The 60,948-nt window shown below is 36.6% G+C and overlaps 1 protein-coding gene and 2 long non-coding RNA genes across 7 annotated transcripts; all 3 read left to right on the top strand.

The window, feature by feature from the left end:
- Positions 1–4,883: 4,883 nt before the first annotated feature.
- On the top strand, positions 4,884–29,554 carry LOC127976476 (stonin-2-like). 5 transcript variants are annotated; one of them, XM_052580918.1, is made up of 7 exons: positions 4,884–4,941; positions 9,792–9,951; positions 10,693–10,857; positions 15,115–15,297; positions 21,347–23,221; positions 25,408–25,610; positions 27,356–29,554. In XM_052580918.1, exons 2-7 carry the CDS (start codon positions 9,876–9,878, stop codon positions 27,431–27,433), a joined length of 2,580 nt encoding a protein of 859 aa, XP_052436878.1. In that variant the 5' UTR covers positions 4,884–4,941; positions 9,792–9,875; the 3' UTR covers positions 27,434–29,554. The 5 variants fall into 5 exon arrangements, with proteins under 5 accessions (XP_052436878.1, XP_052436877.1, XP_052436879.1 ...); XM_052580917.1 differs by having other exon boundaries at positions 4,891–4,941; positions 9,801–9,951; XM_052580919.1 differs by lacking the exon at positions 4,884–4,941 and having other exon boundaries at positions 9,803–9,951; positions 10,693–10,850.
- A 3,200-nt stretch (positions 29,555–32,754) lies between these two features.
- LOC127975968 (uncharacterized) lies at positions 32,755–39,343 on the top strand. Its single transcript, XR_008157708.1, has 2 exons — positions 32,755–36,721; positions 39,039–39,343. It is a non-coding gene; the product is annotated as an uncharacterized LOC127975968 (long non-coding RNA).
- A 15,932-nt stretch (positions 39,344–55,275) lies between these two features.
- On the top strand, positions 55,276–58,783 carry LOC127976065 (uncharacterized). Its single transcript, XR_008157729.1, has 3 exons — positions 55,276–56,723; positions 57,425–57,538; positions 57,923–58,783. It is a non-coding gene; the product is annotated as an uncharacterized LOC127976065 (long non-coding RNA).
- Positions 58,784–60,948: the final 2,165 nt, after the last annotated feature.

Raw genomic sequence — 60,948 nt, 5'->3', positions numbered from 1 at the left:
CCTTAATCAAGGAACAATTTTAAAGGACAGAACAAATCACACAATGTGCTTAGGGCTTAAGAGATAAACTAGCCAAAGTTGTGTGAATCATAAGGTAAAGAGAGAGAGAGAAAAGAGGGAGCAGGTAATGAATCTGACATTTTCCACAGTGGCTGTGCTGACGAAGCAGATGGAAATGCCAGTCTGAATGGTTCCCACTTCTCCGTTTTGCTCTCCACACCATGCTTTCCATGAATTTTACAGCGTTGGACACTAAGTTTGTGAGAGAGTTTCAAATCAGGACTCATATCTGTCTTCCCCTGTGACTCTCTTTGTCACTCTCTTATTCTCCCTTTCACTTTTATATGCACCCACATGCGCACACACTTTTCTCAGTTACAAATGAGCCTGCGGTAAAATTAATGTTCTGTAACCATCGTGCTAACTGCAGGTACCCCGTTTCTGCACTGACGGCAGCTAATGCCCTTGATCTTTCATTAGGAGTCCACCTAAAGAACCTCAGGGAAAGCTGGAGCCAGTGGAGCGGGGGAAAAGAGGAGAGAAAGCCCTTCCATCAGCAGCCAAGTCTGTCCATCCGGCCTTTATCACAGAATGGACTTCAACTACTTTGTAATTCTCCACTAACTTTCTGCAGTTTCTCCTGCACTACAGTACAATAAAGCTATTCTATTAATATGTTTTTTTTTATCTCCTGTATAGTAATGTTATGCACAAAGTACAGTTTTTATAAGGTATTTGACTCGAGGTGAATTAGTGTAATTAAAATTTGAATTAAATTAAAATGTACTTTCTTTTCAGCAAGAATGCATCAATTGATCAACTGGTACAATTTTTTATTTATTTAAATAAATGCTGTTCTTTTGGAATTTCTATATATATATATATATATATACATATAGTACATGCAGTATAGAAGGGTATACACCACCTTAATCTCACTATTACCGTTGTGTAGGACTGTTTGCGGGATTCTTTTTTTTTTCACGGAAGTAGTCAGGTCAACCATTTGACGGCAAACAAAAGAGTATAGCTTTATCATCGTTGTCGACTGTTTGCACATAGTATGACAGATAATTTACTGCACTTGAAGCTTTTGTAAAATTACTATAAAGATACGTGACATTCTAGAGGGGATGTCGGATGGCGTTGTGTGGGGATGTACTTACGTGTGTCATTAATTGATCTACTGTATGTAGGCTACAATCATGTAAGACGGTAACATGAAAGGAATATTCTAAAAGTTTACTCATGTAAACACCTTAATCATAATATCGTGTTATTTAGAATATGGTAAATAATTTGATCACTGATGCCCATGTAAACGTAATTACTGATAATAATAAGAAACGTTTCTTGAGTATCCACCTTATCTTTCCCATAAGAGCAGGCATGGGCATTCGTAAATTGAATGTGTCTGGCTTCCGCTTGCAGCTATTTTAGCTGTACAAAACACCTCATTTTGCAGATTGATGGGTCTTACCATATTATTTTAATTTATTATCCTAATTATGAACACAGTGGTTTGAAGTGCAAACCATTTTACCGTTTACTGCTCTTATTCTTCTCGTTATTTCCCTACCGCGGTTAATGAACCGCAAGTCTCATTTCAACTCTATACATTGACAGAAAATGGCTTACTTTAAAATCAACATATTAGAATGATTTCTGAAGGATCATATGACACTGAAAACTAGAGTAATGATTCTCAAATCTCAGCTTTGCAATCAACTGAATAAATTGTATTTCAAAATATATTAAAATAGAAAACAGTTATTTTAAATACTTTATTTGTGATCACATTAATGCTGCATTGGTGAGCATTCTTAAAAAAAAAAATATATATATATATATATATAAAATCCTACCAAACTTTTGAACTAGAATATATAATGACCAATGACATTGGAAATATGTAACATTATGGAAGTAAAGTTTGTGATAATAATTATAGATTTGTGAATCTAATTTTTAGTCCAAAAGTGGCACCAACTGGAATTGAGGGTTAAGCTTGAAGTTTACATTGGTCTGTTTAAGACTGCTCACTTCAGCATAAAGAAACTTCCATACATTACACCAGGTTTCAGATCCAAATCTGTCTTAACTTTGAGTCACCAATTCCTGTGCCGTTTATTGTGTATTGAGTAACTTGCTTTGAAAGGAATTAACCACATTGGAAGGGGCATTTTAAAATTTGAGGTGAAGTTGAAGGCGCATGGACCACTGGATAAGCACTTGGCTCTATCGATAATTTTCCACCCGGTGAAGCAATCAAACCCGCCTATTAGTCAGCTTTGTACGCCGCAGCCACCTGCAGACAGAAGAGACCCCATTGATTCGCTATGAGTTCATTGAGAACTTATTTAGAGAATTAATGTGACTTGGCGAAGGGCTGCAGCTGCTCTGATCGAGACTGCCATTATAAAATTAGTCTGTCCGACAGATTCATTTGGATCCAGATGCACAGCTACTCTTGCAATCTCATTTAACTGGACAGGTTTATTCCTCCCTGGAGAACTGATGTATTCATCAGATTTTAAAGGCCTGTGTGGACTGATGTGGATCAGAAACAAGCATGAGATCTATTAGATCAACATTTGAATTAAACTTCACAAGGAACGTGGCATAAAATCTCTCTGATATGTTCTGCCAGCTTGGGATTCGGTTATTGACATTGTTTGTGGGAGACATTCTGGCAAGTAGATGTAAATATGAAGGGAAGGCCAGGGTTGCGTCCCTGATCCACACAAATTGGATGTAATGTCATATGAGATTTAATACTGTAACTGTATCAGCGCCCTGGCTAGTCAATGATGTCCTCATCATTTCTCTATGACAAGAGAAAAGCAAGACTGAACTCAGTGTCTCTATGCGATAGAGAGAGAGAGAGAGAGAGAGAGAGAGAGAGAGAGAGAGAGAGAGAGAGAGAGAATGAGATGGAAGAAAAGATTAATGCACCAAAGCCCTGGGCATTTTAATTGTGATGAAAATAGGTTAACCAGAGGGGATAAATCACCAGCATGTGGAATGGATGGGAGACTAGGAAGCATGTGAACAGTCCTCCCTCTCACCTTGACTCCCAAGACACATGTGCCAGAGAGCAGACTGACTATTCTGGGTCTGCTCTTACAACATGGCTCATCCAAGTGCCATTTGCATAAAAAAATGAAGCACTTTATACAAAAAAAGTGTTTTTAGAACCGTTTGGAAAAACATTCTTTAGTGTTTTTTCTGCCCCTCGGAAAGTCTGAAATGATATGTGACATATCGATAATGCTATTATGTTATAATACTATACTTCAAATTACAAAACTATTGTCTTCAAAAAGATACAACATTTAGCATATTTGTTATGTTTTCATTATAATGAGTATCCGTATTAGTTATTAATTGTCCTGTTTGCATCTATATTTTTTCTTCTAAGTTTAGAAAAAACTAAATAATGTTATAAAAACACAACTGAATAAATGAAGTAAAACACAACTGAATAAATAAAGCACAAATAAAAGCTTAGCTATAAAAGAAAGTAGCCTACTTCTGATCATGTTTTTATTTAGAGCTGCATACTTTGAGAACACACTTCTTTGTTAATACATTTGACTTGAGGGGTCTTAGATGCATGACTGTGAAGCAGGAGGGCAGATGCCCGCCGTCCCTGGCAACAGTGAGCAACGGCACAGGCGTCACCAGTAGTTATGCAACGCGCTGCTAACACGCAGACAGCCGGGCGCGTGAGAGACTGAGCGAGCGCTTTCATTAAGAACTCCGAGAGCTCAGCAGGGTCTCTGCCATTTCACGTACAGAGCGCCAGAAATCACCCCGCTGCTAATGCTAAAAATAAAGCTTTCCTTTCACTGACGGATGTGGTGACTTGAAAGTTGTTTTGTGTTTACTTTTTTCACCTTCTTATTCTTTCCCCTCTCGGGGTTCCTGGGAAAAGGTCCCTGGCTTTTTCAAAGCTTGACAGGCTGATAGACAGGAATGGGTTCAAAGAGTCTGTAACCTTAACACACAGCTGTCTGAGGTTTTCCTGATCATACAGGCAGATACATGTGGACTGAAAACAAGAGTCAGGTAGCCTGTTTCATATAATAAGAGTCATTCCTCAGGTAAAAACAAACATTTTGGCGATTAGAAGATATGCATCGAACCTGATTGTTGTCATTGTATTTTTATTTAATACTTTATTTCATATTAAATGGTTTAAAAAAGTCAATCTATAATCATTTCGTTAATAAAAAAATAAAATAAAAAAAACTGTCTCGTACAGTTTATCTAAATTGATATCTAATGTCAGGCTTTATCAGAACGTTGGCGCCCCCTGTAGGAGATATTTATGTTTTAAATAAACTATGGATACCTCACTCACTTTATTCAGAATTATTTAAAAGTCGTGCATTTTAACTTTGAAATAATAAATGTTTTATTTTATCATTCCCACATAGTGTGCAGAAATGTCTAAAATAGAAAAGCTGCCACACACAGACATGCCACAACACAAAAACAAGAATTATCAAGAATTAATTTAGCAGACGCGTTTATCCAAAGCGACTTACAAATGAGGACATAATATTATTATTAATAATAATAAATAATATAAATTATATTATTACACTGATGTTTAAGTGAAATATATAATATAATATAATATAATATACATAATATTTAAAACCTTTAATTAGACGCACTTTTTGTTTTCTGGTGTGATGCGTTTTGGGTAGACTGGTTTTGGGGAAACTTTCTTTAGTTCTTCACCTGGTAAGCACCTGATTGGACATTTGAAGCAGCGCTGCTTTAACTGTCCAATCATATGACAATAAGGTGCGGCATCGAACAGCGCTGCTTTCACTGTCCAATCAGCTGCGAGTAAGGTGGGGCATTAGACCAGATTCACCGGGAGCGAGTGAGAGCGACAATCTGCTTGGACTCAACAACACGATATCGGTATGTAAATAATCCCGTGCACTTGTTTTTTTGGGCTCGTCGCTGGGTTAAACACAGGACCGTCGACTTAATTTGCCTATCAATCTTTGTAATATATTCACAGATATATATTCAGGGTTAAATGTTTAAGTTACATTAGTTAACGTGAAACTATTCGTCTCCCAGTGTTGCAACAGGTTGTTGTAAGCGCGTGTGCTTTGTTTATATAGGTAGCATTATATATGTAATACATGGCAAAAAGTTATCAAATGTCCGAATACACTGATCGAAGAAGTTTTTATGTGAAGCTAATGTGATAAAGAGACCTTTCTAGTTGTTTTTGTGCCATTGTTACGTGTTGAAGCCTGTTTTACTCATTTGATAACATCACAGCAGATTATTGTTGTATGTTCAGCATATGAATCTGAGTTGACAATGAAAGGAAACGATCATATCAGTATATACTGTTGTGATATGCAAACCTTTTATATTCTTACTTGGTGTTCGTGAAAAATAATTTTAATTAGATCTATAATAATAACTCTCAGTACTTTTGTTGTTTCACTCTCTGCAATCTGGTGCATTTACATAATGCATGGTTATCTATTATTGTATACATGTATGCCCCCACTTCTGCATATTCACAAGAAGGGTTCACCAGTGATTTTAAAGAATCTGCAGTCACTTATTTTAACAACAAAACCAGTTTTCAACAAATAATACACAAGCTGCTCAATATGGGACTTTCTTGAACTAATATGAGATAGTTTTATCATCTTTCGTAATTTTTTGATATCTTTTATCACCCCCCAAACCTATGAAATCAGAATTAGAGTAATTTTTAGTGTTAGTTTTAAAGCAATCTTCAGTTCAGTTTTAGTGGAAAAAAATGGATCTTAAAATTTTGAAGACTCATGCTGCACTGCATAGGTTTGTGTCCAATCAAACACTTGCTATCAATTCATGAATTTAAAAGGGAATGCACCATTTGAAATAGGAATTGTGCTTGTGCTTTTTGTAATTGCAATAACTAGTAACTAAGGTACTTTGGCAGAAACTGTGCTTACCATGGTAAATGTTTGTAAGAGGTGTTCAGTTCCTCAGGGGATGATAAATCCAACTGCTGTGAAAAGCATGTGGAGGTGGCGGCAGTGTTTTTGATGTTTTGTACAGGTATGTGAATAACATGGAGCTTTTCTCTTGCTGTGAGTCATGGCTAGATCTGGGCTTGTACAGTTTGCTTTTGTCTACGTAAAAACGCACACCTTAAATATCCATGTCCTTGTTGGGATTTACCAGACTACAAAGCATCACTCAGAAATGAATCAAGACATAATGTAATATTATCCTTTGTCCTACATTGCAAAACCTGCCCACAATTCCACCTCTGTGAAAATACTCTTATTCACTGGCTCATTGTGAAGGTTTGCGTATGGCAATGATAAATGTATATTTTACCTGTCTACATTAACTCAATTATAGTCTCGCTCACTATGTATAGAAAAGAAAGTTTGTAGTTGTCAGTGTTCATCTTCGTATACGGGCAGTGTTACCGCAGGGCATTTGGTGTATTATCCGAGGGGAAATGTTCTTCATTATCTGCATTCATCTGTCCCAGGTGGTGGATTGACCTCTTTACCTATACATGGATTTAGTTACTGATATTTGTTTTTACTCATTCTGCTTGTTTTGGAGCTGATGGCCATGTCTTTGAAGACTGAGCGCAGCAGGATTTTCTGGTAGAGCGTCTGGAAACTATGGTGTTATTCATGTGAGCTTCACTACTCTGTAAATAGTTTTTTTTTTCGTGTGAATTTGGCATGAAGCTGATCACTTTTGGGAAGCAAGGGATGTAGGCACTTTTTTAAATAACTTTTTGTTGTCTTTTGGTGCAGGGCTGAGTTTTAGTGTGGCATCTCAGTAAGCCCACTCCATGAGGTGAGGCTTTAGGGAATGACGGGGTCTGTCCTGCTAGGCACAGTAGGGGACACTGCAGGAGCTAAGGAACTTCTTTTCTGTGCTAGTGGATGATCTGACTCCTCACTGGCCCCTTAAACTTGTTGGTCTTAAAGCCAGGAATCGTTAATGCCATGGTTAGTGAGGCAGGAGATTGTATATATGTATATATATATATATATATATAAATACTTTGGATCATTGCTTTTGGCCCAATAGGAGGCTGAACTGAGCCCTGTTGACTCGGTGTCTAGATGGTGACCACTATGTATTTTTGAGGTCTAGCTGTGACTTGAAATAGCAGATCTACCACATAGATAACAACTGTTTGTTCCTACATCTCTGGACACTTTGGACACAGTTTTTCCTGTTTGATCTGTTTGTCTTTACTCCTAGCCACCTTTTTTTTTTTTTATAAAGTGTTAAAACTTGGACTGTGTGAGGCAAACTCACTGTGACTGTGAGCGCTGACAGCAGGAAATTATGCAGTGTCTGAAAGCACAGTCCGAATGATGATGCCATGCATGATCATGAGCTCTCGGATGGCTGTGCGAGAGAGAGATTTGCAGACCAGTTCTGCCAAACGTCCCAATATTGTGCACATATCTTGTGGACGCCTGCATGCACCACTGACATAACTGACAGAGCGCCAGAGCCCAAGCCCGTTGGAGTCTGAGAAGTGGATGGGAGTTTTGTAAGATTTTGCAGCTGCAAACATCAGTGTTGCTTTTAAAATTCTGGCTATACACTCTAAAGGCTTCAGACAGAGTGGAAATGGCCAGAATGAAAATATTTCAGAAAAAAATTTAAATAAAGTCAGATGGGGCAACTTTATTTGTATGTGTGATTTTGTAAAGATTTGAATATATCAAACAGGTTCACAAATCTCACAGACCCAGACTCATCAGTGAGTAAATGGTTTGACTCTTTAAATGACTGAGTAGACTTTTTTTTTTTTTTTTTACAGCTTTTTATTTTTCTGTTCATATCTGACTCAAGATAAACCAGGAACTAATAACAATTACTGTGATGTTTACATTAGGTAATTTGTCTGTTTGTTTAGTTAAAAATTTATAATTACAGGTTTGTATAAAAAAAAAAAAAAAAATTATTAAATTGGAAAAAAAGTTATAGCATAGTGTAAAATAATAAAAAAATTATATTTTAAATCATTATTTTCAAAAAGACCCATTTATAATTAGAAGTTTTTAAGTTTTTAATGCAAGTTTTCAGGCCATTTTACAACAAATGTATATATATATATATGTGTATATATATGTATATATATATATATATATATATATATATATATATATATATATATATATATATAATTAACATATATATATATATATATATATATATATATATATATATATATATATATATATATATATATATATATATATAAATATAAAAAAATAATTTTTTTAGTAACAATACATTCAAAAAAAAAATTCAAATACTCAATGATATCATTTTTTAATAGTCAAATGACTGGCCAAGTGATGGCTGAAGATATGGAGCTTATTGCATCCAAACTATTGAGTTTTTCAATAAACAGTGGGTGTTGTGCAATGTTGAATGAATCTAGTTGGAGGGAGGTGCTTGCTTTGTTTGGTGTGAAATAGGGGGCTGAGAAAGGGTAGCTAGCATGCAGCCGGATTGTGAATGCAAAGGAGAGATTTACCAGAACAAAAACATGTTACAGAATTGGCCCCAATTTACCAGATTGTTCAGCACATCCAAGTGTGTTTCCTCTATGAAAGTGTGCTTCCTGCAGGGTCTGGATTTAGGTTAGAAAATCGCCCCTCTCTGATGTGGAAAAATCCTGATCACAATGGCCTATGAGCTTTGTCACTGTGCTTTTCCTCTTTTGTGACATTTGAAGGGCATTTGTGACTTTTTGGTGGTGCACACTTAATAATACATTAGGGAGCTGTGATCCTTGACTCTTGAAGCTTTGATTTTGAATTTTTTTTTTTTTTTTTTAAACGCACTGCTTTTATGTCTCCTCTTTGTATGATGTTTGATCGGAGTAGCCAGAGGGGCTGTAGTAGCTATTTGGGTTATAAATGGTTTTCAGTTGTCAGACATTTATCAGTAGTCCTTCCTGTGGCTTTGCACTGCCTCCATCCTGTTTTAAAGGGCCCTGTTGAGGCATGTTGTTTTCTGTTTGGCAGTCAAAAACACTTACACAAGCCTTCTGTGTTTACTGCTGTCATTACTTGCTGTGGAGATATTTATTTTGCCTAGACAATACATGTCGTCCTTGAGTTTTCCATTCTCTGTCTCTTATTTTATTCCTGTAGCAATGGTTGTTTATTTGTGGTATCACAGCCTCAAATTTGCAGTCTTTTTGTGTTCTCAACAACAAGCACTACTCCACAAAAGAACATAACTCATCCTGTAAAGCCGGAGAAGAACTGACTGATTGAGTTAGTTCTCCTCTGGCTTCACGGGATGAGTTATGTTTTACTTTTTGTTATGTCAACTGTGGTTACACCACTGATTCCTGAAACTCATACTGATTCCTGAAACTGATTTTTTTGCCATTCACACTGATTCACATCTGCACCAAATCAGCATATTTAAATGAATACTGAATGGTCATATGTCACTAAAGACTGCTGAAAATTCAGCTTTCCCATCACAGGAATAAACTCCATTTTAAAATATATTCAGGTGTAATTATTTTTTTTTAACTAATATTTAAAATATTACAGGTTTTTAAGATTCATTGATGTTTCAAAAACATTTCATTTTGCTTCTTGTTTTAATTTTTGTTTGTCCGTTCTAACTGTTTGGTCAAAGGTCAAAAGGTCCCTTTTAAATTAAAATTAATTTTGTGGTACCTTTATCAAATTAGATCAAATCCTAATGAATGGAAATCCTAATGGTTCTCTCTTCTTAAGCCTTTCTAGGTGGGCATGGAGTCCAAGATTTGGGGGGAGTGAGACGACGTTACAAGGTACAAAACACAGGACAGGACAACTCCCATGGCTGCTACAGCCAGTGGCAGAACTGATCCCAGACCAGGCTGGGTTGCTTTTTCAGATGAGGAGTCACAGGCAGGTCAGTGCAAACATAGTCTTTACTTAGAGTTACAAGTTGTTTTCTGAGTTTAATTCTCATGGATCAAACCTACAGTAACTATTAGAATGTGTACCTTGAATCCTCTGTTGATGAATGTCTGCAAAGTTTTCTATTTGACCAGTCAGTGACAGATCATAGTCAGGGCAGAAGCCATACTGAATCTTATGCATGTGCAGGCTGTGAGGGATAGACTATATAGTGTATACAGTATAAAAGTACTAATATGAAAACTCGCTACTTTCAAAACAAGTGTTATGGAGTTTTTGTCTAGGGAAAGATGTTTGGCAGCTGCACTATTGGCATGATGTTAAACAACAGTATAATTCCACATATCCCTCATAGCCTTGTATCATTTTTGTAAAAATTTAATATGGTGCTACCCTGACAAATGTCATGCCCGATGTTGGATGGTTGAATGATGCTTTAGATGGCAAAGAAAAAGCTCTAGAAGTTCTTGTGTCTAATTGAAATAGAAACTCAGGACTTTATGTGCACCATTTGTAAGGAATTATAAAGACGTGTAACCTTTTTTGCTGAGTGTCTGAGTTTGTGTTCAGACCTTTCTGTGAGATTCCTGCATCCTGAGGTCATTGCTCCATAGTGATTACTGCGGGAACAGTCCACAGTTCTTGCACCCTGCTAGATTTAACATTTAACTGTGACCTTTTTACTGAGAAGAGGCTGTATTTCTCTAACTGTGTTTCTTATTCTGGTCCAAAGATGAGGACCACCTCCAGCCCTCTTCAGATCAGCCTGTGCAGGACTCTGCTGCTTGGACAGAAGTACCATGTGTGTCTGGTCAGAAAGCAGAACAGCTGAATTCCTGGATTCAGTTTGATGACAAACCATGGTCACCCTCTCCTCCCCCGCCATCACAGGTAAAAGGTATGAGAACAACTTAAATATGTTTTTTATTGCATGGAAGTTGGAATCTAACCGTGAGATGCACATACTGTGCTCCCAAATGCATGTTCAGGGTTCAGTACAGTACAATACAATCCATCATCCCTCAGTTCATTAAAAAAGCCTGACAATACAAGAAAACAGAGCAGTGCAATGCACACAGTTTCAAAAGGGGTCATATCATAAGGAAACAAACAAAATCAGAAAAGCAGAGCAAAATCGTCTGAGAAAAGAGCTTAAAGTACTCTAAGGTTAACACACACACACACACACACACAGTGCTGCATGAAAGTTTGCAAACCCTTTACAGTTTTCAATATTTCTGCATAAATATGACCCAAAACATCATCAGATTTTCGCACAAGTGAAAGTAAACAAAGAAAAACCAATCAAACAAATTAGATGAAAATATTTACTTTTTAATATTTACTACAATTATCCAGTGTTACATATCTGTGTTTGCAAAAGGATGTGAATTATTGCTTTCAGTATCTGGTGTGGCCCCCCTTTGCTGCAGTAACTGCAGTTTAACATTTCTTGTAACTGCTGATCAGTACAACACAATGACTTGTAGGAATATTAGCCTGTTTCTCAGTACAAAAACCCCTTCTACTCTATGATGATAGTGTCCTCCTATGAACAACTAGCTTCAGCTGTCCTGGCCCAGATGAAGTAAAACAGGGCCAAACCATGATATTACCACCACTATGTTTCACAGATGAGATAAGGTTCTTCTGCTGGAATGCAGTGTGTTCTTTTTTCCAAACATATCGCTTCTCATTCATTTAAAACTTAAAGTTCTATTTTGCTCTCATCCATCCACAACACATGTCTCCAGTAGTCCTGTGTTTGTCCACATGCTCTTCAGGAAACATCACTGATGGTGGTCTCGTGAACTTGAACATCAGCCAATGTGAGAAAGGCGCTTAGTTGCTTAGAAGTCCTCGTGGACTATTACAAGTCTTGCTCTTGGAGTGATCTTTGTTGGTGGATAAATCCTGGGGAGGGAAAGAGTGGTTTCGAATTTCCTCCATTTGTACACCATCTGTCTGACGGTGGATTTGTGGTGTTCAAACACTTTATAGATGGTTTTGATGGGGTCTCACTGTCTACTTTCAGGACTTGGGTCATATTTATGTAGAAATATAGACATTCCAAAAGGCTCACAAACGTACACATATTTGAGTTCATGGAAGAGTTAATGTAAGTGCATGTATGACTTCCACATTTCTGCTTTTAAACCTTGAAGTGCATTTCCTCTGTTTCATAACAATAGTCAAAATAGTTTCATAATGATACTCAAAATAAACTCAAAGTACTGGGTGACAGATGTTTCCTCAACAAATGAATGTATAGTCATGTGATTTATGATATTGACAAATCTCCTGGCGCAGCCTGGGATTATACGTTGCTTAAAGGCACAATAGCAACCTTGCTGTGCCAGCCTTGAGCTTCGGACAATTAAACCACACCCATTTCAGTAAGAATTTCCCAATGCTTCCAGTATTCAAGAGAAACATTATTTCACTGATTTCTACAACAAGTTGACTCAGTTGAGTTGGACTTAAAATGGTCTGTGTCACTTCCTTTAGGCCCGGTGCTTGGTCTAGTCTTGTCGGTCTCTGTGTTTATCTCTGTCTGTCTTCTTTTTGCACACATTGACTCACCCACCCCCACTCTTGTCGAAACCCAGCAACTTTGCCAGCAACTCTTTCCCAGGAAATCTCCTGTGAGAGGCCGAGTGCAGCAACATGCAAATGGCCAAACCCTTCAAACCCTAATTAAAGCCATAAGCAGAGTTTTCATCTCAGCTGTTGTTGCTCTTGCATGAAATCTGCCTTAGGATGAAGTCAAGGGTGCAGCCAGTCTATCATTCCTCCATAATGTGTTCACTAAGAGATCAAGCCTGGGTTTGTTAAAGTACTTCTTATTTAGTCCGATTACAGGGGCTGTCCAACATGATTTCAGGTTTGATGCCTTAATTCCCATGTGTGGTCTAGGGGAAGCTTTAGCAGCCAGAAAGCCAGTGTCTGATGTAGGGTTTATCCAACCACAGTGTCTTACATTATTTATATTCAAAGGCATCCAGATTCATATCACTTTGGATTGACTGAATACTTAATTAATTATTACTTGAATTATTTTATAAAACAACAAAGATGAGTAGTGAAAGCAATGTTTTTTTTATGCTAATGCAGCAGAAACCTAATAAGAAATAAGTATATTGTGAACATAATGTGTTAAAAAAAAAACAATCAGAGCACATATGGATCCATCTAAAGTTGTTTGTGGTGAAATCAGAGGTTTGGGAACTCTCAGGAAAAGGAGTGTTAGGTGGAGTAATCCCACATGCACACTTGTTTTCTTTTCTTATAGACTGAGAGTTTTATTAAAATCTTTAAAACTATTTATTTGAATGACTGAGATTCCACTCATCAGTGGCAAGACAGCTATATGAAAATATAGAGATTTGAGTTTTTGGAATCAGTTCAAATTCAGTTTATTATTTTGAGGGAAGAGTTTTAATCACTTGGCAAGTGATATTTTTTTATCATGCACGGCATTATTCCTTAGCTGACTGTACTTTTATGTGAACAACCTGATGATGCAGTAGTGTCATGCTTAGACATCATCTTTTTTTGTTTTTGTGATACTTAGATGATCTATATACATTCTAAATTCATCGCTGTAATGACTTGCATGATAAATCTTATGTACCTCTGCATCCATTTCAACCTGTAACCTTGTAAAATGTTCAAGTTCGTCTTTATGTTGTACTTTTTTTAAGTAGGTCATAGTTTTAAATAACTACATTTGTGAATTTTTAACTGAGCTCCAGAAAAAAAAGCACGCGGCTGGATTTGTTGCTAGGCAGTGAACACATCCTGTGTTTGGGATGTTTTTGAATCCCAATTGTTTAATTAAGCATCAGCAGTGCCTACATGTATTTAAATAACTGGAAGTATGTCATCTGAGTTTACATATTTACTCCAACCTGAATCTAAAACATCATTTGTGTAGTACTACTGTATTCTCTCTATCATTGTTTCAAAGCGTTCTACTACACAGTATTTTATAACGTAAGTAATATGTCCTCTGATAGTAATTACAGCAGTGTTAATTAAAATCATTGAGTAGACTGATTCGATTGTTTGACGAGGCTGATATAAATCAGTATGCTATGTTATCTCGCCTCACCCTTGATGTTTAATCCTTTTACTAAAGCACTTTTCCCACTGTGAATATTTAATAGTCTCTCGTTCCTAATTCAGTGATAACACCTGTTCATTAGCGACACACATTTACGGTATTCACACACACATAACAGAGTTGTGCACCATTTAGAATCAAAAATGACAATGCCTTCAGATTCCAACTCAACTCATGAATTACAGTCGTTTAATTTCAGGAAATTAAAATGGAGTGAAATGCAAATAAATTAATGGAAATATTTATCGACACTATCATTCAAAAGTTTGGGGGGGGGGGGCGCATTAAGATTTTATTTTATTTAAAAAAATATATATACAAATTATTGCATACAATAAGGCAAGGATGCATTAAATTGATCAAAAGCTTAATGATTTCTATTATAAATATTTATATATATATTATTTTTAATAATTTAATATTGTTCTTTGTCATGGTTTTCACAAAAATATTAAGCAGCTCAACTGTTCTCAGAATTGATAATAATAAGAAATGTTTCTTGAGCACCAAATAAGCATATTAGAATGATTTCTGAAATATAATGTGACACTAAAGACTGGAGTAATGGCTGCTGAAAATTTTGCTTTTCATCATAGGAATAAATGACAATATAAAAGCTCTTAAAATATAGAACAGTGACTTTAAAGTGTAATAATAATTCACATCGTACAATATTACAATATGATAAATGCTTCCTTAGTGAGAAATATATAAAAAATCTTACCAACCACAAATTGTTTAAAATTAATGTATGTAAATATATTTATTATAAAAAAGAAATGGCATACACGTGGATTATGTGTGTGTGTGTGTGTCTAATATATATATATATATATATATATATATATATATATATATATATATATATATATATATATTAGACCTGCATGAGAGAAATCCTTTAACACAAATTTCTTTGTGAACTTTTTCTTTTTAAATGCAGAATTTTTACCTGTTTGTGAAGATAGCAGTTGTTTTATGCCTGTATATCCTAAATCTATATCTCTAAAGACAGTTGTTTTATTGAAGGTCCGAGGCACAGCATTTGCTCTTCGGCCAGTTTCTGGAGTGCCGTTCCCCCATCAGAGAGCAGCTGGACCACCCAATCAGAGGAGCAGAGCTCCGTGAGCATGGGGGCGTCTTCCTGTGACCTGCCCTCACTTAACACCGAAGAGCCACCCAGTCAAACACCCTCCTGTCCCACCTCTACCAGTGAGTACCACACACACAGAGTCAGACCTGCCAAGTTAATAAATGAATAAATGATAAACTCTCATCAGTCGAACATCTGTAAGTGGCGGTTTTATATCCACCCAGTGCCTCAAACAGTAATTAAAGTCTGTCCCCTCGTGAGAAGACAGAAGGTAGTGAGAATTGCACAGGAAATGCTTCACACGCTGAATTATCCATCAATAAATCCCTTCCGTTGCTCAGCACAGCCTTCGGGGTCGAATCCAGGAACGCAGAACGCAGGTGGAATGAAAAGACGGCGTCTTTTTGTGGCGTAGTAAATGATGGAGGAATCTGGACAAATAAATTCACACGCTCTTTGACAGCTGCTCCTCAGACGCTCCTCTCGTGTGAGTGATGGTGGCTCTGAAGGAACGCTGTGCTGATTTGAGGCAGGACGCTCTCTCTCGCAGGTAATTTGTGGCAGAGCGGTTAGCGCTCCTGCACGATCCATCTCAGGCCTCTCGCCTCGGCCCTCCAGCAATAGCTCACTCAGACCAGGGTTTCTATGGAAACAAGAGAGGGTGAGGTGCTTAAGACGGTTTTATTTATTAAAATGCAGCATGCTTCATTTCTCAGGCTGTGGGAAGATGGAGTCACTGCAAGAGAATTTTCACTCCAGGCAGGAGTGAATAGAAGTGCATATTGAGTGTTAGTTAAAGCAAATGTTACAGTAAATAGTCAAGTGTGTAATTATGCCGAGCTACACTGGAGTTTGGTCATGTTTGAGCTTGTAAGAAAAGGAATACAGAGATGCAAAAAACTTTTTTTCTTAAATTAAGAAAAGAAAATATAAAAGCAACAAAAATATTAAGTAGCACAGCTGATTTCAGCATTAATAATTAAACAAAAATTAGCAGCAGATCAGCATATTAGAATGATTTCTGAAGGATCATGTAACACTGAAGACTGCAGTAAAATTATTAAAATATAATATAGAATTAGATTAAATTGTATTAATACTTTACAATATTACTGTTTTTTTTTACTGCATTTTTGATCGAATCAGTACAGCCGTAGTGAGCACACTTGAATAGCAGCATAAGGGAATGAATAATTAATCATTTAAAAAAATGTTTTGCTATGATGATTTTGTTAGAATGTGGTTTGATGGATATTGGTTACTGCTTACTTACTCAAAAGATACTATTCTCATGTCTCTGTTCTTTTGATTTTGCTATTTTCATCCATTGTATTGGCCTCTAGGTGAAATAAATAAAAAAAGTCGGATGACACTGAAAAGTAGTAGTGCCCTTGTCTTCATCAAACCTGGAGATCTGAGATTCATTCATGCCTGTAGTACAAAAGGTCTAGTTACATGTGAGTTTTTAATATTGAGGAGTATGTTTGAGCAATAGCAATCATTATCAATAAGTTTCTGTAGCAGCATTTGTTTTTTTTATTTTCCCTATGATCTGTCTGTGCGAGATACCATTAGACGTCAAACTGTTTGAAACTCTGCTAACCCTACCCATTCTCACCCTACCCAGTGGCCTTTGCTCCTTCCCTTAGTGCGTTGAAGGGTACGCTGCTAAAACCTGGCAGTAGGGCGCCGTTCTGTTTGTTTTCCTTTCAGCATGTGACCCTTGGGTGTTGTTCCATGATTGTTTATTTACAGCTGAACTGAGTGCAAATTTGTGTGTAATTGCTGATTATTTGTGTACATAGTTCTTCTCTGCTGTAATTTGTTTGAGCTGCATTCACTGTTTGTATACATTGCACATGGCTTGTGTCTATCTGCACACATTGACTTGTGTCAGCTTTAAGCTCTATTTGTTAAATCTCGCCCTTTATGTGACTTATATCTTATGTTCATGAATGAAACATTATAGTTATGAATGTGTCATTGTAAGTCGAGACTATTGGTAACGAATGAATACGAGTGTTTATGCAGCTGTATGGTGCAAGCCAGGTCTTTACGAAAGCTTCGTCAGGCTAATTTACAGGCACAGATGGCTAATGATGTTCTTTATGAGGATGTGCAGTGCATTTGATATACAATGCACATTTTAAGTTCCTTCTCATTCCATTTCCAGTGATGCATAAGAATGCTGTTTTCCATAGTGATGTAATGGGTGTGTGTGTGTGTGTGCGTGCGGTCAATAGAGGAACAGAAAGCATGTGTGAATGTGGTTTTGTCATATCCAAATGCACCCACACAGAAGGCCATTGTCATTAGTTAGCAAATCTCTACAGAGAACAGCAGAAGTTACTGTAATCTCAGATCAGCAGAGTTTATAGAGTAGAGCAACAGCTTGTTTAAGAGCACATCCTGCTGGGATTCTCACATGCTTCCTCACCGTCTGTGACCTTTGACCCCTGCAAATGTCCTCGTGAAAAAACCCGCCTCCTGTGACTCACACCTGCAGCTATCACTCCGCTTCACATTATGGGAAAGCTCTGCCTGTCAGAGATGACACTTCCACTGTGTGTTTTCTCACCAACATGGTTTGGTGAGTTTCAAATGGGACACATCATGGAAAACAGCATGTCTTTAGGGTTTAAAATATATAGTTTGCATTTACAGAAAGCTGTCTAAAAGCCAACATGTTCTAAAATAAAGAATCATGTTTTTTTATTTTTTGTAGGGCTGGTAAGGGATTCAAATTTAATAATACATTTTATTATTATTACTATGTAAATAATACATTATTACTTTATTGATATGATACTCTAAATAATAAACTAAAACTGCTAGTAGGTGGTGGTAAATGTCTTTATGATTAAGCCATATAGTCATTTATTCATTCATTTGATTCGTTCAAATGGCTGATTCATTCAAGAGTGAAGTAAATGATTCTTTATGATTGGTCCATTTAATCATTAAGCTTGTTCGACTAGAAGCGGATCATCACCATTGATTGGTACCACAAGCGACGACTCTGCATGCTTTTGAATTGTTACTTCAGTACTTTGATGCTCCGCTTCAAACCCAACGTATCTATGGCAAGTGGTTCAACGAACCAAATGGTCACCCAATTCATTCAAAACGTGCATTAAGAAATAAAATGCCACTGTGTGTTGCTCAAGGACTTATAGTTCTGATTTGTCTTTGTTTCCATTGGAAAATTGAGCAAAACAGACAACATTGTCTAAAATAACACATCATTTGGTGACTTTAAGGTTTAGAGTAATGGTAAAATATGATCATTTAACGTTAATATTACAGTAAGACTCTCAATTTGATGAGAATGTAAGGGAAAATGAATGGGTGCACAGTAACTCCAGTAAAGTTATCCCCAGTTAATGCTCTGTTTTAGAAGGACTGACCTGAAACCAGCAAAATAAAGGTCAGTAGCTTAGTGCTGAAAGGATTGAGAGATCTCAAAGCAGATCAAGACTTCAGTGCAAACACAACCTGTCAACCATTTGTCTCGGCTCCTAAGTTTGCAGTCAGATGGCAGTTGTCTTGCACATTTTGTAGCTGTAAAAAGTAGTTGTTTGTTGCACACCATCATGCTATTGATGCATCATGCTATTGTCAGTTTCTGTGTCATATTCTCTCGTCTTCTCTTTTATATGGTAGATGATTGGGATATTCAAAGGACAGAATCACTTCTCCACATGGTTACAGACAAACATGAGACAACACACAAAATGTTTCTGAACTTGTTTTCGACCAATTATATTTCCAAGAATGCCTTTCTCTGCGAGTGTTGAGATGTGGTTTCTGTAAAGACAGCTACCTGTCAAAAAATGTAGACTCCTCCTGTGAAGGAGGCAGGCTGGGAGGCAGACCAACAGGCATCTACATGTCTGTGCGGGCACTTCATGGAGAGAACGAGGTCATGTGACCTGCTTTTTTTAATGCATGGTGCCGTAGAGAAGCCTTACAATTGGTGTCCCATCTGTTTCCTCTCTTTAGCACCTGGACTCTTGAATCTGCTGTACTGGTGAGTCTTTTTCTTCACATTGTTGCATTGTGACAGACATTGCACAGAGTTTTGACTTATAAATGCTTGTGGTAGTTGCTGAGTTTTCATTTAGCCATTCTTTCTTCCTCTTTTAAGAAATATGTTATCTTTTTATGCTGATTATGCATATATTTGTCTTTCAGTTCTGTATTTTAAAACTGGGTAGTGTTTAAAAGGGTTTTTAAAAAAGAGCTGGGTGAGAGCATTTGTTGGAGTCTCACTTGGCATTGCTTGTATAGCCTCAGGATCAGCGCTCTATCCATGCTGAGTTTTACTTGGTACGAAATACCAGTAAGTTGATGCTTGGCAACAAGATTTTGCTTTCACGATTTACTCCGTAAAACAGACTCTCTAGAATGCCAAAAATTGCTTCTTTCTTCCTTTTTTCTCGTCCCATTATAGTTCTCGTCCAAATATAAGATACATTTTCTTCATAAGCAAAGTTGTGTTAGATGTTTTTTGTTAAAAGCATAAACCTCACTAAACTGTTACTGATTTATGCTTGTAATTGTAAAATGTCAGAATGTCATTTTTTTTTATTTAAAATATATTTGAAAAAACAAAACAATGTATGCATATGCATATCAATCATTCTTGTTTTAAGAATGTTTACTTTATTCAAAAACAATTAAATGCTGATTAATACGTGTTGCAGTGAATGCTAGTGTTCTGCAATTAAACTGTCTCTTTGTTGGAATAAAAAATAGAGATAAGTAGGAAAAATATATAGAAATGCTAATTTAACTTTAACTTAAGTGAACCTTGAACATTTGTTCTGATGGTTGCAATTTTATCTTACCCTCTGGCTGATTTGATGTATCCCTTGTAAGAACATGAACAAACATGCTTTGGAGGTGCGCAGACGATGTTCATAAGTATTCATATTTAGGGCATTGCATTTTTCTTCTGAGCTGGGATAATCTTTTAACCTTCTCCCTCCAGGGCTGATAAGATATGAGCCTTGAAATCAGAGTCTTTTTATGTTTTTGGCTGCTTCTGTGTGTGCAAATGTCTTGTATTGTAGTCTTTTAATATTTTCTGTTATAGTAATTGTTTCAGCTGATTTGTAGTGTGATGAACCCTGTTGAACTAATATGAGAGGATTAACAAAGCCACAAGCCATAGTGCAAACACTCTCACACATTTAATAAGCAATGTTTTAAGAGACTGGAAAGAGGTTGGCCTGAACAATTCAAGTATAAATAAGGCCCATAGCTTTATTAGTTGTTTATTGGATTTTAGTTTCTATAAAATTGTTGTTTGTGAGTTAGTGTGTCAGAGTGTGTTTATGCATGCTCTTGTTGCATAGTGCAGTCATTCCAGTTTCAGCATGTGAGACAGACCATTCAGTGCTTTGTTGCATTGGCAGAGAAAGTAGGTCTGAGGTGGGGAATGCTGGTGCCTAGCAACAGGTAAAAACTGTCTCTCTAATTTGGCATGGGAGAACTAGAACATATAAGAGTTTGAGCTTGGTTCAAAAGAGCAGAAGGATTCATTAATTAATGATTTGTTTCTTTTCTTTAGCTATCATTCTTGCTTATGCTTTTTTGCAGGTTCATTCATAATTATTGAACGTCCCAGTTTCAGATGAAAAGTGTTTATGTGACATTTAAAAAACAGTTTTACTGTTTTAGTGGGACAGATGACCTTGGTGTGACTAAAAAGAAATTGATTACTCAATTATCCCATTGTTATAGATCCATTTTGTCCTAGTGAAACTGACTGAACAAGAATGAAAACTTCATTATTCTGTAGTCAATCAAACCTCTTCTTATAAAATATTAGTATATCTATATTGAAATTAATAAATAGCATGTTGAAGGAGAGAGAAAGTATTCAAATGCATGCTTATGAATTGTGGTTGATAGGAATCTGCCTTCTTCCTGTTAGTGGAAATGTCTTTCAGTCGTTTCTTGGTTTGGACCAAAATAATCCAACCATTGTGACTCTCATTAGGTTTCAGAAATAGGCTCAACGGACACTGGAAAATCCAAGGAGGTTATCTGTTTTCTTGTTTATAAGATTATGTCTGCCTCTTAGATATGACATGCTTTTTTCCTGCTCAAATTTCATCTAAAAGTGTTGAAATAGCTCTGTATTCTTTTTTTTATTGATAGATTCTTCTGTGTGCCAAGAGGATGAAGGAATGAACATGGATTCATTCAACTGGACAGCAAACAACCAACACACTAATGGCCAATCTTATGTCACCTCCAACCGCTTTGCCAGCTGGGTTACCTTTGATGATGATGAGGACTCAGTTTTCCAACCTCCAGGGAAACAGTCTAATATAAAACTGGATAACCTCAACAATTCTCCTCTGCAGGATGCCAACAGCAACCTGATTTCCTCTTCCTTTTGTGGCCAGATGACAGAGAGACACATTCTGGACCTGACCCCTGATGGCACCAATTCCATCTTTGAGTTTAATAACACACTATCAAACAGCAACGTCCCTTACAACAAGAAGAACCCTTTCCTGGATGATGAGCTCTTGAACCTACAACCTTCTCCTATTAACCCTTTCAGTGCCTATTTTGACAAAACAGACCGCAAAACGTCCCAAGGCATTGGCTTGTGTCAGGAGATACCAGATGTGTCCACATTCAGCTCACCGTTTTTTGAGGATCAAGATGCTGATATCAAAAGGGAATCCATTATGTTTTTCTCATCTAAGAAAGACTCTGTTTTTGGAAAAGATAGTATCTCACCAGGCTCTCCTATAGATGGTCTGGATCAGCTCAGGAATATTCACATTTCTGACCCTGACCATGATGGTAGTTCTACTCTACCAGATAGTCCAGTGGAGGAAGTTTACTCTGATGATTCTACCTACAAACCAGACCATATGACGCCCAAGGATGGCTGGCCCATGCTGCTGCGCATCCCGGAGAAGAAGAACATTATGTCCTCACGTCACTGGGGACCAATATTTGTCAGGTTGACGAACAGTGGCAAGCTGCGACTTTTCTATGAGAAAGGGCTGGAAAAGCCCTTCAAAGAGTTCCAGCTAAACTCCCAGCATGAGATATCTGAACCCAAGCTCCAGAACTACGACGAGAATGGCCGTGTTCATACCATCAGTGTAGACCATGTGGTCTACAAAGAGAAGAGGAAGATTCAGCCCAAGGTCACAGTGGTTCATATGCCTGTGAGAGAGCAAGCGGTGAAGCTTGGGACAACCAACTATGAAGACTTCTTGAGCTTTCAACATGCTCTGCAGGAGAGCCTTGTGGGCCTCTCTGTGGATCAAGAAGGTCTTAATTGGCCAACGACTTACACTGAGGAGGAGATCCACATAGAGGTGAGGGATAACTTCTATGGGATTGTCTCCAAAGGGGACAGCCGTATCTTAGAGCAGCTAGTTTTGACCCGAGTGAGCATGCTAGCCTTCTTGAATGGATCTCCACCTTGCAGTATTGGCCTCAATGATGTCCAGGTCAAAGGTAAAGAGGTGGTTTCCCGGCATGACATAATTTCCAACACAACGTCACGTTGGATTCAACTGCGGGATTGTCGACTGCATGAGTGTGCAGACCAGTTAGAGTTTGCAGAGTCCCATGCTATTACGTTTAGCCCACCGGTTGGTCGCCGCTTTGAGCTTTTGCGTTTCCGAACACCGTTTGCTGAAAAAACCCTTCCCTTCACTCTGAGAACAGTCGCTTCTGTCAAGGGTGCGGAAGTGGAGGTGCAGTCCTGGCTGGTGATGTCAACTGGGTTTTCATCCAATCGGGATCCTTTAACATTAATACCATGTGAGAATGTTGCTATCCGTTACCCCATACCGGAAATTTGGGCAAAAAACTTTAAACGAGAGAGTGTGACGGGAGAGAAGTCCCTGAAGGCTCGCTTCAATAAAGGAGCCAGTTTTGGTTCGACCAGCACTTCAGGGTCCGAACCCGCCATGAGGGTCACGCTCGGCACAGCGAAATACGAACAGGCCTTCAGGTCTGTGGTGTGGAGGATCAGTCGCCTGCCAGACAAGAACTCAGGTGGGAACTTGGAGGTGGTCAAAATGTCATATTGTGGAACAACAGGAATTAACTTAAAGGGATAGTTACCGAAGATGAAAACTCTGTCATTAATTACTCCTCCTCATGTAATTCCAAGCAAAATTAAGATATTTTTGATGCACTCTGAAAGCTCTCAGCAAGTATCCTTTCATGAACAAGGCTCAGAAACGTAGTAAGGAGATTGTTAAAATAATCCATGTGACATCAGTAGTTCAACCGTAATTTTACAAAGCTACAAGAATACTTTTTGTGCACAAAGAAAACAAAAAATAACGGCTTTATTCAACAATTTGTGTTCTCCGTATCACCCTGGCTCCATTTTGGAGAGTATCACATACATAACGTATGCTGCTCTGTGTCAGCTGCAACGTATGTAGATACATGGTTTACATTGTTTCGCTTAGATCTGAATGTAAACAATGCATCCACGTACATACGTTGTGTACATTACGTATGTGATACTCTCCAAAATGCCACTAAAGGGTGACGCGGAGGAGACAAAGTGTTGAAAAAAAGTAATTTTTTTTTTCTTTGTGCACAAAAAGTATTATTGTAGCTTCATAAAATTATGTTTAAACCACTGATGTTACATTGAATATTTTAATGATGTAATGATGCCTTGATCGTGTAAGGATACTTGGTCTCTATGGGAGGGTCAGAGAGCTCTCGAAATGCATCAAAAATATCTTAATTTGTGTTCTGAAAAATGAACAAAGGTCTTAGGGGTTTGGAACAATATGTAGGGAATAATTGGACAATTTTCATTTTTGGGTGAACTATCCCTTTAAGAGTTTTTGAATGCAAAAATACTGTCCTGTGTTGTTCTAAAGTTTACAGGTTATTTTGAAGTCAAATAGTAACCAATAATTGCTGTCACTTTTGAGTACTCATGCACATCCCTAATGTCACATGTTTTTTTGTCAGTTTAGTGACCTACAAATTGAAATATTTAGATATGGCATTAGTGTAGCAATAGCCATGATACAGTCTCTACATTCAGGTCAAACTACCTTGTTTTTCCCAGTAACTCTTATGCAATTGCATATGCAAATAGTTGTTTAAGAACTGTTTTATTTTATCTAGTCATTTCATCACATGGATGTAGATAATGTAGGTCTAGTCAGTAAATTAACCAACAAATGTAACTTTTTCTTAGTCTTACGGTATAATGGTGCCTTGTATAAAAAGATTTTGAAATAATGCTAATATTTGGAAAATTATACTATTATTTAAGTGTTTGTCTTTCACTATAGTCATGATAATAATATCAGTATAGATAGTAGTTAAATATTTTTATATTTTGGTGCTGCTGAATAAATCATAACAACTTCCAAATCACAATGTTGTGGTAAAAGCCATGCCTCTTAATGCAGTATTGACTCCCAAAGCTAGTGCAGTAGTGTAAAACTCTCTTATCCTGTTTGTAGATTTTCTTTTGTCATAGCATTTGCATCTTTTTTTTTCTGTCAATGGCCAGTGCTTTAGGCTTTTCAATAGTATATCAGCAGGGATCCCCTCCTCCTGCATGAGTCTGATTGGTTAGACAAAACTCACGCTGTCATCATCTGTTAATTCACAGCCTCACAGTCTGACATCCTTTAAGCTTTGCAATTCAGCTTTTTCCTCAAACGATTTTTTCTTTCTCTAAAATACACTCTTCTGTAAAACCATGTTTCAAAGAATGATATGCAAAAAATATAGAGAAAAATAATTTAATAAATCATTTCCTCACCCATAATACTTTTTCTTCTATAGAACACAAAAGGAGAATCTCAAATTCTCAAAAGGACACAAAGGCACTATGTATTTCAGAAGTAGTTCATATGACTTGTGAGCTACTTTTTGCAAGTTATTTACATCATAATTAGGTTCAAGTTAAAAATTTGCATTTTCTTTGCATATTCAAGTTTTGCCATTAAGACGAACACAAACCAATGCTGTTTGGCATCATTCATCTGAAGAAAATCATTTTTCATCACTTTCCTCAGTTCATTTGAGCAGAATTGAGGACAATTCTATGCTAATGTTAATTATACATATCTACACTGGTCAGCTCCAGTGGTTTACGTCATCTAAAAATTCCTCTAGTGACTTGCATTAATTAATTATTAGTGTTAATATTGCATACATTACATTAATATGGTTGTGGATGGTATTTTTTGCAGCACTGGGACATCCTCATACTTTCTACTGTCATTTGGAGCTGGGATCAGATTGGGAGGTGCCTCCTAAGTTTGAGTGCCTAGTGGAGGTTGAGTTTGACATGCCCTCTGCTTCTGCGTCCAAAACCACCGTTCGCTCTCTGTCCGTGGGGGACAGAACTGACTTGAAGAAATGGATCACCTACAAATCACATTTCTCCTATCAGGTATTCTGTCTGTGTGTGTGTGTGTTAGGGGGGAGGGTGAAGTAGCTGTGCCACCTTTTGCTCAACTTGTCCTCCAGGCAAGGAGGAATGAGGTCAAACTAACACACTACTATATTTTGGTTATCTGCTATCAACTGAAAGTGTCGTAAAAATTTAAATAAACTAAAATAAATAAATAAATAAATTGTCGCCTTAATTAGTGTCCATAGTAAATTCCAAATGAAACTATAAACATACAGTGGGAAATATTTATTTGAACCCCTGCTGATTTTGTAAGTTAGCCCACTTACAAACAAAATGAAGGGTCTGTAATATTTCTGGTAGGTTTATCTTAACAGATAGAATACCAACCAAAAAAAAAAAAAAACACACATTATATAGAGGTTAGAAATTGATTTTTATTTCAGTGAAATAAGTATTTGATCTCCTACCAACAGTTTGCCAAAGAACATGATTCATTAACTCGACTCGCCATGTTAGGAGGGCGAGAAAAGCTGACTATGACCCCAAGAACACCATCCCTACAGTCAAGCACAGAGGTGGAAACATTATGCTTTGGGGCTGTTATTCTGCTAAGTGCTTCAATGCATCGAAGGGCAAATGGATAGGGCCATGTACTGTAATATCTTGGAGAAGATCCTCATTCCGTCAGCCAGAACACTGAAGATGGGTCATAGATGGGTCTTCCAGCATGACAATAATCCGAAACATACATACCTACAAGGCAACAAAAGAATGGCTCAAGAAGAAGCACATTAAGGTCATGGAGTGGCCTAGCCAGTCTCCAGACCTCAGTCCTATAGAAGAACTGAAACTTCAAGTTGCCAAACAACAGCCAAGAAACCTCAAGGCTTTAGAGAGGATCTGTAAATCCCTCCTGAGATTTGTGCAAACCTGGTGACCAACTAAAAAAAAGGTCAAACTTCTGTGCTTGCCAACAAGGGATTTTTATTATTAGAAATGAAATAAACATTAACCGAAATCAACAAACTATGTTTTAATTCAACTAGTTCCCAAGGCAAAGTCTTTTAATTTAATTTTATTAAAATTTTGTATTTATTTAAATTGTTAGTGTAGTAGTGATTAAAGCTGTTTAAACCAGGTTTTGTTATACACCTTTCCTCACCCTAAGTATTACACTTTAGAAAACCAGGAATTTAATTTGGATATTAAGTGGTGATTTTCAAACCCTTCGGGCTATCTGATTTAGCCTGAGCTAAATGTCATGTACCCTGTGACAAAGCCACTGAAAGACAAGTTGTCACCCTCAAGCAACCTGCTGTGTCAGCTGCCAGAGCTTGTTTTCCCTACTGCATTCCAAACATGTCATTAAGGTGGCTGAAGCTGTTTTCTACAAACATCTGTTCCCATTACTGTTCAGCAGCCACACGGAGTGATTTATCACTGAGCAGAGGTGTGCAACAAACAGCAGGACGGCAGGAACAAGATGTAAAACTCTGCCTATAACCTCAGTATAGGAATGACAGAGAAACCTGCTGATGAAGCATCTCGCTGTATATGATAAATGCAGCATAGCTGTGGGGCAGGACAGAGGCAGCAGGTGTCTGAAACCCCGGTGAGGTCAGTCATGGGCAGATGAGAGCAGGTGATGCTTGAAATTAAGTTGTTATGTTTACACTAGGTTATTAGTCCCGACTTCCTTTTCTTGTGAGCGACTGCCTCCTTCTGGCTAATGTTTGCTCCTACTCGACTTCTTACTTGCACTTGCCTTTGTTGTCCTGTAGGTGGCAGTGGAGCAGAAGAATGAGGGCACATCGGACAGTCCTGAGAAGGAGCAACCAGGCAGGTGTGCTCAACAGTGAGGAACCAGGAAGAGAGGGCGGTTTAAGGCTTGCACTTGTTGAACGACAGAAAGTTCAACCCTAAACTGGGGTAGTTTTCGTTTACAGTTTTTAGTTTCCTTTTTGCAAAGATTACGTGTAATATTGACATAAGATTAGAAGTAAGATTTGATATGCAAAAAGGGATCCCTTGCAACACTACAGTATATTCCCAGATCTCTGAAAGCATTGCATGTCCAAATATTTCAAGAATATGATTTGCTATTGCTATTAATTGTATTTTATTGACATGGAAATCGGGCTTTGTCTACAAGGCGAGTAACTCTCAATCATCTCATAAAGTAATCTACTTTGCATTAAACGATGCAGCGGTTATGGTTTGTTTTAGCTGCAGATATCACATAAATGTTGTGTACATTTTTCTGTATATTTTGGCCTATGAAGAGTCATTTTGTGTAGTGTTACCAAGTGAGTTTCTTTTCAGTTAACTTTGTACAGAGGATAACTAGGGACTAGTTAACTAACACATTTCAGGGGTTTTTATTTTATTTTAATTAGAAAACAAACAAGTAAACCTCACTAAATTCTAATTACAAATACATTTTAGGAAAATTAAAGGAACCAGTAAGAATTGTTTACCTTAGATTTGTTTATCCGTCTCTTTTTTTTAATGAATATTTAATAGAAGCAATGAAAATTCCAAATGAAAATATGATTCAGATTCAGTTAATTTGTTCACTTTTTTTCTTTGGGTTTTGTTTGCCACACACACACGCGCACACACACATAGAATCAAATCTGAGTAGCTGCAAATGTGTTCAAGTCTTTAATCATAGTACTTCAGTGAGGGAAAATATTGCGAATGTACTACTTTGCATTTCTTGATGAGCTAATGAGTTTTTTTATTTTATTTTTTTAACTGAGTTTAACCATTAAAGTGCCCCCATTATGGTTAATGAAAGGATTATATTTTGATTATATTTTGCGGGCTCAGGAATAGTGCGGTTAGAGGGTGCATAACGACAGCAAAGGGGGGCGCTCGCAAGCACCCGTTTGAATACTGAAATGACGAATGTGACACACTACGGTCTCGTGGACTTAACAGTGATGCGCATTCGGTGGACATTTGTAAGACCGAAAGTGCACATGAAGTGTTCCATTTGGGACACGGCCAGTTAACTTTATACACAGTGCACTTTGAGATTTAAAACTTTGCAGGATGTTTTCATTCAATTAGAGTGTGTTACACACTGTATGAAAGGTCATTTTCAAAAATCCATAATAGGGGCACTTTAAGTAGGTTCAAAAGCTGTCATAATGACTAAAGAAAGCTTGAACTTTGTAAAACTAGCAACTACTACTGTCATTTTTCTTCACATTTCTTGTCAGGTTTATGTTCTGTTGATTTAACCAATTGTTGTTGAACTTTTACTGATAAGAAATACATGTTTAAAAAAAATAATATTTAAGTTTACATTTCCCAAATAATATTTGTCCATTATTTTTTGTTACATTTTTATTTCATATGTTGTTGTTTTGGTTTTGGGAGTCACAGTTGATTTGATTGTTCATTGCACAAACCTTGTATTAATCAAGAATTAATTAGAAAATGACAAATGACATTTTTTTTTTATTGTAATTTAACATGATGACGATTTAAGATTGATCTGTTTTGTCCTATAATGCAGAGGAAAACATTTAATAGAACTATAAATTGCCTGATGATGGGATCTCACACTGTTAAACAAAAAAAGGATAATCTTGTCTGCTTTTTGTTTAATTATTTGACTTTTTTTTTTATTTTTTTTTTTATAAATGCAGTTCTGCAATATTTGAATGCTTCTGTTAATACTGACACTTTGATATTGGGCAAATACATATTTCGCAATAGTGTCTTCAATTTCATTTACTGTGTCTTAAAGAGGTTTTTGTTTGTTGCAGGATTGGTTGATTATTTTGTTGGTTCTGGGTTGGATTTCTTTGTTCATTTTTAGGAATATCTGTTCATATAATATAGTTTTATAAGTTTTCCTGTCTTCCACATAATTGTAATTCCACTAGCATCAATCACTCAGTCAGTAATCATTTATCAGCTGGATGGCATGCATATAATAAAGTATATTTGATTTGGGGGAAAAATAATCTTGTTATTTAATACAGAAAAAAGTTCTCACTTGTATTTTGATTTTGTGGATGCCTATGCCTTTTGTTTTAAGACTTTGAAAAGATATTTCCTATACATCACAATTTAATTGGGTTATATGAACAAACATGAACATTTTAATGAAATGCATGACCCACAAAACAGGTTACACGTCACAGGAGCAGAAACCCACATGTTAGTATAGACATTAAATATTCATATCTTGTTTTTGTACTTAGGTGGATGGCTCTCAAAAAACCTGTCAAGTGCTTCACCAAAGTTTTTTTCTACCTATGAATTGGAATAGAAAAAAAAAACATGTGTATAGTACAATTTTACATGTGCTTACATTGCAACAGTGTGATTTATGTTACCATCTAATTTTCTCTATGGCAGACAGATGTCCCAAATAACTTATTTTCTTGCTTTTGCACAGTGTTATTTTAAAGGCGTGATTCAACATTTTGCTGGGATAATGATTTAAGAGAAAGCAGGTTTGAATGCTCGACTATTCAGTCATCATTTTGCATTAAAAAGTAACAGAACTAGGGTTTTACTTATCATAAATGTCTATACTTTCAGGCAATTTTACAAATATCCTTTTTTTTTTTTTTTGCCTTTATATGCCCCCTTTCCCACTTTTCAACTTTTGTCCTTAATTGATCTTTTCGTAAATGCTTTGCTGCTGCTATAATTTACAGATGTCCATTAGGTTAGTGAGAAATATCATTAACTTGTACCTTCCCATCTATAACCCAAGTATAAAATGTGAAGAAAGTATTAGCCCCTCAAATCATCATAGTCAACATTTCATGAGTTTCCAGTTACCGTCTCGAAAACTGAAATGCGGCAAATTTGAAGGAAAGGTCCACTTGAGACTAGACCTGCAACTTTGTTGTATATTCCTACACTGGCAATACAGAGAAAATCCTGGATAGGCTCGAGCGTTCTGAGCCATGATATTTTGGAAAAGTAATAGCTTTGACCTAGAGAGAAATCGGGACTTTTTTGTTCAGAGCAGCAATTTCCCAGCACTTGTCGAATGACACTTAGGTGAAGCAGATATTGATCTAGCAGAGGTTTCTCAGCAGCAGGGACAGCACCTGTGAGGATTCTCAAATTCTTAAGAATTCTTAATAATTCATCCTCTGTCTGCACATGCATAAATGTGATAGGGTGTGACTTCTCCAGGAGATGCAGTTGAACTAGAAAGTCATTGGAATTCAGTACCTCCAAATCTCACAAGGGCTGTTTTATAGGTAGCCTATATATATAGTTGGGTTTTTTTTCACCCAATTACAATTATTTTCAATTTATATCCCACCTGAAGCTGTAAATTTCAATTTTTATGATAAAAAAAAATATTTGGAGTAAAGGTAGTGTGATTCAGTATCATTTTACCCAACAGAGGGCGCCAAAAACAAACTTTAAAAACGAAGAGAGATGAGTCAACAACAGCTGCTTCACCCTAGTCCTCCACACACTGACAGAGATGCTTTTCTTGGCCTACATTTTAGAAGTGGTTTGTATTCATCTGCAGTATGTCATCGGGATATAATGTTTCCATATGCTCAATAAGGTGCTTTCAAACACAACTTGGCTCAACTTTTGCCATAACTCCTATAGACGATGGAGTAAGAAAACTGAACTTTGTTCTCCTCTCTGTTCTTTATGGAAAATTGTCAAATTTGTCAGTTTACGCCACATTGACGTGGTGTGCAATGGATGTGATGAATCCACATTATTGAGTTCTGGGTGGGTTAGGGTTCTGCCGGTGTGGGTGGCAAACAGTGTGCGCTGCCAGGATGGTTGGCACGGCCGGCTGGCCTGCAGAGCGAGGGCACTGTAGCGGATCTTAGCGTGTTCAGATGTCCTATCAAGCCGTCTGCATGTTTGTTTATCAGTCTTTTCATTTGTCAATTTGCTGTCTGTCTGGGAACAGAAGAAGGTCAGGGAAGACTGCCAAACCTCCAAAATGACCCTGTTGACCAATTAAGTGCGAGAGCTAAAACCCAGATCACAGATCAAAGATTACTGTGTTGCATCATGCTTTTCGCACAATGTCAGGCATACCTCCGTTAATTTAATATGAAAATTCATTCATCATTTATTCACTCTTATGTTGTTCCGAACCCATCTGAGCATGATTTTATTATTTTTTGTTTATTTATAATTTGCTGGTGCCTTGTTTCAATGCTATTAAAATGAATGCATGATTGAAGATTTTAAACTTAAAAAATGGCATAAAAGCACCATAAAATATTGTTAAAGTACTTCACTCATAATCTGAATTTCCAAATCTTCTGAAGCTATACAATAACTTGTGTTGTTAATTATTATTCACTGAAAAATCCAGAGAACTGTTAAAGGAATTATTCACACAAAAAAATACAATTCTGTCATCATTTACTTGCCTTCATGTTTTAAACCAAGACTTAATCTTCAAAACTGAACAAATGAAGAGAATTTTTTATGAAACCATGAGCGGTATCTGTCCCTCCTTTAAAAGTCCAGGTAACCAAAACTTCATTACCACTTCACCACAGATTCATCACAAAGGCATTATAAAACAAATGTGAGTTGAATGGTTTAATCCAAGTCTCATGACCAGTTACGATTGCTTTATATGATGAACAGGTTTAATTTAGGCTTTTATTTATATACCTGAAGAGCATCACTTATGGGAAACAGGTTTGTGTGTGCATCATGAGCAAGAAGTAATCTGATTGGTTTTCAGTCATATGTGCTTTATTATTGCATCTCTATCATTGTTTGGATGTAAGCAAATGTCTAAATTACACTTCAGTATAGAGACCAGTTCTCACTATTAACTAGTTGCTTATAAGCATGCTATTATTAAGGTATTGGCTATTTATTAGAATTTATAAAGCACATATTCTGCTTGACCATATTCTACAGCCCTAATAACTACATTTCACAAGTACCTTACTATTAAGCAAATTAGGAATTTATTGAGACAAAATTCATAGTTGATGGTTTGTTATTGGTGATAAAATGGATCCTAAAATAAAGTGTGACCATTAAACCCATTTCCCTAAACAATCCCTTTAACAAATGATTTGTAGGACAATCATTCAGATACGTTTTGCGAACTGTATCGACCAATTCATTAGAGATTTGAAACGTAAGATAGATTCATTCATTTATCAGAGTGAATACTGACTTCAATATCTATCTGTTTCTGTAACAGAGATCTTTTTAAAGTCTTGGACCACTTTAATTAATATTATTATAATTTTTTTGTGCCATTTCAGATATGAGTCATATGTGTTTTGATGACAGGAAGATGTAATGATGGAATTCTCATTCTTTTTTTAAAAAACCCACATAAATGTTAAGAGACATCCTTGATTTTCCCAGGGAGTTAATCTGAAGGAGCCCCTGAAGGCATGTTAATACCATGACAGATCTCGACAACACAAGGAAGCAGTCTGCCCTCCTGAGTCAGAAGCAATCCTCTTATAGGTCTTTTAATCTGGCCTGTGACCCACACCCCCTCACCACTTTAATGCATTTGTACGTGTGCCCTCCCGTCCCACCCACCAGTTACTCCCCATTCTGGGACTGCACGGAGGTCCATACTGTGCGTATGTCGACTAAGTTAGACATTCACACATCATTTATTCAGGCTAGCTCCGTAGTGGATTATTTCTCTCGGGTGTGTGGCCTAGACAGACGGCCAAAATGATCCGTCAAACACATCGTCCATTGTATGCAGCCGCACAGCGTATGTCTCAGAAAAAGGGACGCGCTCTGAATCAACCTAAATCTGAAACCTTTACTCATCCCTGTGATCTTGTTCACAAAGTGCATTACTTTGTGTTCCTCCAATGTAAATATCACGTTGGATCGTTCCAGAGGAATCGAGAGCCTGTTGATTTTGGCCCCGTGTCTGTGCAGCTCTGTGCTTGTTGTGATAGCTCTGATGCCATGAGAATTTTACAATGGCTCTGCTGTTTGTCTTCGCTGCTCCGTCTCCCTAAAGCTGATGACCCCGCAATGGCTAGATAGACTGCTTTAATCCAGAAAAGCTCACGTATTTGATGGTTGGCAGCAGAGAAGGCTCTTGCTTTCCTAGAGAATGCAATTGTCTCCTCGGAATGGACTGGCCTTATTCGCTGCTGTTAAGGTCCATAGTTCACGCTGTAGAACAGTGGCTATTGTAGAAAGGTCACTGTGGTGCACGCTCACTCACGCCAGGCACTACAGCCTGACAAAAGCTTCTTTGATTGAGTTTTAGTGGTGAGCTAGGTAATCTAAGAGGCTTCAGACCCTCTCTGAAGAGGTCAGGGTTTATCTTCTTTCGTGGAAAATCAAGAAGGAAAAATATTTTAATCTATTCGCGGCTAAGGAGGCATTGATGAGCTGCATGGTCTTGTTATTGGAAACTCTCATCTAGATATGACAATTTACTCTGAATTTGGATTCTGAATAAATGTAGAAAGAACATTAGTGGTGAATGGGGCATTGATGGTGGTTACTAGAATTACTGAGCAAAGTAGAAAAATGTCCTGCTCAAGTCTCTGATTCTTGTATATACGTATATGGAGTTGTAAGCTGGATTGTTTAAAAAAGTCATGTGATCTGTCATCATTTATGCCCCTAATAGAAATCGTACCGAAGTAATGTAATATGACAGAACATATCAAGAAGATATGCTAACTTTATTAAAAAGCAGTGTTAAATGTATTCATTCTATATCCATATTCTCTTCCTCTGGGCCTATGTGTGTGTGTGTGTGTGTGCATATAATAAACCACATCTCTTTAGCAGACTCACCCTTCTCTCTGGGTTCTGCTGAACCTGTTGCACCTTGGTTCCCCACTGCTGTGCTGACAGCCTCCTTGCCTCTTTGAATCTCCCCAGCCGTTTTCTGTAACCCTGACCTCTCTTAGGGAGTTTATGGCCATTTTAGTGTCCAATATGTTTCCATTCCTTGGATGAACAACTTCCTTCCAATCCCCTTGGCTCTTGGCTCCCTCCTCTCATTTTGTCTCCTCTGCTATGCCTCTTGACTCATGGTCCATCCCCCCCGATCAAATCTCTGCTCACAGGTTAACTGTGAGCATTAAATAAGGTGAACATTAAATATTGATTTGAGTTAATAGAATAGTTTTTTTTTTTTATCTTAATTAAAAATAAATCTGAATTCCAAGATTCAAAGAAAGGTTTTTCATTGTTCCACGCCTCTGATTTCTGAGTTTGCATCTCAAACTATTTTTTTTTTTTTTTTTTTTTTACTAGATTTTTTTTCTGCCGGAAAAACAAAAAAGGCAATTTTAACTTTTTATCTCATAATTTGGACTTCATTGTGTCGGAACTGTAAGATATAAACTTAGATCACTGTGTAATAATAGGAACAATAGGTTCATACTGAGGGTTTGCACTCATTCAACTCCTTTTTATTGTTTCACATCCTTTCTGTATCTGTTCAAAAATTCATATTTTGTTTCATTCAGCTGCTATCTTACAAGCACTCATTTTGAGTGTAGCATTGATTGAATGTTTGCAAAGCTGTTCTGTATCCTATACTCTACAAGCAGTATTTCTGTTGCACTGCAAGTGATTTGTATTATAATGATAGGATTCCCAATTGCCCTGAGATATGAAACTTTGAAGAGTTTTGGCACGTCAGCCAGCCTTGTGTTACTGAGTATGAGAGCTTTTGCACATAACCTCCAGGTGGATGGGACTCTTTGATTTGTTCAGAATGGTAAATGAAGTGCATCAACGATTCAGATTACAGATGTCCAATCAGAAAGCAAGTGTTGCCTTTGTGGGCGCTTGCACGATTTAGTTCAATAGAGAGACAAAACAGTGTCTCTATTGTATTACAGCTTCATGCGGCACGATATAATCGCCCACAATTCCTGTCCACTCACTCTCCTGCTGTCATGCCATTCAAGTGGGAGAAATTAATTGTTGTAAACTCTTTAATTAAATCTTTCTGTTTCAGCCTTTCTATTCATTTCCTCGTTTCTCTCAGGATTTGTGTCAAATGTTGTCCTGACACAGATTTTCTTATGACAGTGGCCTATTTATTGCCTTTAATTGATGAACAAAGATGCGATATACAGATACAGTTTCACTGAACGTGGAATTTTTAATTGTTGCTCTTGAAAAGTACTCCGACGTTCTCTGGAAGCTCAGCTCATGGGTACAACATCATAGGGTGCTTTTGGAGGGGACTATGTTTAGACCAGTGATTCTTAAACCACAAGATGATAATTATTTAAAAGAAAATGTATTGAAATGCTAAAATTACAATGCCAAATAAGCTAGAAGTTAAATAAGTTAATAGCATCAATAAAACATGTATTTTGTTTTAACAAAGGAACAGTGCTTTAAAGCATTCATTTCATTTTTTGTTATTCATGGCTATTCAGTTTTATTTTACAGTTCTAGTTTCTTATAATGGGGGCTTTTGATCATTGACTTTGAGAACCACTGATGTAGTAATACCATTCTTGATGTAATACTGAAATGTAGTTTAATGAAACATTGTGGTTAGGTGCAGTACTTACGATTTATTCAAATTGAATGTAATTAGATTGCAAATGCACGTAAAGAGAAAATTCAGTCCCTTGGTACACTTAGTCTTTCAGCAGCTGTGGTGTTGCTTGTATTTCCAATGTTTCAGTGTCAGCACTACTGATATTGACTTTTAATAGCTAGCGTCTGTCTAAGAGGGGTCAAAGTCAACATCACACTGACTGTTTGGACGGAAAGGTTTTTTAAGCCCGACACCTCTTTTATGCAACATTACCAACTCTCTTGCTCTCTAACTGTCTTCCTCTTGTCCTCTTACAAAAATACTGGAAAACCAAATAATAGCATATTATTAATAATGACCCATGAGTGACTCTGAAACCACTTACAATCCAATACAACTGTTCTATATTAATTTTTATGTTGTTTTGGTTTTACAGAAATAGAAGAGAAGAAAATGAACTTCGTATGACATAATACTGACTTCCAGACCAAACCATTTGGATTTGATACAAGCCCTCAGTGTTATTCTCCAGGAGGACACTGGGATGCCAAGAAGTGAAGGACAGACTGAAGCCGCATTTAATCTCTTAACTGTTGATGTCACTCACAACATGATCCAGTCTTGGACAAAAAGACCCTGCCTGCGCCTTTAGGTAAGTTTTGGTTGAGAACACAATGTTGTTCAAAGGTGTAAATAGGTAATCCCTTCAATACTGTGGCGACTGATTATATCTAAACAGAAAAATAGCCTTAATATGGATTTGGATTTATAGACTCAGTTGTCCAATAAAAGGCAAAAATGTCAGCCACATAGGGCAAGAGGGATAACTCACACAATATTGCATTCCCACAGACAATGGGAAAAAATATCAACCATCACTATTAAAGGAATAGTTCACCAATAAAAAACTACGGTTAAAGTAAAAAAAAAAAAATTAAGATAAAGATAAATTGTCTTAATGATGGATAGGTTTCTAACAAACACACAGCTATGTGGATTATTGTGATGTTTTTTTATGGCTGCTTGGATTCTCATTCTGACGGCACCCATTCACTGCAGAGGATCCATAGGTGAGCAAGAGTTTTAATACTAAATTTCTCCAAATTGGTAACGATAAAGAAACAAACATGTCTACATCTTGGCCTGAGTGGGGAAATAATTTTAGGGTATTCTCTAGTTTGTAAGAAAAACATAAGCGAAGGCACTACTGGTGCTTTTAAGACCCCAAAAACCATTATGTTGAGCTGAAAAACCTTTAACTTTTCTAATCTCCAAAGAACTGTATAGCAACTCCAGACTGCAAAAACCCACCCGGGAACCTTTATTTTTTAAAAGTGTATCGCTGACCTACAGTTAAGAATATGTGGCAACACGTCACCACCTTACAGATACAATTAACTCTTCATCTTTTTAGGGTAAAAAATACACATTTACTGACTCTCAAACTCCAACTTTCAGCCTGATACAGCTGTCTTGTCCAGAGATGTGTTTGGCCTTGTACCAACACTCCTAACTAGCCATTTCTCTCAAGCTGGGAGGCTTTAGCATTACAGCCAAAAGGTGTTATGGATGGATCTCTTGATTCCTGCTTTTGGCAGAGCAGAGTATATTTGCCTACGTCCCATGAACAGCTGTAGGATAAAGAACTCACTATTAAAAACATTGAAACTGGGTGGAATTCCCATTTACGTAGTTCATTTGGTAACAAGATTTTATATCGGCACAGGCATGACTAATGCTACACGCCCATTGTTATTGCAAAGTTCTTAAAGCAAATTTATTTTCCATTTGAAATTAGTATACTATACTGTAATGCATTCATTTATTTTTACAATAAAAAAAACACTTCAAAAGCAGAATGGATTTGTGCAGTAATGCATGCAGTAACATGCAAAGCAGTGCATTTATATTGCCTGATGTGGTTTGCATTGTATATTATGAACACCTTTTTAATACTTTATATACAGGTTTCAGGTATTAGCATTTATGCAATACCAATGATAGCAACATATTATTGTAGAAACCAGAGAGACATGTTATAGCAGGCCAAGTAGCAATGATAACAGAAGCATGTCATCTTAGAATGAGATAGCAATATTTCAAATATGTACTCCAGTATCCCCACGAGGCTTGGAAAATGAATGGATATCAGTCCCACGAGGACAAGCGGCTTGAAAAATGGATGGATATATATTTGGGTTCTTGGGGATACTGGAGCATAATAAACATGTGTGTGTTTGTATGGATGGATGTCTAACTGCATCAGTTTTAACTGAGGTTAAACATAGAATTTATTACATGTATTAAAGATCCTCATGACATTAGCAAGGCCTATGGTTGAACCCGCCACGTTTGCTCCCTCAGTGCATCAATTGTTTCCTCTTTACACAAGAGCAGGCCAGTTCTCATGATGAGAAAAACAGAGACCCAGAGCAGCAGAAGAGCAGGAGAGAACATGATGAGTTTCACACACTGAACAGTTAATGAAGTAACATTTTTTGTTGTTGTTTTTTTTTAGTTTGTTTGTTTTTTAGAAGGCTGTTGAATCTTTAATATCATGTGTATTCTTCAGTTAATTGGGAAGTGTTACACGTAATGTATAATTTTATAATGGCATGCATTTTTTAAAATTCAAACTGATAATTAAAAAAGCACCCAATCTTAGATTGTTAGCATGTTAGAAGGATTTCAGTGTTTTTTTTTTTTTTATCATTTGGGATGAAAAATATTTTGCTGCTGACCCACAGAGATTTACCCATCTCTATAGGGATGAGACATTAAACCAGTTAATATCAAATCTGGCCAGACATTCAGGCTGTCTTATCACACAGACTGCTATTTATAGTTTGGCTGACCCAGGTTCATGTTTGTAGTGATGCTCTGCTGTCAGTTTTGTTGGGACATAAACAAGGGCTTCACACTGTGATCGACAGTCTCTGATATTCTCCTTTTCATTTGCTTTGTTCCAGGAAAAGTGAACCTGCGACCTCCAGGTGTCAGGCATGCCAGTCTGTGGAGTAAAGAGCTGTTCATTAGTTGAATTGCCATTTGATGCCCAAGTGTCTACCACAACATCCTACAGTAACTGACAAACTATGTCTTTACATACACCCTTTCTCTCTCAAAATCTGTTCTTTTTCGAGTCCAAGTATTATTCTGAAAGACTTTGTTCCAGTCCAGATTTGATGAATGTTAAACATGATATCATACTTTGTGCACCAACTGTTTTAGGAAAAACAATGCTTTTTATTAAAGTCACATTCATTTTCCTGCAGCTGTACTAGAAAAATTGTATTTTTTGAGGTGACTTGGGTGAGATCTAAAGCTAAATTAACTCTGAATAGTCCAACGCATGGGTTGAGGTATGGTATGGTGCAAAAAACCCTTCATGGAACTTATTTAAGCCATATGTGTTACATAGATCTGAACTTACTCACCCTTTGAAAGTCATGCCACGTCTGGAGGATACACTCAGTGCCCTCAATGACCTGCACTTGTGGAGATTCTTGATTTTGTTGCTTCCTTTAGCCCAGCATGCATCTGTAAAATATATATTAGATAATGATTTTTAACATTTTATTACATAAACCTTAAATTCTAATGTTCATTTATGTTAGAGAAGTCTGACTATGTATGAATCTGGAAAAGCACAAATAGAAAGTGAAAAGTTTTGTTTTAATTCAAACCATTACTTGAACTAGTTATTGTTGCAAGAATTCATGTTGTAGCTGTAATTTGCTGTGTTTAATTTCTATTTGTTTATTAAAGCAATAAATGTAAATCGTTGAGAATGTACTCATCTTCAGACCATGCGAGATGAGTTGAGTTTTCTATTCATTGGAACAGATTTAGAGAGATTTGCAGTAAATGGGTGCCATCAGAATGAGACATCACAATAATCCACATTGATTGCACACGACTCCAGTCCACCAATCTTGTGCAGTGAAAAGCTGCATGTCTGTAATAAACAAATCCATTTTAAGGTGTTTTTAACTTCAAACTAGCTAAAATACAAGTTCTTGATCCATAATATTTATCCATTAAAAATAGTGTCCGTTAAGTTCTTGTCTGAATTAGGAGAGAAATATACACAGATCAAGCACTGTTTACAAGTAAAAGCAGTCAGGAACAGTTATAAACCGATAAGTCTGTGTATTATGTGAGAGGACAACAGATGATGTACTTGTTTCACTGGAGGAAGTATTTATAATCATATTGATTATGGACTTGATTTTGGCCAGAAACAACAGTTTGAAGTGAAAATGCCTTGATTCTGGATTCATACAAATGTACAGTGTTTTGCTTCATGACACATTAATTGTCAGGCTGAAGCTGTGTGGATCACTTGTGGATTATTGTGATGTTTTTATCAGCTGTCTGGACTCTCATTCTGACGGCACCCATTCACATTGGTGAGCAAGTGATGAGATCATCTCCAAATCTTTTCTTATAGAGAAACAAACTCATCTTCATCTTTGCTAGCCATGTGATGGCTCTTTGTTAATACAGTATCATCTACATTTATTTATGTGCTGCACCTTTTCTTTTCTTTTCTTTTCTTTTCTTTTCTTTTCTTTTCTTTTCTTTTCTTTTCTGTTTCTTAATTTCCCTTGGTCAAACTGGAACAACGTAGCCCTCAGCCCTTCATTAACCAGAACTTCATGTTAATTTCTTTTCAGTGTGGATTAAATGGGAAAAAAAGGACATGAGAATGTGGGTTGATGTGGGGGGGTAAATACAATTCACTACCTTCCAAACTTTCAGGCGGCTTGTTTTTCTATAACAGCTAAACCAGGAAAGGACATTCTGTTCATTGTCACGCAGGCTCTGCCCACACGGACAAAGCCTTTTGTACACAATCAATGTTTTTTGGTGTTAATGAAGGCCTTTATAGAAAAGAAAGGACCCTGAATCACGGGTTCTGTTTATATTTTACCCGTCATCAAGTCAATGATAATGAGAGGAGAGGAGAGTTATATTTCTATGGATGGATAATCCATAAACCTGGCATGAGTGCAGACTGTCTGGATCGCAGAGGAAGATCTGATGTCTGGCTGGAGGCAAAGGGGAGACATTGTTCTGGTTTAGGTGCCAACGCCAGCTCATTACTATAGCACGCTAGCTCATAGGTTCAGGGGTTGTATGAGAGGTGGAGGATCATCTTGATTACTGAGAGATTAATGTAACCGATCAATGATTTCTTGGAAATCGTTGGGGGTGGAGGGGGTAGATCTCTGTCGCATGCATGCTGCGAAAAAATGAAGGGAAAAGTCAAATGTTTCGTAATTGCTCGGATCCTATTTCTTCAGTGGCGGTCATTTTCTTGAGCTGTTTCTTATTATTATGTAAGGTTATGATCTTCTTTGTTTTGGTACGGTGCACTTTCCTCTCTGCCAAAGTGGTTTTGAAAGTTATGTAAGGCTAGTTACAGTTAAGCGTGTCATGTTAAAGTGTCTCCTGTGGTTTCATATAGTACTGTAGCTAACGTTGCTTGCATGCATGCTTTCTCCTCTATTCGTGGTGAAACACTAAGACTTGACACTTGGAAGCACCGTCTGTCCTCCGTTTCACCGTTTGGAGTAGGTACAAAATCAATGAAGCGTTACTATTAAAGTTCTTGTGGAATAAAACCATGTTTTTATTGCTCACAATTGGGGTTCATGATGCTGTTACATAACGAATGCTGTGATAATTTATGTGATGGTCTTTAAAAGCATATGGTTTTTAGTAATTCTATGGACTCCTGATAACACAAACTTGAATGGCGGACAATGTCAGCTCCTCCCACTCAACACATTTTTGTGGGCCTTTTTTGTAACTGAGTCCGTGTTGGTGCGGTGAGACTTTATGTTTGCTCAGTACACAGCATGCAGCGAACACTCCTGTTAAACTTAAATCTTTTCACAGAAACCAATGAATTCCTGCGAAATAGCTGTTCGTGGAAAGCTCAGATTATTTTGATGCATTAAGGGCTTGAAAACAAGTCTAGACAGACACTGATCTGAATTGGGTGCGGGGTCATGGTGCAGCACTGTGGAAACTGTTCAGAACGTGTGGACTAGCATCGTGGCGGTGAGTTTTGCAGGGCAAGCATCACTATTAATGTTGCTTATATTCAAGGTATTAAACTTCACTGCATAACTCATCCTGCACCATTCGTGCTACGGTCCTGAATGACACCTCATATCACACAACTTGTCAAGAAGAGGTGTGCTGGTACTCTTCTAAGATATAAGGCAAAATTCTCATGACAGCTGATAAGGTGAAAAACCCATAAACTTACATTGAAGGAGATAATGCCCTAAAAAGCACCCAGAACATTAAAGAATCGCATAGCAACAAACTGTAAATAACACAAAAATAAAACGTGAAATTCTAAATATTTGTATAAATATCCAAATCACTCATTCAACACTGTCCAACAAAGCCATTTCACAATTTTTGTGGTAATTCAGTGCTTGAATTGGTACAGTCTAAAATATAGTAAAGTCTGTTTTACCAAAGCTAAAAATTTGTATTTTTAATATTTTCTTACGGCCATACCACCCTTAGCGCATCAGATTAAAGAAATAGTTCACCTCTAAATGAAAATCGGATGAAAATTCACTCACCTTTAGGCCGTCTAAGATGTAGATGAGTTTGTTTCTTCATCAGAACAGATTTGGAGAAATTTAGCTCATCCTCTGCAGTGAATGGGTGCCGTCAGAATGAGATTTCAAACAGCTGATAAAAACATCAAAATAATTCACAAGGAATCCACATCAGTTAATGTCTGGTGAAGTGAAAAGCTGGCTGCTTATAAGAAACAAATCCATTATTAAAGAGTTTTAACCTTAAAACCATTGCTTCTAGCTAAAATATGAATCAATAATCCCTGATAGACATGTTGTTTTGTAGACTGGTTTTCTTATTGACACTGTACTGTGATTGAAAGTGAAAGTGAAGTGACGTGTGGCCAAGTATGCTGACCCATACTCAGAATTTGTGCTCTGCATTTAACCCATCCAAGTGCACACACACACACACACACACACACACCCTGAGCAGTTCCATATAGCTTTTACTATTACAGTTTTCAACTTTGGATATAAAAATAAATATAAAAAAGCTGATTAAAATATTGATGGATTTATGGATTTAGAAAAGTGAAAATATATGAATTTATGGAAATTGTTATTTATTTTGGACTAAAATACTTTCCTCAATTCAGGAATCTGTCATGGCATTAAAAAAAAAAAAAAAAAGTCCTGTTGGGCACACTATTTGTTTTTATTTTAGCTATGACTCAAAGACCGCAGAATAAAAACATTGTGTAATTTATGCCCACTAACACAAATCAGAAAGCCATTTATTCCACTTGTTTATAGAAACATAATTGTACAAAGTTTTTGTAAATAAATATCCCACGAAAAACACGGTACATCCAGGAATTCTGCATCTTCAACCCTTGAGGTGATTGAGTTCAGATTGGTGTGGTGAAAGGAGATTCATTTTCTTACTCTTTCTTTGCGCTCTCTAAAGAATTTCCTTTTAATTTGCCTTTTGATTTTTTCACAGTCCTGCAGTTCAGTCTAAAAACGGCACAGCATACAAATCTGCAGATTATTATGATTTCTTTGTAATAAGCATACTTTTTTTTGGCCTGTATGTACACTACATGCTCACCAAGGCTGCATTTATTACTACTACTACAAATAATAATGTAAAATATTACCATTTGAAAGAATAGTTTTTCATCAAATTATAACTTAAAATGAAATGTATTCCTGTGATGGTAAAGCTGAGTTTTCAGCTGTCATTCCTGCAGTCTTCAGTGTCACATGATTCTTCACAAATCATGCCGATTTGCTGCTCAAAAAACATTTCTCATTATTATTATAAAATTTTGAAAGAAGTTGTGCTGCTTAATAGTTTTGTGTAAAGTGTGGCACTTTTTTTTTTCAGGATTTTTTTAACGTATAGAAAGCATTAGAATAACATCCTGCACCTGGTTTAATATTACACATTGTAAACTTGTGCATATGGATTGCATATGGCTAAATGTTGAATCATAAGTGCTGGACCTGGTAACACGTTTAACAATAGAGCGGTTGTACAAAAGCCATTATTCTCAAGCAGCACTCTGTGTTGGAGTTTTTGTGTGATACTGGATTTGTAATGGACAAAGATGACATGCATATACATCAGTTATGATAGCAAGGGCTTTACAGGCTGTATGTTTCATTTTTTATGATTATGTGGTGACTAGACAGTGTTTATTCTCGGTGGAAAGAAGGCCCAGATGCATTTTGTTTTTTCTCATAGAGACACTATTCCACCCCCAGCCGTCTCTCCACCCTGTGCATTCCACCCCCCTCAAAGGCAGCCAAAATACAGGAAACAGTTCAAACTGTTTATACATGAGACTATGCAAACGTTACTCAAAGACAGCAGGGTTCCCGGGAATTTTCATTTTCCATTTCAGACCTATATAAAAGCCTATATTTCTCTGCATGTGTTTGGTGTTTCCTTTCAGTGAATATAACTTGCGGTCAGACATTTTAACTCAAACAAAAATTAGGCTAGCTCACAAAAAAAAAAAAAAAAAAAAAGAGACAAACTTTCAAACCTATTTGACTTTTATTCCCCCCTGTATATCACAAAAAGAAGACATTTGGCAGAATGTCTGTGCTGCTGATTTTCATGAAATTCCAAGCTTAAAACACACACACACACACACACACACGCACACACACACACACACACAAAACAAGCATAACATGACATTGGTCCAAATGATCCATGCGTTATATTTGAAGACTTTTGAACATATAGATGACATATGACTGATTTGGTTAGAAATAGAATGATATTTAAGTCAATTGCTCATAGTCTTATCTTTGCCGTAGCTCTCAAATTTCATTGGTGCAATGTGTATACACATACTTTCATATTTAGAGAGTCATGGATGGTTACAAGACACACAAGGATCAGTGACAATTTGCATCTTTGACAACAAGCTTATAGGGTGAAATGTTTTGCCATATTTGAATGCACAAGTGCACAAAGATCACATCGAATAAATTATTTTACATTGACTTTATTTTTGGTCAAAGACAAATTATCATTTTTTTTTTCTGTGATCAGTTTACACATTGATTAAATGCAAATTACTGCCCCATGTAGTACTGAATTACTCAACAATTTGTGTTTTTCAGTCTCATGCATGGTTCCATTTACGGAGCTTCCGAATCATTTCAATGTGCTTACCAGCAAAACATCTGCAGAAACATTCCTGCACCTGCCAAACTTGCAATTAATCATTTCCAAGATAGTGACTTGGATTTTAATCAGGAAAATATAACGTGTCTGAAACAGACAGAGGGAAGTAATGATTGTAATCATCTCTCCCGTGCAGTATTTCTCCCAGGTCCGTTAATGAGGCCTGGATAAGAAAAGTGGGATATCAGACAGCTCCTAAACATCATTAGTTAGGGATTCAGTATCATTAGTAAGAGATTCTGTCTCATTTCATAAAGAAATGCATTGAGACAAAAAGCAGCCACAGCTTTAGCTTTCTTTCCATTCTCTCTAAATCCTAATCAGTCTTTCTCTTGCTCATGCATGAGTATCATTTTGTCTTTTATTCCATCTAGAGAGATACAATAAAGCTGTATGGAACGTGCTTTGCAAGTCTAAATTTCCAATGTATAATTTTGGGGAATTCCATGTTTCATGGTTTGTAGTTTGTGCATTCAAAGAAATTTAGAGATGTTTTCTGCAAATTATTTTTTTATTATTTTTTTATCTGGAGACTGAAAAGTTTCACGCCTCAGTGCCCTCAGTGTGAAGAGATGGATCTCATAATCATACAGTCACAGCTTGAAAGGTTTCAAAAATGCAAAAGATGCTGGAAAACTGAAGATTTTGTGGGACGTAATGGGTACGTAAAGATTTTTCTGAAGAACAGTGCTCAGTTTAACTATTCAGAACAAACTCATGAACAACTTTCAATAAAGAAAAGTAACAGTAGTTGATCATTCAGGTAACCAGGCCCAGTATAAAGAACTGCATGACAAAGAGTTTTTTCCCCCACAGAACAAAGTCATACAGATTTGGAATAGCACGAGGATGAGTAAATTATGACAAAATCTATCATTTAAAATGGTGAAATAGTCTTTAAAGCTCAACAATGGTTCAATTAGGATAAATGGACATACTGTATACACACGTCAGTAAAATAATTGCAGCAGGCTAATCTCTTTAAAGTTGTTTGCAGAAAAAAAGTCAATTTTGCTGATTAATTTACGTCAGTGCTACAGAGATTATGGAGATTTAAAGTATTAATCCAATCATCCTCAATCCTGTTATTTTTTACTTTTGAATAATGACACAATTAGCTTAAGTACTAATACAGCTAATGTGCAAGTGGTACGTAAAACCAATGATAAAATCAGCCAGGATGCCAGAAAATGTGTTTATTTCATTTTTTTGTACGTCACTGACCTTTCAAAGTAATGAATATTAAGCATACTGGCTTTGTCGACAGGTGCTGGTTGCGAATCCCCCTGGAGTAGAATCGACAGTTCTCACAGGAAACTGATCACTACGCCAGGTAAAGTTTACAACGGTAAAATATTTTTTTGAGTTATGGACTGTTTCTAAGAAGATCCCAGAACACCTTTCCAGTGCATTTTCCCTTGATAATGGTGAGAGCCATGCAGAAACAATCTAGTGTTACACACCATGACTCAGGTTTGCCAGAAGTCCAGGATGTGTTTATAACTTTTGCACGGCTGGAATCAAAGCTTAATTCTTTATCCCGGTTTAAGAGCTTATTCTTTTTCAAGCATCTTTCTTGTTTCAAAGTTATTCCCTTTGAGGATGAAATATCAAATGTAGAATTTTAACGCAAAGAGCAGAAATCCCCTAATTATAATTGAATGTCTTTCTGAACATACATTCAGAAAACCAGGTTTTAGAGCCCAAACTGGAGATCCTGCTTACCTCATGTTCAGACTGTACAGTTTACACAGACTGTCTAGCAAACAATACAGTTGGCACGGACAAGACAAACAAAACAAAATACTGTACACATGAGCGTAAAGAAACTCTACGCCAGCATTTCTAGGAAATTTGCAGGAGGTCTCTCATTCGAAAGAATGGAGCCACACTGGGCTTATGGAAGGCCAAAGTCCTTGACTGTCCACAGTTCACAACTTGAGGAAAAGGATGAATCTGGTGCCTGTTTCCTCAAGTAGGCTGTAAAACATCAACACTTTTTTCTTTTCTTGAAGTTAGCAGATAAATTCCTAATAATGCTTCTGGAGGCTTTGACCGTTTTGGCACATGGTTTCTCGTGCAGTTTCAGTGAATAAAGCTGATTATTGCACTAATATTTTTGGGCATTAAGATTATAATTCAGAGGTGGTGATGTGAGGAGGGTTTGTTGTTTTCACAGGGTTTGTACTGAACAACTGACTTTTGAATGCTGCTTTGTGTGCAAACCGTTGTTTAAGAATGAGCTAATCGATGCCGTGTGTTGTTGATTTTTGGAGCTAAATAATTCTGCATGAGAAAAATAGCTTGCAGTGCTTCCAAGATCTCTGGGCGATTTCTAAGTATTTTGGTGGATATTTATTTGACTCATAGAAAGGCTCTCTTTGTGGTGCTTATTTTTTCTGTTTGTTGTATATGGTTTTCACAGTTTTCCCGAGGTGCTCAGATCATGAGCGTCACTAGTCCATTTTTAGGGGGGCTATAGCTACCCAGCCACCCTAAAATTTTGCTATTAGCTCCATAAACTGTATACAAATTTGTGTTCACTTCAGTCCCCTTTAAATTTCAGATGAAAATGCTGGCAGACTTTGATCGGCTCCTCCCCGTCTTTCAGTGCATTCTTTTTAAATTCTCAGACAGCGCAGAGCGAGAAACAGAGGGCAAGGTGTGTGTTTATCAATAGATTGTTATAATATCTGCATCTGTGCACTTCTTTGTCATAAATCCAGTTTATAAAATATCATGGGGGAGCTATAATCGGTTCCCCATCTACTATAGCCTAGAGTTTTCACTGCGTTCACCCGCCATCACATCACAGCTGTTTCCTCCACCAAAAACGAAGAAAATATGAACAGTATAAAATGATCATGTTGCCATTTTCATTTTAAATTTTGACTTCCAATATAATACATATTCCAGTGCATGTGGCAAAGAGGTTTGCAAACTTGAACTAAGGAAATAGGGTTGTTCTAGAAATGCAAACAGTCAAATTTTGTGTTTGTACAGTAAACGGGTTGTGTGTGTGAGATCATGAAGACTTGAATTTGGGTTATTCAGTACTCAGATGTTATACCTATCTATGCAATACAGATGCAGTAAGTTTAGCATACGACCCCTATTAATCATTTTTTTAAATCTTATATATATTAGGCTATATTATTATTTTTATACCCTCAATGGGGGCTAAACCCCCTAAAAATGAAAATCCTAGCAATCGCCCCTGGCTCAGATAAATGTAATATGTTTTAGTATTTCATTCTAAATATTTAAAATTCATGTAATATAAATACAACAGGTTATTGCAACATATGTCCTGCACCACCCTCATCATTTGCTTGCTCAACTTTTTATTTGCTTAAACCTAAAATGCAAATGATTGTCAACGGTAAATTACTATCATTTTTCAGTCACGCACTTGTGATGATTTGATGAAGTGGCAGTTTGAAGCAATGCTGCTTCTGTCGCAGCTGGGCAGGCATTCGGAGAACCCATAAGCCTTTAGATGTAATCCCTGCACATGCATCTGATTCCTGCCAGCGAAACCCGCTGCTGACCCACTTGACAGTTCTGCATTACATTTGCAGTCAAAACATAAGCCCAGTCTGCAGACCCCACTGTTTGTGCTGTTATATAAGTATGCGCTGGCTCTCAGATTCTGTGGTGTGTGAGAGAGACTGTTAATCCTGTTCTGTGTGTCAGGATGAGAAGGTTGAACTGAAGTTCAAACACACAAAATCAGGATTTTTTGATATACAGAAAGTACCTTGAAGAGATTTAATTTAAAATAGATGTAACATTATACATGTATTTACTGTAATGTTTGATCAGTTTAATCCATCCTTGGTAAAAGTATATATTTAAATTGTATATACTCCAAACATTTGAATTGTAGTGTGTCACGTTTTCCAGGAAAAGCTGTTTTAAACATTGAAACAAAGACATTTTTGAGAAGCAATTCAGCATATTAAAATGATTTCTAAAGTATCATGTGACACTAATGACTGAAAAATTCAGATTTTACATCAAATTGATGTAAAACTTAATTTTTGATTGGAATATACATTGCTAAGAACTTCATTTGGACAACTTTAAAAGGTGATTTTCTCCATATTTAGATTTTTTACACCCTTAAATTCCAGGTTTTCATAGTTGTATCTCAGCCAAATATTGTCTAATCCTAACATTATTTATTCAGCTTTCAGATGAAGGAACGGAAAGGAAAACTTGACACTTAAGACTGGTTTTGTGGTCCAGGGTCACAAACACACACACACACACACACTACTGTATTTTTACTGAATGAGGCATATCTTATTTATTATTTACTAATTTCTTATTTTCTATTAGAATCAGACTGTCTGAAATACTTGTTAATTTTTCATATCACCTATTTTTCTTTTCAAAATGATGCTGATAGAATTTTTAAAGAAAGCATACAAAATAAAAAAGTCTGCATAGCAGACATTTTCATTAGTGCTCCCAGAGCTGTTGATTGGAGTGGTTGCCCGGGGCGAGAAACCAACAAAACAATTTTCAAATGATTGGAAAGTTCGCTGAAATGCCCACATTAAACTATCCTTACATTTACAGCGCTCTGAGCCAAGCAGCACACAGTCATGCACTTTATGAGACAGCTTAAACCTCTTATATGTCCAGGAAAGACAGGTTGACATGGTGCACAGAGAGTGCATTTATGATGGGTCACCATCTCTCCATTTACACTCGATGCAGAGGTAGTAATTGAATTTTTGGCTACAATCCTGTTATACATTGTTGTGGATAAAGACGTTGCAAGCCAAGTTTGCATTCTAAAGCTCATTGTCTGTTGGCTTAATTCCTGCTTGTACACAGTGCACAGATGGGAGTAAATATTTGTGGGGAACATATGAATCAGTGGAGGCAGTTTACAATTCCAAGCTACAACAATTACACAAACATACAATCCACCTTGACTCACTGAATGACTAAAACGGATGAGGATGTAGCCAACTGGTGTGCTGCTGAGATCATAGCATGTGTTCGTTTTACTGCTGCCACTAAGTAAAAGAGTCTTTAATGGTTTGTATAATGTTTCCAGCCCTACTCCACTATTAATTCAGCATTCAACACTAGTTTTACTAATGCTAATTACAATTCTGACATTCCAGGGGTTTGCTTTATGCGATGGCTGATAAAACGAGGTATGTTTCTGAATAGAGTTTGCTGAGTTTTTGGCAATCGTAAAGTATGCAGCCCCACCTTCGGTGAAGTCATGGTCAGGTTTAGCATTACACATCTCATCATTCATCTAATGTTAAATTAGCCTTATCTTGCAATATTAACTCATTTGGAACAAGTTTTATCTGGCACTGGTGTTATCAGGAGAATTTCAGATGTAGCATTTTCATAAATGCAGTTTTTTCTTTCATTTATAGCAATCTTGTCATAGAAGTTGGACATGAAGGGCTATGAGTTCATATTGTATGCACTGCGGAGGGACCCTAAAGTCAAAAATTAGATGGCACATGTTTATGTATGAAAAGTTAAATTTTCCATCTGAAAAAAATCTGAGACGTCATAACAATTACAAACTCTCCACAACCACAGCTAAAGCAGGAAATAATTGATTTGAGGAATAAATAAAAACTGCCGTCTCAAAATAATCTTCAAAAAATGAATGATTATTCTGCTCTGGCAAGGATCTCCTGGCAACTTTTGCCAATATACATATTTATGTCCCTGTAAACATAAACTGCATAGCATATTATAGACTTTATGGCTCTGCATATTTTTGTAATGTCCTGTTGCCTGAAGTTCTTTGACGACTTCATTTCCAAAAACAACAATCCATCATACCACATGAACTAGACTGAGCTGAAAAGCATAATTGCGACACTTTTTTGGCTCTGTCCTGGACTTAGTTAGAAATATGTTGAACTATAGTAGCATACACTAAAGAGCGGACACCCAAACACGGGCAAAATTGTTCTATAAGGAAAGACGACGAACCTGTCGACCCGTGGAAAAGTCTTTAAGTTGAACGTCAAGTCTGAGGGACCCGCCAAGAGCTGGTCATGAAAGGGAAAGCAATATTCATCAATCCTGCTATTGTTACAGCACTATTCATTTGGGAATCGCTGATGTATAAGATAAACAGGTTTTCATAATTTCCCCATCCCCTGCTATCCTCCATGATTTCTTTTGGACAAAGATCTAAGGTGAAAATGACTATATGCAGCCTTTCATGTAAACACTGTGTACACAAGTAGAGATTGATATGTGTGTTTGAGATGCAAATGACCACTGGACAAAGGAATCCTTGTGTTGCTGACCTTCACTGGCCTGGATGAAGTTTCTGGGTCAATGGGATAAGAGACAGTGCTGCCGTAATCGCTTTGCCGCATATCTGGATCCACGCTGGGGGTCATCACCCTGAGATTCAAGAGCTTTGATCGCTGCCTCCTGATGAACTCGGTCATTAGACGTAAAGAATTCGGTTGAACCACTTTGGCAAGGAATCTGGAACCTTAGTGATAAACAAGAGCAAACAGTGTTGAGGATGGCTTCATGCTGTCAATGACAATGGAGAAATATTTGTGGTAGAGGCCACAGCCTTTGACTCACTTTCAATGGGTGAGAGAGTATTGCGTTAAGTGTCGTGCGTCAGAACTCAGAATTATCCTCCTCCAACTGCAGCAATGATAAGCATCCACTTATCTGCAGAATCTACAATGATTATCTAATCTTAATAAACAAACATATCCTGCCTTGTCCTGACACGCTTGGCCTTTTATTAGAAATGTGAGGCAAACATCTTCCACAGCTGTCTGTCTGTCTGTCTATCTATCTATCTATCTATCTATCTATCTATCTATCTATCTATCTATCTATCTATCTATCTATCTATCTATCTATCTATCTATCTATCTATCTATCTAGCTATCTATCTATATATTGATATATCTATCAAAATGTAAAATCTTGTAAAAAATAAATAAATAAAATTGGTTAAATGACTGACAGCTATGGCTGCCAAACAAAAACCATAAAATTACAGTAAAATATCTTTATTAAAAAAAAAACACACATTGTAAATTTTACATTTAATTTTACAGGTTTTTCCTTGTTTGAATTAAGATATTTTTCTTTAATTTTACAGTTTTTGTTTGGCAGCCATAGTTGCCAGTCATTTGACCATTTAAAAAAATGTTACAGTGCTGTTACTTTATGGATTTTTCCCTGTTTGAATTACAATATTTTACTTTAATTCTATGGTTTTTGTTTGGCAGCTGTTGCTGCCAGCAATTTGACTGTTTTTTTTTTTTTTTTTCTTGTTTTATTTTATTTATTTATTTTTGCCACAAGACACGTTTTATATGGTTTTAAAACAAATTTAGAGCATAGAAAATATTTCCATTTCCACACCATCTAACTACTGGGGTGCCTCAGAGCTTAGTCCTTGGACCACTTCTCTGCTCTGTAAACATGGCATAACTACCGTGGGTTCTGTCATTCAGAAACATGGCTTTTCATATCACTGCTACAGTATGCTGATGACACTCAACTCTACCTCTCATTCCATCCTGATCCAACGATAGCTGCTCGCATCTCAGCTTGTCTACCACATATTTCTTGCTGGATGAAGGACCATCGTCTTCAACTCAACCTTGTCAAGACAGAACTGCTTGTGGATCAAACACATCGTTTCATCACAATTTCACCATCCAGTTAGGCACATCAACCATAACTCATTCAAAAACAGTCAGAAACCTTGGAGTTACGACTGATGATCAGCTAACTTTCTCAAACCACTGCTAAAACTGCCCGACCTGCAGATTTGCTTTATTCAACATCAAGAAGATCAGGCCCTTTCTTTCGAAACATTCTGCACAACTCTTTATTCAAGCTCTTGTTCTGTCCAGGTTGGAACACTGCAATGCTCTCTTGGCAGGTCTTTCAGCCAATTCTATCAAACCTTTACAATTAAACCAGAATACATTTTTTAGTGAGCCAAAAAGAATGCATGTCACACCCCTGTTTATCAACTGGCACTGGCTACCAATAGTTGCTCACATAAAATTCAAGGCATTAATGTTTGCCTACAAAACCACCACCGGCTCTTCACCTAGTTATTATGCCATCCCAAATGGGCACAAAATCAATTTCACAGACTTTTAAATTAAATGTTCCCTCCTGGTGGAATGACCTGCCACATACAGTCCGAGCAGTTGAATCCTTCGCCATCGTTAAGAATTGGCTAAAAACACATCTCTTCCATCTTTGTTTGAGCCCCTAACTAAGGGTTAATGTTATTAAATTGCTGATGTCCTGCAGAGTTTCAATCCAACCCTAATGAAACACCTGAACAAGCTAATCAGTGTCTTCAGGATTACTAATGCTGAGTCCCAATTCGCCTACTTATACTACGACCTAAAAGTATGTACTTTTTTTGTGAGGGAACAGTACATACTTTTGAGTGTGTAGCAAAAGAGTATGCACGCTCTGGGACATACTTCGATGACGTCATGCAACATGAACGACAACGTGGTTGACTAGTTACGCACACCACAACTGTTAACGTTTCATTCATTCTTTATGTCCAATAAAATTTTATTTACTATTCCCATCATTTTTTCTCATCATTTTTTTTCACAATACATATTTCTATGTGTGCTTCTACCAAGTTGAGGAGTGAGGAAGCAAGGCTGCGTCTTAGAACCAAACGCAGGTCGTTTGTGAGGCGGCTGGTTCTGACGTTCATGTGCAATGTGTGTAACGAAATAAAATATAACTTTAATTAGGGTTAAACATTTGAATTCTTACACTTAAAAGCTGAGGGCGCATCTCCGCTGCTGCACCCGGCTGCCATGTTTACATCACCACAAAGCCATCGCAAAGCTCCTCCCTCCCGTACGCAATGGGTTGTGGGCAATATTAGCACTTAGAGTGTGCATTGATCTGCACTTCGAATTCTAACCGGAAATAGTAGACCATCCGGGTATCTTTGGAATACTATTTTCAACATACTACGATTTGGGACGTACTAATTCTAGTTTCGCATACTATTTAGGACGGATAGTATGCGAATTGGGACTCAGCATAAGTCTAAAGGCAGGTGCATTTTTTTCAGGGTTGGAGCTAACCTCTGCAGGATAGCGGTGGGGGGTTGGGGGGGGTGCCCAAACTCGGCCCTGGAGGGCCAGCGTCTTGCAGAGTTTAGATCCAACCCCAATTAAACACACCTGAACCAGCTAATCAAGCTCTTATAAGCATACGAGAAACTTCCTGGTATGTGTGTTGAGGCAAGTTGGAGATAAACTCTGCAGGACACAGCCCTCCTGGGCTGATTTTGGTTACCCCTGCTCTAGCACTCTCTATTCTAATTCTATTCTTTATTAAAAAAACAAACGAAAACCTATAGCTTCTCTAATCTTTAATGTATTCTATCTGTTTTCTTTCAATCTAATATACAATTAACAAAAGCAAAAAAGTCCTCCAACACTAGCTTGCTCTATTCTTTTTTCTATTCTATCTGTTTTCTTTTTATTTATCATATGATTAAAAAAACCTTGCTACATGTTCTGCATTAAGCTAACTGAGACTTGTTATAGCACTTGCATATAATTGCTCTTTTGTTGATTTTGATCACTTCCATTGTCCTCATTTGTAAGCCGCTTTGGTTAAAAGCATCTGATAAATGTCTAAATGCAAATGTGAATGAAAACAAAACAAACGAACAAATAAAAAACAATTGTGTGATTATTCCATTAAATATAAGTATTAATGTTCGTATGACATGGATACTCACTTCCTCTGAAGATCATGTAGCAGAATATTTTTATTCCTAAAACTTCTGGATCATGAGAGGAAAGCACACACACAAATTAATATTAATTTATTTAATAAAAAATACTATAGACTAACTGGCAGAGACATGGTCTTGCAAAAATGTACTCCCTAGCTCCACACTGTAAGAAATGATTCTGTGGTCATGTAGATTTGAATGAATGTTTTTGATTAAAATGTATTCAATATAATTGTGTTTTTGATTTTGAGGCAAATATTTAATTAAATTTCAAATAAAAATGGTTGGAATAAAATCTACCCATTGTAGTTAAATAAAATGTAAGCATTATATTTATCTAATCCCAAATGGAGAGAATATTGAGTTAATTCAAATTAATGTAATCGGCTAATTTTAATTGAAAAGCACTTCCTGTCGAAGTGAGCCTTTTTATTTAAAAAATGCAGCAGGCCTACAAGGCATTTGAAGAGAGTAGGCTACAGACAGTGAATGTTCGTTTTCTTCCACATTGCTCATCTTGCAAAATTTGACTGGTTGACTTAGGTAAGAAAACTTATTTTGTTATCACTGGGCTACTAAGAAAAACGCATGTAGTAGTATATTACAATATAAAATGAGTTATCACAGAAAAAGAGACTCAGCAGCAACACAAAGTTGGCTTCTGTTGGAAGGCTATGTGATGTTGTTGCGCTATAATATTGACACAGCATCATACATTTTGGAAGAATTCTTATGTATCGAAGTCAAACGTTTATTTTGAAGGATGTGGGTTACCTTTTTCTCTATCATGGTTCCTAGGTCTTTTGTGTGTTAATATCATATCCTAAGTATGTTTTGTATGAAATTGCGTAAATAAGTACATCGCGTTTAATTTTAAGGTTCCATAAAGCGCAATATTTGGGGTTTTCGCTGGATGAGGATCTTATATTTCAGACGGCACTTGACGCAGTTCCGTTGGCTTTACTTCTCGTGTGTGGAGCTCGTCTTCCAGAGGCAGGTAACTTAACTTCTCTCTTTGTTTCACTGTTTTGTAAGTTAACTTAGCTAAATCCACGTGTAGTCAGTCTATTAACAGTGTTATGTTTAAGAGCCACAATTTTATTTATTTTCATGCATAAATCTGTTAATTTTAATGTGGTAATCTTACATTGGCACAAACTCTATAATTTTACAGCTAAACCCTACACTAAAAATTGAAAAAAAATATTCATACTTTGATTAATAATTAGTCTAACACGTTTTTTTCTCCCACAAAGTTTCAATAATGTCATTAAAATCTTTAAAATTACATTAACTCTTCCTCATTTACAATTCCAGAATGATTAAATTGGAAAATATTGTGGAGGAGGACTTCAGTACTCTGACAGTGGCAAAAAGTATTGAATGTTAGACAGTTTATATGAAAGAGGTTTAAAAGGCTAAGAACTGATGTGATATCTTTGTCGCCTTTGTGTTTCAGATCAATGCAGAATTTCAAAGAACAACTACTGTACTTCAGGTACCGAAATTTATGTCTGTGTTTGACTGTCACACTCCCAAGCTACTGACGCCATTTTGTGCCAACGATGGAGCACTTGGAAGAAGACTGGAGATCATAATGGAAATGCTGCAGGTACAGTAGTTTTCTAAATTAGAAGTAGCTTTGTTCCATAAGATTTCCAAATTATATCAATAAGGACATCAAACTGAATGATAGACAATTGTCCTCCAGAGATGCTGTACTATTTTAGAAAAGGAAAAACTAATAATAGCTCATGCCTTTAAGATGCTGTTTTTTGCCTTACAAATTGATCAGAGACAAGGTTATTTTATATGTATAGCCCATTTTACAAACATTTTGTCTCAAAGGGCTTTGCATAGCATCATGACAACAGCCTCTGCCCTTAGACCCTCACACTGACCGAGGAAAAACTCCCAAGAAACCCTTTTTAATACCTTCAATTGCTCACTGTGAATCCTTCGGATAATTCCCTGTTGTATTCACACATGGGGTAATTCAGAAATGACACAGACTTTGTACTATAGAGCTGACCGGGTTAAATCCATTTAATATCAGATTCGAACATTCTCCTTCAGGTGATGTCTTTGTAATTTCAGGCTTGCAGTGCATGTGTGGAAGGGGCTAATGGATTATCATGAAATCATAAACAGTATTTTCTACTTTAAAGCATTATGAAGCTCTGCCTTATGGTCTGACGAAGCTTTATACATTAAGTAAAGCAGACATGTAAAGTATGATCAGAATTGATAGGTGTCATGTGTTTACTTTTCTAAATTACAGAAACATCCAGTTTTTTGTTTTTTTGTTTTTAGTGATTGACTTCCTCCCCAGCACTCTTCGATTGAGAGGACCAGAGAGATTGTTCCTCGGTATCTTACAAAAAATACCTTGGAGAACAAGGGGGACATCTTATCAAAGAATTCAACGTAGGTGAACTTAATATAAATTTAACTTAATTCCTCAATTTGTTGATTAATCTAGAAATGTGACCTTTACATGTAAATTAAATTAATGATTTTTTTTTTCAGAATTTCTTTGATTTGAAATTTTTTTGGTAATGCATCGTGTAGGTCTTAAGGTCTAAAATTTGACTTATTGTAACCTACATGAACACTGTACAAAAACATCAAAATAGAGAAGAAAACACAACAAATAACAATTTGACACCAAGGCCTGCAAGAAAATAATATCTACTAAAATAGATTCATAAGCTATGAAAACAATAATGAATGTATTTTCTAGTAATTTGATATGCTTGCAAAATATTTCTGACAGTTTTATACTAAGACAATGACAATTTCATGTTGCAGGACACTGAGAACTTGGAGGAACTTGAACAGCTCATAATGGCCATTAATGTGACCCCAAAGCGTGGAGCTTCTACAAGCAACTGCCCAAAGAACATTGGGATCCTCATTAAGGGCGTGGAAGTCATCACAGGACTTGGAGATATTTCAAGGGCTTGCATAGTCCTCTTTGGCTTGACCTACGCGCTGAATCTTGATTATCCCAGACTACTGAAGTACACCTTTGAGGTGTTCCAATTTTTTTTCTTGGAACTGGATGATTCAAAGCTTTCTAACAAAGTCCAGTCCCTCAAGAACAAACTTCAGGCTTGAAATGGGACTGTATTGCAGTGCAGACTTTTGTGCTACACAATGTTCATCTTCTACAGAGCTTGGGAATTGCAATTTTAAGTTGAAGTCAGCATTTTGTCCTTTTCAAAGTTCTGAAAAAGTTTGAAATGCTTGAGCAAACTTCTGGCTTTAAAAAAGAGACAGTAGTAGTTGCAGTGTACATGATTTGCTACACAATGTTTAGCTTCTACAGAGCTTGGGAATTACACATCTGAAAGTGTTATGTTTGTAAGTTAGCACTGATTTGGACTCTTATCCCACGAATGTCAGTGATATTTCTAGTTCAAAGTACGAAATGTTTATTGCTCTGTACAAATTACACTTTTCTGCTTTTTTTGGTACATGCACCTCTGGAGGATTTTCCTTTAAGATCATTATTGACCCAATTTAGTGGGATGTGAGATGAGAAAGCATGGAAACAGGTTTATAGACACATCACATCATTCTTTATGTAATTTATTTTTGTTTTTACAAAATAGTTTAAAGTCAGCATTCTGTCCTTTTCAAACTTCTGGCTTGAAATGAGACTGTGGTTGCAGTGTACAATGATTAGCTACAATGTTTCTAAAGCACAAAAGTGAATTGTTAATAAAATTCTTATTTGAGTATTTAACTTCTGTACTTCCTGGGCCATATTATTCATAAGAAAGAAATATTTCGATTTAATTAATTGCATTGATTAAATTCAAATCAATGTGCAGATTGATGTAGATGATGATTACTCAATTATGATATGTAAAATCTAATTAATATTTATTAGTACTATTTACACATTAGGGAGTTTATCTTTTTCAAAACAACTCAATATTTTTATTTGGGTTATACTTAATTCTGTGCTGTTTTCTATTCAAATCTACTCATATTAAATGAATAACTATTAAGAATCTCATTTAATTAATATTTACTCAATACTAAACCTTGTGAAATTTAATTAATAATATTGCTTGTAATCTGTTGCCTCATTTTTATTGAGTAGATATGGTGTATTTTTTCTTACAGTGCATACAAAACTTTCACATTAGATCCAAAATCATGGTTTGTATATACTACTGTTCTTCAGAGTCCAAGGAGCGTGCTTTCAGGTCCTCTCTGTTAAATGAGTTTACATGACAGTGTTCTCAAATTACTCAATCCAAAATTCTGTCACTTTTCATGAGTTTGATCTTAAAACTAGCTGACAGTAGAGGTGGATGATGTGACCATATTATTTCACAATACAGGACAGGACATTTTATTACATAATTAATACATTACAATATAGTTTTTTTATTATTATATTGTATTTAAAAAAAATAAAAGTTCCAAATCACAAACAATAGGAAAAATGCAATAGAACAGAGATACAAATGAAATCAAGTTTTTCAGATACAGTAATTTTATTTAACATGAATTAAATACTAAAGTAAAAATGACACTGAGTTGTCTTTCTGTATGAAATTTTATGAACTAATATAAAATTATTCTTAAACATACAAATGTTATTCTATAGCAAATAGTTTTGCAACTATGGAAATAAAACTTGTTTTAAATGAAAGATTACAGATTTCAAATATTTGTATTTGTTACATTTGATTAATTGGTCTATTTGGTTAAAAGTTGTTTTTTTGTTTTTCTTTCATTTTTCACATATGCTTACAACCAGGGTTAGGTTCATCTGTGCTATTCACTGTTCATCCATCATTTACCTCAGATTTTAGGGTTAAGTTAGGGTTAGGTTTAGGCCTATGTTTTCAGACAAGATAAACAAAATATGTTGATTCAGGAACAGGTCTTACTTGGCAAAATCATGGCAGCTGTGTGTGTGTGTGTGTGTGTGTGTGTGTACATGTTTGTATGCTTGTGCAGTTACACTTACATGACCAATAACTCTTTTTTATTTTAACAAATCCATGATCTTTCCTTTCAAACCTTGTTCAGCAGTGGCATTTTTTTGGTCCTTTACTCTTCTGCAGTGTTACACATCCTGTTGGTTAACCCTTAGTTAAAATATTGCCATAATTGCATTTGCATACAGGTTACAAAAATTGTCTACAAACTTGTATTCAACAGCATAGTTATTTCAAGCTGTTGATTCCAGGCGAGTGTGATTTCATCAACATCCTTGTTGATCCGGGAAACAACATTACAATCAACCATATATATTTTCAGGAAATATCTGTTTTAGGTTTACAATCAGGGTTAGGTGCTTCTACACCCTTGTTAATAAGCTATCATTTCCCACTGATTTTAGGAATAAAATATGGGTAGGGTTAGGTTTAGGGATTGGGTTAAGTTGATATTTTTAGACAATAATGTAAATCCAGGATCATCAAAAAATGTTGATCCAGGAACATGTCTTACTTGGCAAAATCACAGCGTCTGCTAATGGCAGTAAATTGTTATAGCCTTTGTGATATGAGACAATGTAAATGGAAAATGTTGATCTTTTCAACAGAAAGTGACAGTGGTTTAGTTATTCATAAGTAAAGACAATGTATTGGCTCTAAGCCAGAGCAATCTTCTTTCATGAACATGTTATCCTTGCTGTCCGACTAATGCATGTATTGTAATTCATTTCAACACTATGCTTGCAGCAAGATGATGCTTAGTCCAGTCACCTCACAAAGACATGCACATTTGACAAATTGAGGATTTTAAATGGTCCACCTTTGACATATATTGCATGCTGGGATAGATTCCTGCACTTTCACACCCTTTTC

The sequence above is a fragment of the Carassius gibelio genome, chromosome B17 (genome assembly GCF_023724105.1).
Source record: "Carassius gibelio isolate Cgi1373 ecotype wild population from Czech Republic chromosome B17, carGib1.2-hapl.c, whole genome shotgun sequence".
Taxonomy (NCBI): Eukaryota; Metazoa; Chordata; class Actinopteri; order Cypriniformes; family Cyprinidae; genus Carassius; species Carassius gibelio.
The sequence above is the reverse complement of the archived record's forward strand: the minus strand, read 5'-3'. Positions and strand labels throughout refer to the sequence as shown.

Coding starts and splice junctions, on each gene's coding strand:
- LOC127976476 (XM_052580918.1), top strand. CDS start 9,876: ATGGCTGCTACAGCCAGTGGCAGAACTGATCCCAGACCAGGCTGGGTT. Junction 10,858..15,114: donor CCCGCCATCACAGGTAAAAG/GTATGAGAACAA, acceptor GTTTTATTGAAG/GTCCGAGGCACAGCATTTGC. Junction 15,298..21,346: donor CTCCTGTCCCACCTCTACCA/GTGAGTACCACA, acceptor TTTTATTGATAG/ATTCTTCTGTGTGCCAAGAG.